The 63,054-nt window shown below is 44.4% G+C and overlaps 1 protein-coding gene across 3 annotated transcripts; it reads left to right on the forward strand.

The window, feature by feature from the left end:
• Nucleotides 1-19,689: 19,689 nt before the first annotated feature.
• On the forward strand, nucleotides 19,690-60,638 carry LOC143933399 (uncharacterized). Of its 3 annotated transcripts, none has more exons than XM_077456301.1 (13): nucleotides 19,690-19,775; nucleotides 20,246-20,293; nucleotides 24,076-24,250; nucleotides 26,247-26,402; nucleotides 26,551-26,687; nucleotides 28,516-28,655; nucleotides 35,701-35,889; nucleotides 38,021-38,110; nucleotides 40,370-40,459; nucleotides 40,584-40,706; nucleotides 42,597-42,728; nucleotides 59,249-59,365; nucleotides 59,468-60,638. In XM_077456301.1, exons 2-13 carry the CDS (start codon nucleotides 20,284-20,286, stop codon nucleotides 59,591-59,593), a joined length of 1,485 nt encoding a protein of 494 aa, XP_077312427.1. In that variant the 5' UTR covers nucleotides 19,690-19,775; nucleotides 20,246-20,283; the 3' UTR covers nucleotides 59,594-60,638. The 3 variants fall into 3 exon arrangements, with proteins under 3 accessions (XP_077312427.1, XP_077312418.1, XP_077312409.1); XM_077456292.1 differs by having other exon boundaries at nucleotides 19,707-19,844; XM_077456283.1 differs by lacking the exon at nucleotides 19,690-19,775 and having other exon boundaries at nucleotides 20,092-20,293.
• Nucleotides 60,639-63,054: the final 2,416 nt, after the last annotated feature.

Consider the following 63,054-nt stretch of genomic DNA (forward strand, 5'->3'; position numbering starts at 1 on the left):
CAAGGCATACACATCCTCCTACATCAGCCGCTAAGCCACGCCCCTCAATTGGGGTATCTTTAAGTGCACACTGTGCAGATGACACAGTACACCGACTGTAATTACTGCAGCTGCCTGCCTGTGGTTTAGGATCTGAAGAACACCAGCAATTGGGGTAGCTTCAAGTGCACACTGTGCAGATAAAACAGCACACCGACCGTAATTACTGCAGTGGCCTGCGGTATAGGATCAGCAGAACACCAGCAATTGGGGTAGCTTTAGGTGCACACTGTGCAGATGGCACAGTACACCAACTGTAATTACTGCAGCTGTCTGCCTGTGGTATAGGATCAGCAGAACACCAGAAATTGGGGTAGCTTTAAATGCACACTGTGCAGGTGACACAGTACACCGTCTGTAATGAATGCAGCTGCCTGCAATATAGGATCAGAAGAACACCAGCAATTGGGGTAGCTTTAGGCGCACACTGTGCAGATGACACAGTACACCAACTGTAATTACTGGAGCTGCCTGTGGTATGGGATCAGCAGAACACGAGCAATTGGGGTAGCTTTAAGTGCACACTGTGCAGATGACACAGTACACCGACTGCAATTACTGCAGCTGACTGCCTGTGGTATAGGATCAGAAGAACACCAGCAATTGGGGTAGCTTTAAGCGCACACTGTGCAGATAACACAGTACACCAACTGTAATTACTGCAGCTGCCTGCAGTATAGGATCAGCAGAACACCAGCAATTGGGGTAGCTTTAGGTGCACACTGTGCAGATGACACAGTACACAGACTGTAATTACTGCAGCTGCCTGCCTGTGGTATAGGATCTGAAGAACACCAGCAATTTGCGGTAGCTTTAGGAGCACACTGTGCAGATGACACAGTACACCAACTGTAATTACTGCAGCTGTCTGCCTGTGGTATAGGATCTGAAGAACACCAGCAATTGGGGTAGCTTTAGGTGCACACTGCGCAGATGACAATACACCAACTGTAATTACTGGAGCTGGCTGCAGTATAGGATCAGCAGAACACCAGCAATTGGGGTAGCTTCAGGTGCAAACTGTACAGATGACACAGTACACCGACTGTAATTGCTACAGCTGCCTGCGGATAGAATCAGCAGAACACCAGCAATTGGGGTGGCTTTAGCCTTACACTGTACAGATGACACAATACACCGACTGTAATTGCTGCAGCGCTACCTGTGGTATAGAATCAGAAGAACACTAGCAATTGGGGTAGCTTTAGCTGTACACTGTGCAGGTGGCACAATACACCGACTGTAATTGCTACCGCTGCCTGTGGTATAGGACCAGCAGAACACCAGCAATTGCAGTAGCTTTAGGTGTACACTGTGCAGGTGGCACAATACACCAACTGTAATTACTGGAGCTGCCTGCGGTATAGGATCAGCAGAACACCAGAAATTGGGGTAGCTTTAGGTGTACACTGTGCAGGTAGCACAATACACCAACTGTAATTGCTGCAGCTGCCTGTGGTATAGGACCAGCAGAACACCAGCAATTGCGGTAGCTTTAGGTGTACACTGTGCAGGTGGCACAATACACCAACTGTAATTACTGGAGCTGCCTGCTGTATAGGATCAGCAGAACACCAGAAATTGGGGTAGCTTTAGGTATACACTGTGCAGGTGGCATAATACGCTGACTGTAACTGCTACAGCTGCCTGTGGTATAGGACCAGAAGAACACCAGCAATTGCGGTAGCTTTGGGTGTACACTGTGCAGGTGGCACAATACACCGACTGTAATTGCAACAGCTTGAAAGGAAATTCAGACACTGTCTCTCCGCCTATCTCTCTCTCTCTCTTAGCCGACGCAACACACTACGCAAGGCCGCCGCCTTATATAGTGTGGGGCGTGTACTAAACCCGCTGAGCCATAATTTGCCACAGGCATCTTGCCTGTGGCCAATTATGGCTCTCTTCTCTGATGGCGCTGTGATTGGCCAAGCATGCGGGTCATAGTGCATGCTTGGCCAATGATCAGCCAGCAATGCACTGTGATGCCGCAGTGAATTATGGGCCGTGAGCGCCACTCGAATTTGGCGCAAACGGCCCATAATGTTCGGATTACGCCGAACTGGTGAACAGGCGATGTTCGAGTCGAACATGGGTTTGACTCGAACATGCAGCTCATCCCTACTCCTGACCTATAATGCTGTGCTATATACTCCTCACCTGTGAACTTTAGTTACTCCTGACCTGGATAAATTCATACTTTTACATTGACATTTGTATTATATTTTTCTATGGGCTGTTTTACAGCAGAATGTGGTGCAGATATATGCATTCCATGCGTGTTTCCTGCACTGCCGGTGAGCACACTGCCTTTGCGATCCGCATGCAGGTACCAAATTCAGATTGCAAATGCAGTGCGTTTGTGGGCACCATATCGCATGGTCTCCGCAGTTCCATACTGTTTGCTGCAGCATGATTTTAAAAGTAATGCATGCATTATTTTTTCTGCATTCCAGTGTGATTTGCTACCCATTCAAATGAATGGGCTGTCAAAATGCACCACACGGGAAAAAAAGTGGGAGATGCACACGAGTGTGAGCCGCATTACCTGAGGAATGCCTTAATCCCATACCGTGCCTATTGGGGCCGAGTCTATATTATCTTGTAGAAAAAATGTAAGGTTATTTGCTATGGGGTCAGGCTGTGGAAAGAGTGTGAGCCAGAAAGGATTAAGCTTCCAGCTCCTGGGTTTAATGTCAGTGGGTAGGGTCATATCAATCCACAGAGAAGAGTGATCAGATATGTGCCTATCCCCATACCCAGAATCTCCTATCAGCGGAAGTACGGTGGAGTTCCCCAACCCCAGGTCAATCCTAGACAAGCTCCCAAATGCAGTGGAGCAACAGGAGTATAGTCTGGTTCGGGGGTGGGCTCTCCGCCACACATCTGTCAGACCGAGCTCAGCGAGTAGTGCAGCAAAGGGAGTGTCGCCACCTGGCCGGGAGGGCACTATGGGGGGCACGGGAACCTTATCCCAAATACCATTCACATAATTATTAAAGTCTCCCATGGCCAGCAGAGGTACATTGGGGAACTGTGCCATAAACCCAGCCAGGCGCCTGAGCACCTCAGCTGAGAACGGAGGTGGTATATATATGTTGGCGATAATACAAGTCACATTCGCAACCTTACACAGCAAGAAAATGTACCTCCCTCCGGGGTCAATAACTTGTTGGGAGCAAAAAAATTGTGTAGTCTGCCTGATCAGGATGCTCACTCCCCTGGCATATGCGGAGTATGTAGAGTGGAATTGAGTGGTATATACTCTAGGCCCAAAACTAGGCACACCAGCAGGAGCAAAGTGAGTCTCCTGCAAGCAAACAATTCCAGCCTTCATATCCCTGAGGTGTCCCAACACTGCCAATCTCTTTACCGGGCTGCCTAGTCCCCTAACGTTCCAGGAAAGGAATCTAACCTTCGCCAACATTGGTAGAGAGCACAAATGTAAACAGAGGTATTTTGACTACCGACCTAAATAAACTAGGGCAGGAAAACACACTTAACTTGTATACAGTAGCTATTAGCAACTTACAAGTCACAGTACCTGAGGTTCCCCCCAGAAAAAAAAATAAGAGCAGTAATGCTATGAAGAAGTTGCATATGCAGGTGCAGATGTTTGGGTAGAAAGTCAGTGTCCTGTGTGGATCTGAGGGATAAAAAAATAGAAAAAAAGACCAGTCAAACAACATAAAACTGTAGTAGCTTCTGCTACTGAGCCAACAGGGCTCTCAATCATGGGAAACAAAATAGAAATAGCCCCCAACAGGAACTCTGGGGGGGGGGGGGAGGCCATGGAAACACCCATGGAAAGTATTTCTAGTTGACAGATAGGGTTTCACATGCGCAGGTAACATGAAGCACTGGTGATAAAGTCTTTTGCCCTCCGCCAGGCCTGTGTATATGTAAGTCCAGTCGACTTGTCTTTAAGTTCCATTACAATAAAGGAGATCTTTGCTGTTTTGCAGCCTTGAGTGCGTTATTCTCTTTGTCCAGCCACTGTGCCGCCGCCGCGGGGTGGTCAAAAAAGTGTGTAGAGCCCAGCGCAGTAACACAGAGTCGGGCTGGGTATATTATACCATATTGAACGTTAACGTCGCAAAGTCTCCGCTTGACGTCAATAAATGTTGCTTGCTTTTTCTGAAGCTCCGCCGAAAAGTCCGGAAACAGCGAGATTTTAGAGTTCTCAATTTCCATTTTGTCAGACAGCCCCCTTGCTTTAGAAAGAATGGTGTCTCTGTCTCTGTAATTAAGTAGCTTAAACTAAAAGGGTCTGGGGTGGTTGCCCAGAGGTAAGGGAGGAGAGGGTACCCAGTGGGCACGTTCCACGGCAAAAAGTGGTGAGAGGGAGTCTCTACCAAATGTGGTGATTAACCAGTTTTCAATAAGGTCCACCGGGTTTTTACCCTCTACACGTTCTGGAATTCCCAAGGCGCGTACATTATTTCATCTCATTCGATTTTCTATCTCATCAAGTCGCATAGTGTGTTGTTCAGTAAGATGGCAATTATATTTTAGGTCCCTTTGCATGGGTGCCAGATCATCCTCTACTGTGCTCAGCCTGCCTTCCAGGGCAGATGTCCTCTCTCTGAGTTTTTGCATATCATGGCGAACAAAAGTGATTTCAGCTTTAACCCCCTTGATATCCTCTTGAGAGAGCAGCAATGGACTGATTACAAGATGTAACAGCAGTAAATATGTCCCTCAGTGTAGGCTGTCCTTCAGATGCATTAGAAATGATGACCTGTGCCTCAGGCATGTTATTATCTCTTGGGGTACTCACTGCGCGCCATGCTGCTGACAATCCGTCCTCCAAGGGGACTGTATCATCTGCCTCTGGGGAACTTCCAGGGGTGTCCCGGGGCGAGGTCTGGCCAGCCAAGGCGTCCTTATAGTTTCCCCCCCATACAGGAGCTTCTGTGCGGCCTCCTTATAATGATCCCTGGCTGACAGCCTCACGCCGGCGCCATCTTAGCCTGGGGTGTCCATCTGTCCCTTCCCTCCGGTATGGCGTCTAGACATAGCGGAAAGATTTTCTGTGCACGCCGTGGTGGTCCGGGGGGTCTCCCCGTATGCAGCGAGGTGTAATGGCTCCAAAATCAGCTCTGTGGACAAGCCTGGAAGGATGTAAGCACGGATGGCCGGCGGAGCTCAAGGCATACACATCCTCCTACATCAGCCGCTAAGCCACGCCCCTCAATTGGGGTATCTTTAAGTGCACACTGTGCAGATGACACAGTACACCGACTGTAATTACTGCAGCTGCCTGCCTGTGGTTTAGGATCTGAAGAACACCAGCAATTGGGGTAGCTTCAAGTGCACACTGTGCAGATAAAACAGCACACCGACCGTAATTACTGCAGTGGCCTGCGGTATAGGATCAGCAGAACACCAGCAATTGGGGTAGCTTTAGGTGCACACTGTGCAGATGGCACAGTACACCAACTGTAATTACTGCAGCTGTCTGCCTGTGGTATAGGATCAGCAGAACACCAGAAATTGGGGTAGCTTTAAATGCACACTGTGCAGGTGACACAGTACACCGTCTGTAATGAATGCAGCTGCCTGCAATATAGGATCAGAAGAACACCAGCAATTGGGGTAGCTTTAGGCGCACACTGTGCAGATGACACAGTACACCAACTGTAATTACTGGAGCTGCCTGTGGTATGGGATCAGCAGAACACGAGCAATTGGGGTAGCTTTAAGTGCACACTGTGCAGATGACACAGTACACCGACTGCAATTACTGCAGCTGACTGCCTGTGGTATAGGATCAGAAGAACACCAGCAATTGGGGTAGCTTTAAGCGCACACTGTGCAGATAACACAGTACACCAACTGTAATTACTGCAGCTGCCTGCAGTATAGGATCAGCAGAACACCAGCAATTGGGGTAGCTTTAGGTGCACACTGTGCAGATGACACAGTACACAGACTGTAATTACTGCAGCTGCCTGCCTGTGGTATAGGATCTGAAGAACACCAGCAATTTGCGGTAGCTTTAGGAGCACACTGTGCAGATGACACAGTACACCAACTGTAATTACTGCAGCTGTCTGCCTGTGGTATAGGATCTGAAGAACACCAGCAATTGGGGTAGCTTTAGGTGCACACTGCGCAGATGACAATACACCAACTGTAATTACTGGAGCTGGCTGCAGTATAGGATCAGCAGAACACCAGCAATTGGGGTAGCTTCAGGTGCAAACTGTACAGATGACACAGTACACCGACTGTAATTGCTACAGCTGCCTGCGGATAGAATCAGCAGAACACCAGCAATTGGGGTGGCTTTAGCCTTACACTGTACAGATGACACAATACACCGACTGTAATTGCTGCAGCGCTACCTGTGGTATAGAATCAGAAGAACACTAGCAATTGGGGTAGCTTTAGCTGTACACTGTGCAGGTGGCACAATACACCGACTGTAATTGCTACCGCTGCCTGTGGTATAGGACCAGCAGAACACCAGCAATTGCAGTAGCTTTAGGTGTACACTGTGCAGGTGGCACAATACACCAACTGTAATTACTGGAGCTGCCTGCGGTATAGGATCAGCAGAACACCAGAAATTGGGGTAGCTTTAGGTGTACACTGTGCAGGTAGCACAATACACCAACTGTAATTGCTGCAGCTGCCTGTGGTATAGGACCAGCAGAACACCAGCAATTGCGGTAGCTTTAGGTGTACACTGTGCAGGTGGCACAATACACCAACTGTAATTACTGGAGCTGCCTGCTGTATAGGATCAGCAGAACACCAGAAATTGGGGTAGCTTTAGGTATACACTGTGCAGGTGGCATAATACGCTGACTGTAACTGCTACAGCTGCCTGTGGTATAGGACCAGAAGAACACCAGCAATTGCGGTAGCTTTGGGTGTACACTGTGCAGGTGGCACAATACACCGACTGTAATTGCAACAGCTTGAAAGGAAATTCAGACACTGTCTCTCCGCCTATCTCTCTCTCTCTCTTAGCCGACGCAACACACTACGCAAGGCCGCCGCCTTATATAGTGTGGGGCGTGTACTAAACCCGCTGAGCCATAATTTGCCACAGGCATCTTGCCTGTGGCCAATTATGGCTCTCTTCTCTGATGGCGCTGTGATTGGCCAAGCATGCGGGTCATAGTGCATGCTTGGCCAATGATCAGCCAGCAATGCACTGTGATGCCGCAGTGAATTATGGGCCGTGAGCGCCACTCGAATTTGGCGCAAACGGCCCATAATGTTCGGATTACGCCGAACTGGTGAACAGGCGATGTTCGAGTCGAACATGGGTTTGACTCGAACATGCAGCTCATCCCTACTCCTGACCTATAATGCTGTGCTATATACTCCTCACCTGTGAACTTTAGTTACTCCTGACCTGGATAAATTCATACTTTTACATTGACATTTGTATTATATTTTTCTATGGGCTGTTTTACAGCAGAATGTGGTGCAGATATATGCATTCCATGCGTGTTTCCTGCACTGCCGGTGAGCACACTGCCTTTGCGATCCGCATGCAGGTACCAAATTCAGATTGCAAATGCAGTGCGTTTGTGGGCACCATATCGCATGGTCTCCGCAGTTCCATACTGTTTGCTGCAGCATGATTTTAAAAGTAATGCATGCATTATTTTTTCTGCATTCCAGTGTGATTTGCTACCCATTCAAATGAATGGGCTGTCAAAATGCACCACACGGGAAAAAAAGTGGGAGATGCACACGAGTGTGAGCCGCATTACCGTGTGATCCCAGAGTAAAGTGGCACCAAGTTTTCTTCAAAACTAAAATAATATAACCCTACCTGGAATTATTCTTTAAACTACCCAGGGATGTACAGTACTGCAGCTGTCCCCATGACTTGGATCCTTGGACAAAGCCATTGCCTGACAGCTGTCTAGAAAATGGGACTGTCCCAGCAGATCTGGGGGCAACAATGGGGGTAACTATACTCATTTCTGAAATCTACACATACAGTATCTATTATTATTGTCATTAGGACATTAGGTTGCTATTGGATATTGCTTTATAGTGTATTTATTTGTTAGTAATATGAACAAGTGGATATTTATTTAAATTTGTTTTTATAACTATTATAAACAATATTAATTAACGCAAATACAGTAAATATCCACATGATCATATCACCAACAAATAAATATAAAAGCACATTTAGAGAGAGAGAGAGAGAATCCCATTAAAAGCAATGGGAGGCTGTCGGCTTCTGCACAATCACATGCAATCTCTCAAGCAGCAATGACATGCAAGTGATCCGTCCTGGAGGCAATCAGTCTGTCTGTGTCCAGGGCCGATCACTCACATATAATCGCATACTCACCAACAGTCCTGATTTTCCCAGGACAATCCCGATTTTGGGACCCTCATCCTGATTGAAGCTCCCCCCGATTAATTTTTGGGAATGTTTTAGGACAAAACGGCAGGCTATGAAAAGATGGCGGCCGCCGCTGTCACAAGGATTATTTCCCCTTGTGTTCAGTGGACAGGGGAGGGGCAGTCAATCAGCTTCTCCCCTCTCCACTGAACACACACACGAGAAAGCCAGGATCTGCTGGGGCCTGTAGCTGCCACGCTGCTGGGGGACACAGATTGCTCTGTAAGGAGGGCTCTGCTGCTGCTGCCAGGGACACTGAAGTAAGGTGGGCTCTGTTACTTGGTGACACAGATCGCTCTGCTGCCAGCTGCTGGGGACACTCAAGTATGGAGGGCTCTGTTGCTGGGGGACACAGATCTGTAAGGAGGTCTCCGCTGCTGGGGGACACCAGATGTAAAGGAGGGCTCTGCTGCCAGGGACACCAGAAGTAAAGGAGGGCTCCACTGCTGGGGGACACCAGATGTAAAGGAGGGCTCTGCTGCTGGGGACACCAGATGTAAAGGAGGGCTCCACTTCCGGGGACACCAGATGTAAAGGAGGGCTCCGCTGCTGGGGACACCAGATGTAAGGAGGGGCTCCACTGCCAGGGACACAGATCTGTAAGGAGGACCTCTGCTTCTGGGGACACCTGATGTAAGGAAGGACTCTGCTGGGGGCACCTGATGTAAGGACAGACTGTGCTGGGGGCACCTGATGCAAGGATGGACTCTGCTGGGGGCACCTGATGGCATCTGGTGGCAGGCAACGTGGCAGGTGACATGCTCAGGGGTCTCACTGATTCAGTATTATGGTGAGCTGAATGATTTCATTCTATATTACAATATAATAATAGTAATAATGCACTTCAATAATCCTGACACCACAACAACCATGGTGCTGGGATGATTGAAGCACTAATACCAGGTGCTTGGATTATCTTTATCTGCTAAGTTGTTAAACTATGGAATACACATTTCTATTGTGGTGTAGGATCTGGGCCTGCTGTCCCTCCATCCCTCTTTCCTTCCTCCTCTCTCCTTCCCTCCTTCTTTCCTTCTTTCTCTCTCTCTATTTCACGTAAACCACGCCCATTTTTCCGCACGCACCACATTTTTCTTTTTTGCTATGTCACGCCTACAAAAGCATGCCCCGCCCCCTAATTATAATAAGACTCCGCCAACAGGCAAAAAAGTGTCCCTATAAATTTGTCTGTTCTTTTTGCTGCTAAACCTTACTTGTAGCATACTTGCTTTCCAGCAAAAGCGTGTAAGCAGGTGCCTATGGGGAGTATGTGCTAGCTTAGCTAGTGGTCTGCCCAGTTTGGGGAAGGGATTAACTTCCAGGACCTCAGTTTCCAGGTTTTTTGTCTTGGGCCAACCTTCTAGTCCATGTAATGCATAAATAGGTGGTGGTGGGGGGGGGGGGGGGGGGTCCAGTTTGATCATGAGTGGAGCTGGGAGAGAAAAGGCTTGGGAGCGAGGGAACCCTAAATGCACAAAGTACATTGAGCCTAGTAGTCCAAGAGCCATCATGTAATATCGAGATAATAGGGTTCCAGTGTACACTACCAGTTGTTGAAGATCATCATGGACTAACACCTCTAAAGGTATGCCTCGGCAGCCACCTCTGTTAGTTAGTTTATGGTCTGGACTTTGTTGTGTCTTTTATTTGTTCTGCCCTGAAGAGATACAGTAAAGTTGTCAAACTGTTTCATGCCTGGTCTGAAGTCATTGGCGTATGAAAGAATAGGGTCAGTAAAGCACATGTGGGGTATGAAGCAAGGTCACTACAAACTGTTAACTCAGCAAGACACGTTGGGGAAGGAATGCAGTTGCTACGGGTAACCAGTAAATAGTGTAAGCTATAAAGCAGCCGGTCATGAAGCGTGGTACCTGGTGAAGGTGACAGGTACTCAGGTACTCTGGTAGTGAGGGAGTCATTAGAGCAGCTTTTCTCTACCTTTTCCACACAGAGTAAACCTTGAAATAACTTTCTGGTCTCAGGGAACCCCTGCAAAAGTTTACTATATCCACAAATCATGATACATTAGTATGATGGGCAGTAGGAAGAATGCTCCTTACCCTTGCAATCATTGGGAAGAATTACCACTCTTAGGCTGGGTTCACATATATGTGAATTGGATGTGTTTTTAAACGCATACACTTTGCATAACATGTGAGTGTAACCGGCTTTCAATAGAGCCGGCTCACACATGTGCTGGGCGGTCGCGCTGCGGTTTTGAAAAGAGTCCTGTGCGTTGGGTCTGGTTCAGGTGTGTAAAAATTTGCTCCTGAATCAGTGAACAGAAATGCAGCGGACACCAGACTGCAAACCGCAGCTGCATATATGTGAACACAGCCTTACAGATAGCTAAAAAGATCAATGGTGTCAGTGGGAAGCTATCTAATGCTGCGTACACATGACCGGACTTTTCGACGGACTAAGTCAGACGGTCTTCCCGACAAACTCTTGGTGGAGGTCCGATGGACTTTCTGCATGAACGGACTTGGCCACACACGACCGGACTAAGTCCGTTCGTTTTGAATGTGATGACATAAACGGGACTAAACAAGGAAGTTCAATAGCCAGTAGCCAATAGCTGCCCTTTCGTCTTATTTGGTCCGTCAGACTAGTACACAGACGATGGTTTTCCCGATTTTTAGTCCGTCGGATAGATTTGAAACATGTTTTTACCACTAGCGTGGTACCTGGTGAAGGTGACAGGTACTCAGGTACTCTGGTAGTGAGGGGGTCATTGATCTGGCTCCCTATCTAGCGATCGGTTCCCCCAAGGCATCTGGGACTGAACCCACGGTACGGAGACCTCATGGACCTAGCCGCATGATACGGAAGAGAGAAGGCATTAAGTGAGAGCAGGCATGAGATCTGTGCTAGTGCTCGGCGGGACACTATTCTGTCTCTGGTGGTAAGGTGACAGAGCTTTGCTGGACTGGTGAAGTGGGTATAGACTCAGCGCTCTCCCTCCTAAATGCAACATTAGCAAAGTGTGTAGTGTCATGTTTGCAGATAACTCTGTATGTTCAACTACTGCCCAAAGTTTTCTCCTCATCTCTAAGCCAGGGTACCACTATAATGTTTGTCTTTCACATGAATGCGACCCTGTCTGGTACTGGGCATTGGTGAGCGCACACATGCAAGAGGTACCTGCCCACAACTAGGCGTATTTGGCAGCATACACCCATGATCCCCCACTGGCGGTAAGACCAGTACAGAAAACCCAACCAATAAACCTAGGGATGCATTAAATGGTCACCAAAATAAGTGAGAAGTAAGAATGGAAAACCTGAAAAAGGAGTTACAGTAGCACTTCCCCATATAAATAGCTACTTTATCATATTGTTTTTCCTAGAATTAGGTGCTGCAGAAAGTGTTGGACTTTGTTCTGTAATATGTTGATGTGGATTCAGTCCTCACTTACAGGTGATAGGTCCATAATAACACGTGTGAAATAATGACTGGCTGCTTTGAGGACCTCATATGTGCAAAGTTCCAAGAAAATCAATCACATTCACAGGAATGTACAGGCCAGCTGTGCAGCAGTTAGAAATGGAGGGCCTGTCACTTTGATTTAGCACTTAGAGCAGCTTTTCTCTACCTTTTCCACACAGAGGAACCCTTGAAATAACTTTCTGGTCTCAGGGAACCCCTGCAAAAGTTTACTATATCCACAAATCATGATACATTAGTATGATGGGCAGTAGGAAGAATGCTCCTTACACTTGTGATCATTGGGAAGAATTACCCCTCTTAGGCTAGGTTCACATATATGTGAATTGGATGTGTTTTTAAACGCATACACTTTGCATAACATGTGAGTGTAACCGGCTTTCAATAGAGCCAGCTCACACATGTGCTGGGCGGTCGCGCTGCGGTTTTGAAAAGAGTCCTGTGCGTTTTTGAGTCTGGTTCAGGTGTGTAAAAATTTGCTCCTGAATCAGTGAACAGAAACGCAGCGGACACCAGACTGCAAACCACAGCTGCATATATGTGAACCCAGCCTTACAGATAGCTAAAAAGATCAATGGTGTCAGTGGGAAGCTATCTAATGCTGCGTACACACGACCAGACTTTTCGACGGACTAGGTCCGACGGTCTTCCCGACAAACTTTTGGCGGAGGTCCGGTGGACTTTCTGCATGAACGGACTTGGCCACACACGACCGGACTATGTCCGTTCGTTTTGAATGTGATGACGTAAACGGAACTAAACAAGGAAGTTCAATAGCCAGTAGCCAATAGCTGCCCTTTCGTCTTATTTGGTCCGTCAGACTAGTACACAGACGATGGTTTTCCCTATTTTTAGTCTGTCGGATAGATTTGAAACATGTTTTTATTTCTAGGTCTGTCTGACTTTTGAGAAAAAAGTTAGCTGGAGCACACACACGATCGAATTGTCAGACGGATTCTGGTCCGCCGGAAATTCAGATCGTGTGTACGCAGCCTTAGAGGCAAACATTTCTCATTGCTCAAGCAACCACTAGCAACTATGGAGGAACCTTAGGGTTCATGGAACCCTGGCTGAGAAACCTCGACCCAGAGAGATTCAGGGAGATTCTGCACAGCATCATTGTGTGGGATTATATTCTGCAGGAATGAAAACATCTTTTTTTTTCCTGGTCATGTCACCATGAACAGGCATTTCTGATGTAACCGCTCTGCCTGTTTGCACTTCAATAAGCTGACAGAAGACAAATGAAATAAGGGGGAGGAAGTCCTTGTGATTTTCCACTAGGCTGGCCTGTCTGTGCATGACTCTGCTGTCAGATCAGCAGGCTCAGGCAACCTGCAGCTGTCTACTGCTTGGGGACTGCAAGTGCCAGCATGCACAGCCAGGATCTGCTAATAAGAGGCTAGTATGTCTTCCACATTTAGTGAAACAGAAGCCACAAGCAGGCAAAGTTAAACACCAAAAACAAAAATGTAATATATTGCAGTTTATCAAGCCTTTGATGTGGTGGCTGAATTAGTTTTATTTTTTAGGCTTTATTTACCTGGTGATCCATAAAGTAACACACTTCCTGTCTTAAGCCTTGTTCACATGTGCAGCCAGCAGGCAGTAAGATCAGGCGTTTGCACTACAGTTTTACCGTCCACCCACCTGAATACTGGCATGCAGACCCTCACAGTTGTACACATGCCATGGTTGTAGCAATAATTATACAGCACATTGCCATACATAGATTGACGTTTGGCTGGTTCAGCAGGGACTGGCTGAATTTTGATCCATGTATAAGCAGGCTGGTTGTGCACAGGTTGATCTGTCGATCGACTTTTGCAGCCTGTCGGGGTTTCCCGAAAATTCGGTGCTGCCAGCAACATTGATCATTGTATTGTAACAGCAGGGCAGGCTCCCCACTTTCCAAATACAATAGCACAGTGAGAGGTTTTGAGGCATTTTCCTTCATTCAACCTGCTGTATGAGTATAAAATTGAAGGAGGTGTCATTTGTGTGTGTAGGTGCGTATTGACGCATACAGTACATGCAAAAAATACTGACCAGTAACGCAGATTTTTGTAATTGATATCCCTATCAATCAGCAAGATTTCTGACTCCCAGATGTCTTCTATATAGGTAACGAGCTGAGATTAGGAGCACTCCAAAGGGAGTGCTCCTATTCTCAGCTTGTTACCTGTATAAAAGACACCTGTCCACAGAAGCAATCAATCAGATTTCCAATGTCTCCACCATGGCCAAGACCGAAGAGCTGTCCAAGGATGTCAGGGACAAGATTGTAGACCTACACAAGGCTGGAATGGGTACAAGACCATCGCCAAGCAGCTTGGTGAGAGGGTGACAACAGTTGGTGCGATTATTCACAAATGGAAGAAACACAAAATAACTGTCAATCTCCCTCAGACTAGGTCTCCATGCAAGATCTCACCTTGTGGAGTTTCAATGATCATGAGAACTGTGAAGAATCAGCCCAGAACTGCATGGGAGAATCTTGTCAATGACCTCAAGGCAGCTGGGACCATAGTCACCAAGAAAACAATTGGTAATACACTATTCTGTGAAGGACTGAAATCCTACAGCGCTGCATGGTCCCCCTGCTCAAGAAAGCACATGTACAGCCCCAGACCAAAATCTAGCCCTTTGGCATCAACTCAACTCACTGTGTTTGGAGGAGGAGGAACACCATCCCCACCGTCAAACATGGAGGTGGAAACATTATGCTTTGGGGGTGTTTTTCTGCTAAGGGGACAGGACAACTTCCCTGCATCAAACGGGCAATGGACGGTGAGATCCTCCTTTCCTCAGCCAGGGCATTGAAAATGGGTCATAGATGGGTATTCCAGCATGACAATGACCCGAAACACACGGCCAGCGGCAACAAAGGAGTGGCTCAAGAAAATGCACATTAAGGTTCTGGAGTGGCCTAGCCAGTCTCCAGATGTGGAGGGAGCTTACGGTTGAAGTTACCAAACATCAGCCTCAAACCTTAAAGCAGTTGTATAGTCTATTTTTTTTACTTTTACCTACAGGTAAGCCTATAACAAGGCTTACCTGTAGGTAAAAAAAAAATCTCCTAAACCTGTACGGTTTAGGAGATATTCCCCTGGCAATGAGCCGCTGACTGCAGCGGCGCATGCGCACAGGGGTTTCTCGGCTGGAAGCCTGGCAGATGCCGGACCCTGCCGGAAAGAAATCTCCCGTGTGCATGCGTGGGAGTGACGATATCGTTTCTCTGGCCACTCACAGCGCCGGAGCCGCGATATCCGGAAGACAAGCCGAGGGAACATGTCAGCTCCCTCGGCGTGTATCGGCCGATATGTCGGGGCCTCGTTCTAAGGTAAGTATTTCATAATGAGCTAGTATGCTGTGCATACTAGCTCATTATGCCTTTTCCCTTACAGGTATGAAAAAAAAAAAATTCAGCGGGTTTACTACCGCTTTAATGACAAAATCCCTCCTGAGATATGTGCAAAAGTGGTGTCCAACTACAAGAAACATCTGACCCCTGTGATTGCCAACAAGGGTTTTGCCACCAAGTACTAAGTCATGTTTTGGGAAAAGGTCAAATATTTATTTCACTCATTAATATGCAAATCAAATCTTTTTTTGAAATGCGTTTTTTGGGATTTTTTGGTTCTTATTCTGTCTTTCACTGTTAAAATAAACCTACCATTAAAATGATAGACTAATTATTTATTTGTCGGTGGACAAATGCACAAAATCAGCAGGAGAACAAATACTTTTTTCCCTCACTGTATCTCCTCTCTCGCAGTACACCGAACATGGAATTGCAATTATTTTAGTAAATATAAACTGCTAAACACCTTTTCTCATCAGTAGTATAGAACAGTCTTGTGACTTCTATCAGTGCTTGGGCAAGCACTGGTTAAAGCTTGTAGGAGGAGTTTTTATTCTCCTCTGACTGTCCTATGAGGCCCCTGACCCTCTGCCTGGATAGTGCTAGCTGCCCTGTACTGATCACATGCACCCTCCCAAAAAACCCAAAAGAACTGCAATACACACCAAACTGAGCACATGCAGAGTGCCTCCAAGGTACCTAGTATGTGATCTGACCCTTCCTGGTCTGGGGCACGCGACGCCGGTGACCTGCTCTCGCTGTGGTTCTACACAGCTGGAGCCCAGCAGCGGGTACCATGGACTCGATGTCTGTCAGCACCCACTGATTACACAGGGCACAGGCAGAGCGACAATCTGCCTATGTAAACAAAGATAACATTTTTGAAAGATAAATAGTGCATTTTATATACAACTATATAGATCAGACCAAAATGAGGGACAAATGAGGAGGACTGAGGGACAGAGGGACATTGCTCCAAATAAGGGACAGTCTCTCCAAATCAGGGACAGATGGAAGCTATGCAGTTACCAATACTGTATCTGCTGACTTTTAAAAAACAGGTACTTATCAGTGTCTGGAGTCCAGCGCTGTCTATGCGCAGCCAGTTCATCCTACTGCTGTGAGTCACTGGTGCTGCAATCTTGGATACAGTTGATTGTGGTTTCCTGAGGAACCACTGGCTGATTTTTTTTAATAGTCTTCCAGGCTCACCTGCAGGACAGAGGCACAAGGGACATCATCCTCCCTAGGTGAGGATTGTGGAAGTGGGAGTGGGTGCTGCTAAAAATGTGTACTCGCCCCTCTCCACTTTAGCGGAGTTCCACTTTAACAAATACATACTTGGTCCACCACCCGGCGTATTGGCCATGTGTTTTATTCTTTCAGAGGGGCAGTTCTTTGCCCTTGGGGTTTCGTTCTGGTTACTGGTTGGTTACATCTAGCTCCCTATTTAGGTTTCTTGGTGTCTTATAAGGTCCCTGCACAGGCCGGTGGGTGCTCTTCGCTCGCCCCTTAGATTGGAAGTCATTTCCATATTACAGTGCTGTACAAGTTATTGAACATTTTTAAAGACACAGGTGGTCCTGATGAAACGGGAAGTCCAGCAAAAGGTGTAGACCACTTACACCATTGTAACTACTCTATGTCACCCCTAATTTGTTGGTTTCAACTGGATTACTGTATATCACTATGGTTGATTTTATATTTGATTTACTGTAATAAAAATGATTTTAGATTTAGATTTTTATTGTATTTCAGATAGATTTACCCCCCATGCCACATATAAAGTCAAATTTTTTTGTTTTACTTTTATCTTAACTGTCCAAAGAGTGAAGGGTTAAGCACAAGTGAATGGATGCAATAGAAGTCATCAGCTTATTCAGTTTTTTCTCAGCCAACTCCCTACTGTAAAGTGAAAGGGATCCAGAGGCTGTATAGCCGTGGATCACCATTACACCTAGGCATTTTTAGTGCTTTTTGCATTTTGCAGATTTGTACTACAGTCCATTCACCATGGTTTCCTATGGAACACGTTCTGTAGTACAAACCTGCAAAATGCAAAAACACTAAAAATGCATCGGTGTGAATCCAGCCTTAGAGGACATTGGGGCCTCTCCATAAAGAGTACCTGTGGCCTGCCCAGTGCTATCACATGAAGGTTTGTTAACCCCTTGTGATACCAATGCATGGTAACATACTTACATACACGCATAGTTAGGTTGAAAAAAGACACAAGTCCATCTAGTTTAACAAAAAATAAATAAAAATACAATCCCATATACACCCACACCCACAGTTGAGCCAGAGGAAGGTGAAAAACCCCAGCAGAGCATGATCCAATTTGCTACAGCAGGGTAAAAAATTCCTTCCTGATCCCCCGAGAGGCAATCGCATTTTCCCCGGATCAACTTTACCTATAAATGTTAGTACCCAAATATATTATACACATTACGGAAATAATCCAGGCCTTTTTTAAAGAAATCTACTGAGCTGGCCAGAACCACCTCTGGAGGGAGTCTATTCCACATTTTCACAGCTCTTAGGCTGGGTTCACACTGCTGCGATGTCTATGATCGGTTGTGATTCGCACCGCACTGCAGTGCAAATCACATGCTATCTCTGTGCGATGCGATTTCAGCCATACAGATAGTATGGCTGAATTTGCATTGTATCTGGCCCAAATTCGTACAGGACCCTTTTTTTGGTCCGCAGCAGAATCAGATTGCATGGGTGTTCACATCTGATTCCTGTCCGAGTTTGCAGATCGCACTGCGATATGCGAACTGATTTGGAGGTGTCATTAACTTTTAACTGACACTCCCAGCAGTTCGCATAGGGCAGTGGGAGACATGCGATGCGGGAACCCGCAGTGGATTCGCAGCGTTCCCGCATCGCAGCAGTGTTAACCCAGCCTTACTGTGAAGAAACGTTTCCGTATCTCTTTTCCTCTAGACGTAAAGAGCCTTAAAGTGAATAACTCAACACCAAGTTCACTATATGGACCTCTTATATATATATATATATATATATATATATATATATATATATATATATATATATATATATATATTTGTACATGTTGATCATATTCCCCCTTAATCTCCTCTTCTCAAGAGAGAATAAATTCAGTTCCTCTAATCTTTCCTCATAGCTGAGTTCCTCCATGCCTCTTATCAGTTTGGTTGCCCTTCTCTGCACTTTCTCCAGTTCCCAGATAAAGTTAAAAAAAACAAAAAAACAATGAAATACAAAAAAAAGTAAAAAAAAATAAAAAAATTAAATAAATGAAATACATAAAAAAGTAAAAAAATAAATAATTTAATACAAAAAAAAAGAAAAAAGTATAAATGTAATGTCCATTGCCTCGCACACACCCACAAAGGCAAATGCGTGCCCAGGGTGGGCACGTGGATGTAAACCGTGATCTCACCACACATTTGAGATATCGCCGCAGTGAGAACAATATTTCTAGCACCAGCATTCCCACTAACACCAAACTGATGAGCTGTAAGGGCCGGTTCACACTGCAGGCGATGCGAGGCGACACCGACTTGCCTCGCCGCGACCTGCCGCGACCTCAGCGGCAACTTGCAGATGACTTCTGTATAGAAGTCAATGCAAGTCGCCCCCAGGTCGCCCAGAAGTAGTACAGGAACCTTTTTTCTGAGTCGGAGCGACTCGAGTCGCTCCTCTCAGAGCGGTTCCATTGTACAGAACGGGGGCGACTTGCGAGAGCGCGGCGAGGCGAGTCGTGTCGCCTCGCATCGCCCGCAGTGTGAACCGGCTCTAAAGCCTTTTGAATTGTTGCCTATGGAGCTTTGTGGGTCCTGTTATGTGACATCATTTTATGTTGGCATGTTTGGTGTCAATCTACTCACTGCAACCCCATATTTTATTTGCTACAAAAATTGGTATTATATGGTGTTTGCACTCAATACAATTCATTTTCATCGATTTTTTTTCCTGAAAATATTCCTTTGTGTGCAAATATCATGTGAGATAGAAAGCTGTAATTCCTATTTCTGATTATTCTACAGGAGATCTTCTTTCATAAACCATATCATGCTCTGGGGATTTTAGTAATTTAATAGACACAAGTGCAGCTTTTTACACGTGTGCAATGAAAACATCGCTCCTGAAGAGGTTTACGTGTCCCTTTAATAAATAGTAAATCAGCAGAGCGATGATGACACAGTAATGTAGCAGAGCGCTCACGTGTCTGTAGGACTCCAGCATTTCCCTGACACCGGGGCCCCTCACTCTGTACATTGCTACTTCTACATCCAGTACACGCCCCCTCACTGCTAAACTGAATGACCCCTCTAGCCAATCTCTTTGCATAACTCCGCCCAGCCATTGTCTCATTGGCTTCTTACCTGCCTTCTGAGCCGCTCTCCGCCAATCATTAATTTGGGAGGCGGAGCCCGCTAATCAGCGTGTCCGATGCCCATGACGTCTAGGTGTGCCGGTTGTGTGTGCAAAGAGGTGGTCCACGTTCTCCGTATATATAGATGGGATCGGAGCGTATATTCTCCTCCGGTATATGCTCGAATGAGGCCTCGGGGCAGGAGATATAATAGATACAGCAGGAGCTTCAGTCGTACCAGGGTGGCTATTCACACTGTCATAGCATAGACACAGGGACGATCCTTCTAGATAATTATTTTATATAGTGTAATATATATAGAGAGAAAGTTTATTGTATAGTGTAATGTATATACATAGGTATATATATAGAGAAAGATAGTGTATTATATATAGTAATATATATTAATTGAAATATATATATATAAACAGAGAGTTTATTATATAGTGTAATATATATACCTAGCTATAGAGAGAGTATATTATATAGTGTAATATATATACATAGCTATAGAGAGAGTATATTATATAGTGTAATATATATATATACATAGCGATAGAGTATATTATATAGTGTAATATATATACATAGCGATAGAGAGAGTATATTACAGGGTGTACATTAACTGTGGATTGACTTAAAGGATCCCCACGTTTGACATCATAAACTGCAGCAGCAACCATGGCGAATGGTGAGTGATCGGCGTATTGGGGGGGGGGGGGTTGATGGACAGGTGACAGTTATACCATGGGATTAGGGAAGTCACCTGAGATGGGAGTTATGATGTCATCTGTTATGGGACTGATGAAGTGATTGGACTGATGATGTCACCTGTGTTGGGAGTTATGATGTCACTTGTTATGGGACTGATGATGTCACCTGTCAAGGGGCAGATGATGTCTTGTATGATGGGCTCTAAGGGTTGTACTGTACTGTTTGTTCTGTATAGAAGTTGTCCTTTCACCTGATTTTCTCTCCTGAAGATCTCCTAATATACCGGCTTCCTTGCTGGTCAGGAGTATCTCTGCTCTACTTATCAGTCATTGGTCAGAGGCTCTTCTATGTCTTTTAGGCTGTGTATGATCCAGAGATATCGCTTTCATACATATGTATATATTACGGTATTAGGCTTTCCATACACTCTACAATCTGATTATACAATCTCTGTACATTTTTCTGTAGGTTTACTAAAACTATGGATTATGAAGGCAGACACATTCAATTTGTATCTAGGCAGGTCCTTACACTGTGTGTGGCATTACAAATGGATTGTCTGTTATCAATTTTTCCTATGAGAAGTAATTGATTGGAAAATAAATCAATTATTTATCAAAGTATGTATGGCCACCTTAAAAAGGAGATTTTACAACCAGATTGTATAGTGTATGGAAAGTTTAATACTATAATATATACATATGTATAAAAGCTATATCTCAGGGTCATACACAGCGTAAAAGACATAGAAGAGCTAGATTAAAGTGATTGTAAAGCTTCATTTTTTTTTTTTTTAAATAACAAACATATCATACTTACCTCCACTGTGCAGCTCGTTTTGCACAGAGTGCCCCCAGACCTCGACTTCTGGGGTCCCCCGGCAGCTCTCGCGGCTCCTCCTCTTATCAGATACCCCCTAGTAGAAGCATTCTACCTTGCTGGCGCACTCCTGAGTCCAGCATTTGCATCCATAGACACGAATGCCGGACTCGGCCCCCCCCCCGCATCATTGGATTATATTGGCAGCAGCAGAAGCCCATGTCTGCGCTGCTATCAATCTATCCAATCAAGAGCTGGGACCCTGTGCAGAGAGGGACAGCGTGTCTCCACCAAGTAAAACCGGGTGGCCAGGGACTGCCAGAAGTTTTTTCACCTTATTGCATAGGATGCATTAAGGGAAAAAAACAAGCGTTTATGCCCCTTTAAGGCTCATTTCACATTAAGCCCACTCCAAATTTGGGGAGCAAAATGGACCTTCCGCTCATTGGAACCCTCCCCCCCTCTGGCGCCACAATTGGCACCTTTCAGGGGGGAGGGGGGTGCAGGTACCTGTACAGTACAGGTATCTGCAACCACTTCCGGCGTAGATTCTGCAGAAGGTACGCCCCTTTCTGCAGAATCTACGCCCCTTTCCGAAGGTCCCCCGCTGCCTGCTGGGAAACACACGGATCCCAGAGACAGCGGGGACCATCCTTATTGCGCAGCGTGACTCGCGCATGCGCAGTAGGGAACCGGGAAATGAAGCCGAAAGGCTCCACTTCCTGATTCCCATACCCAAGATGGCGGCGGCAGCACCCAAGAGACGATCGAGAGATCGGCTTCGGGTGCCGACATCGCGGGCGCGCTGGGCGGGTAAGTGTCATTATTTTAAAAGTCAGCAGCTGCAGTATTTGTAGCTGCTGGCTTTTAAAAAAAAAAATGGCGGACTGCTGGCGGACTCCATAAGACTTTTATATTCTGTGGCATTGAAGCGTCAAAGTCAGATCAAAGTAGTGCAGAAATCTTTTCTGAAGTTGCAGCGACTTCAGTGGTGTCCATTGGAACGGTTCCCATAGAGATACATGGCATTTCACATGTCCTGCGACTTTGGGTATCACAAGTCGGATCCTAAATTGTAGGAGTGTGAACAAAAGATTTGATCTGAAATGGACCATTTGTTTTCTGACAATAGAACATTTGCAGGATTTCTCGGTGTCCGGTGTGCCCACATTCCTCTAGATCAGTAAACTTGGCACTTGGGATGGTTTGTAAATCAGATCCGTTACACAGCTCATTGGGAAGTGTCTTCTCTTCTGTCCCTGACTGATGTACGGATCCCTGAAAAGAGCCACGCCTCCTGTCAGCCTGTCATCGTTTTGTATAGACTTCCCGGTCACTGATTTTCACATACACAAGATTCACCTGTGTGAATGTAGAATCAAGCTGACTTCATATTTATCCTTTATTATGGCCAGACACACAAAACTATGTTATATACAATTGTATTTTTGATAGATTAACTGTCCAGACAGAAATATATGGAAAATCGAAAAGATTGTTTGATGCGATCATATCAAATTATCTGCTTTCCTGTAGTCAGATTTTCCATCCAGACTGATCAAATACATTTTTGTTAAATTGGTTGGTTTTGCCTGAAATCAATTGATGACACAGTATGTGGCTTTTCAGTTACTAAAAGCGGAGTTCCACCCAAAAGTGGAACTTCTGCTCATTTGTCTCCTCTCCCCCTCGGTGTCACACCTGGCACCTTTCGGGGGGAGAAGATACCTGTCCCCACTTCTAGGAGTCCTGGCCGCGGTGAATTACGCCAGCAACTCGGCTCCCTCCTCCTCTTTCCTCCTTCCCCTGCCACCAGGCCAGTAGAAGAGAGTGGTGATCCTTCGCGCATGCGCAGTAGGGTTCCCGGCGTGAAGCCGTAATGCTACACTGCAGGGTCTCCTTACCCACAATGGTGGAGGCAGAACCCGATAGCTGATGGAAACATCAGCTGCGGTGCCAACATTACTGGACTCCAGGACAGGTAAGTGTCCTATCATTAAAGAGGAAGTAAACCCTGATGAGTTTACTTCCTCTTTTTTTCCCTGCAAAGGTAAAGCATAATGGACTACTATGCATCGCATAGTAGCCCATTATGTGTCACTTACCTGACACAGGAGCCAGCGAAGTCGCGCTGTCCCCTGTAGTCCGCCACATCCATCTTGCTGGTGGCGTCTCGCAGCTCCGCCGCTGTCATTCGGCGAAGCCGCGATGACGTCACTCCCGCTCATGCGCACGGGAGTCGACAGATGCAGCAGCTCCATTTTTGGAACTGCCGCGTTCAGTGCGCCTGCGCGGCGCTGTCTACGGCGCATGCGCCGTAGACAGCGGTGCCCGTTTTCGGGCAAATATCTCCTAAACCATATAGGTTTAGGAGATATTGCTTGGACCTACAGGTAAGCCTTAATCTAGGCTTACCTGTAGGTCAAAGTGGTTTGTAAGGGTTTACAACCACTTTAAAACTGGCTTTTCATTTTTGCAGTGGTGGGCAGACCTCCTCTTTAAAGCGTGTAAAAAAAAAAATTGAAGTCAGCAGCTACAAGTACTGTAGCTGTAGCTGCTAACTTTTAATATAATGTCAAGGTTGAATTCTAGGACATATACAAATTTTTTGCCTACTTGTGTAACCATAGGTAATACGTAATAGGTGTTAACAGATAGTAGACAGTCATTGTCCTCGTTCGGTCCTACCAAAACCTGTTAATCGCCAATTCAACTTTCTAACCTCATGTATGTGACCATCTAAAAGAAAAGACATTCTTGAACTTGAGTTACTGGATAACTTTTCATTTCTCAGATTTCTTAAGAAATAGTATGTTAGGGTCTGCTTTTGAAAACCACCATATTTACAGGTTGTCCACCCGTGGTTCAGATCCTTGATCTACATTAAATATGCAGTGTTGGGTTGGAGAGTTCACCAAACCTTTACAATTCTCTTCTTAGAGGTGAGACAAACGATGACCGAGTTTTGGCAGGAGCACTCACGTGATGCAACGGTGGAAGAGATGATGCTGGATTCAAGTGCTACAATCCTATCCAAGGAGGAGAAGCCGGAGATCATATCATTGTTGCCTTCATTAAAAGGATTAAATGTGTTGGAACTTGGAGCTGGCATTGGGTAAGGATTCCTTGAAAGAGTTCAGTAAACCGGATTAAATGTTCTTAGCAGACAAATCCCAAATCTTTTTTGTTTTACAAGTTTTGTCCACTTTTAGATGTTTGGTAAAAACCTGTTAATTCTCCACGCAACAGACAGACTGATTTCTGCTCCTCATGATGCCCTGCTGGTCTGTCACAAATGTGAAAGTTTTCTATGTTTGGTGATCAACATCAACAATATCCACTTTTTCTGGCTTATTTTTTTTACAAGTAAAAATTAGTACTTTTTGCTTGAAAATGACTTAGAATAACCAAACATTTTATATATATATATATATATATATTTTAGCAGAGACCCTAGAGAATAAAATGTTGATCAATGCAATTTTTTATGTCACACGGCATTAGCGCAGCTGTTTTTCAAAAGAAAATACAGTTTAATGAATTGTAAAGCAAAAAAACACCAATCTATAACCCAATTTTCTGGTAACGTATAAAAGGTGATGTTACTGCAAGTAAATAGATACCTAACATGTCACACTTTAAAATTGTGGAATGGCAACATGGATACTTAAAATCTCCACAGGTTACAATTTTTTACAGGTAACCTGTTTAGAGTTACAGAGGAGGTCTTGCGCTAGAATTATTGCTCTTGCTCTAGTGTTCGCAGCAATACCTCACATGTGTGGTATGAACTGATAAAGTGATCTTTTGCTTTAAAAAAAAAAAATTACTTATGCAATAGACCAGAAGTCATGACGTCGCTCCAGTCCTCCAAATTTATAGAGGTGATCAGAGACAATCTTAATGTGCTTCTTCTTGAGCCACTCATTTTTTGCCTTGGCCGTGTGTTTTGGGTCATTGTCATGCTGGAATACCCATCCACAGCTCATTTTCAATGCCCTGGCTGAGGGAAGGAGGTTCTCACCCAAGATTTGACAGTACATGGTCCCATCCATCGTCCATTTGATGCGGTGAAGTTGTCCTGTCCCCTTAGCAGAAAAACACCCCCAAAGCATAAAGTTTCCACCTCCACATTTGACGATGGGGGTGGTTTAAGGTAATAGGAAGCATTCCTGCTCCTCCAAACACGGCGAGTTGAGTTGATGCCAAAGAGCTAAATTTTGGTCTCATCTGACCACAACACTTTCACCCAGTTCTCTGAATAATTCAGATGTTCATTAGCAAACTTCAGACAGGCCTGTACATGTGCTTTCTTGAGTGGGAGGACCTTGTGGGCGCCGCAGGATTTCAGTCTTTTACGGCATGGTGTGTTACCAGTTGTTTTCTTGGTGACTATGGTCCCAGCTGCCTTGAGATCATTGACAAGATTCTCCCGTGTAGTTCTGGGCTGATTCCTCACCGTTCTCATGATCATTGAAACTCCACAAGGTGAGATCTTGCATGGAGCCCCAGACCGAGGGAGATTGACAGTTCTTTTGTGTTTCCTCCATTTGCGAATAATCGCAGCAACTGTTGTCACCCTCTCAACAAGCTGCTTGGCGATGGTCCTATAGCCCATTCCAGCCATGTGTAGGTCTACAATCTTGTCCCTGATATACTTGGGCAGTTCTTTGGTCTTGGCCATGGTGGAGAGATTGGAATCTGATTGATTGCTTCTGTGGACAGGTGTCTTTTATACAAGTAACAAGCTGAGATAGGGAGTGCTCCTAATCTCAGCTTGTTACCTGTATAAAAGACACCTGGGAGCCAGAAATCTTGCTGATTGATAGGGGGATCACATACTTATTCCATTCATTAAAATGCAAATCAATTAATAACTTTTTTGAAATGTGTTTTTGTGGATATTATTATTGTTATTTGGTCTCTCACTGTTAATATAAACCTACCATTAAAATTATAGACTGATCATTTCTTTGTCAGTGGGCAAATGTACAAAATCAGCAGGGGATGAAATACATTCTTCCTTCACTGTAATAGCAATTTTTTTTTCTGGTCATAGTTGTTGTTTCTGTCTTTCTAGAAGAACTCTAATTTGACATTGTTTGTTGCAGACGTTTTACCGGCCATATAGCAAAGCTGGCTAGCCAAGTCACTGCTGTGGATTTTATGCAGAACTTTCTTGATAAAAACCAAGAGGACAACGGTTACCGTGGAAACATCACCTTCCTGCAGGCTGATGTCACACATTTAGAATTGCCTGATAACAGGTACGCTGGGGCCCTGGGATGCCCATTGACTGGGATATCAACACTGTGAAACATTTTTTTAATAGTTGAATTAAGAAACACATTTATTTTATTTATAAGATGTTTAATTACAAAGTACCATAGTGAAATGTGTTCTTTATCATTTTAGTTATGATTTTGTCTTCTCTAATTGGCTCTTTATGTATCTGAATGATACTGAGCTAATGGCACTGATACAGAAGATGTTGGGATGGCTGAAGCCTGGTGGTTATCTCTTCTTTAGGGAGTCCTGTTTCTATCAGTCAGGTCAGTATTACAGATATATATGTTTTCAGTCGAGTTGACAGTTATTACATACGTCTGTATATACAGTAAAGCATGCTTGTTGTACTCGCTGTGGAACCTAAGGGGTTAATCTCTGCATTGTGTAAAAAGGCCATTTGATCCTATATGCACAGATCTTCCCCTTCTTGCACTGTCTCCAAAACTTGTCCGGATAAGACAGAGTTACTGGAGTCAGACTGCACATGCTCAGTTTGGTGTGTATTGCTAGAGAGTTTTTTTTTTTCTTGGGAGGGTGCATGTTTCTATGCAGAAGTGAGCCTGATTTTGCACTTTCCAGCTTTAGTAAATAAACCCCATTGTGTACTTAAAAGTGGGGTATGACTGTATCTGCGTGCCCGTACGAGGTATGAGCAGACAGATACACAGGCAAATCTGCAGGAGTCCTGATTGGCACCTGCGATCTGCTGATTGTGGGTGCAATTCTTTACAGGCTCCAAGTAAAAAAAATAAAAATAAATGCACATTTTTTTTTTTACCTGCAAAAAGATGTGCATTATTATTTTCTTTAACAGGTGAACTTATCCTTTTAAATATCTTTTTTTTCTACTATGCAGAACCACTGTAATGAAGTGTGATCCATGTCTGGATGCTGCATAGTGTAGAAATGTCCTCCTCGCTGCTATGTCCATGATCCATGTGTTGCATTGCCTCCCTCTTTTTACAAACTGCAGTGTGGTTTAAAAAGGTTTTAAGGTCATTGTATAGTTATAGTTTACATTAGTATATGTAAACCCTCACCTTGTAAAACAATCCATTGAGTTTAAAATAGAAATTAAATGTAAAACATTTGTGTATACATATAAAACAAAGAAAAAAACATTTTTAAATACCCTTTCCCCCCTTTTCTCATCTTCATAAGGGGCTCAGAAAGCTGGGGAAGGAGAAAAAGCAGAACAATGATCTTCCCAGTGAGTGTGCAGAGGGTGAGGGGAATGAGTGGTGTTAGGTCAAATCTGACCATCGGAGGGGAGCAGCCTGAGTTCTCAGCACCTCCAGAAAACTGACCAGGCTGTGGTGTCTAGGATTATCAGAGGGGCAGGCTGTGATGCCTAGGATTATCAGAGGGGCAGGCTGTGATGCCTAGGGTTATTAGAGGGACAGGCTGTGATGCCTAGGGTTATTAGTGGGGCAGGCTGGGATGCCTAGGGTTATCAGAGGGGCAGGCTGTGATGCCTAGGGTTATCAGAGGGGCAGGCTGTGATGCCTAGGGTTATCAGAGGGGCAGGCTGTGATGCCTAGGGTTATCAGAGGGGCAGGCTGTGATGCCTAGGATTATCAGAGGGGCAGGCTGTGATGCCTAGGGTTATCAGAGGGGCAGGCTGTGATGCCTAGGGTTATCAGAGGGGCAGGCTGTGATGCCTAGGGTGATCAGGGGGGCAGGCTGTGATGCCTAGGGTTATCAGAGGGGCAGGATGTGATGCCTAGGGTTATTAGAGGGGCAGGGTGTGATGCCTAGGGTTATCAGAGGGGCAGGCTGTGATGCCTAGGGTTATTAGAGGGGCAGGCTGTGATGCCTAGGGTCATCAGAGGGGCAGGCTGTGAATCCTAGGGTTATCAGAGGGGCAGGCTGTGATGCCTAGGGTTATCAGAGGGGCAGCAGAGGGACTGGCAGGAACATCAGGGATTTCACACAAAGGAAGTAAAGAGAATAGGATGTTTTCTCATACAAGTATTTGGTAATGCAGGCACATATCAGGAATATGAATTGTCAGTGTTATGTATTCTGTAATATTTGAATAGTTATTTTGGCGCTGTGTGTGAATTCTAATATCACATTTTTCATTTATAGGGGATGCTGAGCGGACATTTAACCCTACGGTTTATCGTACCCCTGCTCAGTATAACTATCTATTGACATCTGTCACTACACAGTCTGGGGACAATGGTTTTGAAATTGTGATGTCAAAGTCTGTGCAGACATATATTAAGGTGAGTAGACGTTTTACACGCTTTATTCTACCACACCTATCATTAACACTAAGCTTTTGAGAACAGCAGCCTATCCCCCTTTTTGCCTGAATCTTTCGTTTGTCATGTTTGCTCCCACTAGTATGAAAATCAACTTTTGTCAAGCTGCAGAGGCCACACATAAATCACAATTTGCTGAACCAGCTAAATTTTGATCCCTTTATAGTCAGCTACAAACCACTTCTTCATATATCTATATATATCTATATAGATATATATCTATATATATCTATATATATATATATATATATATATATATATATATATATATATATATATATATATATATATATATATATATATATATATGTACGTAGATACTTTCACAATGTGTCAATTTTCCCGTTTTCTACCCTCTCCTGCTATCCTTTTCTTCAACCTCTTGCAGACCGCCCATCCCTGCAGGCAAAGCAATGTACCCGTACGACGGTCTGGGTTTCGGGCACTATGAGCAAGTCAATGATTCATGACCTGCTAATCGGCTGTGTGCAATCACAGCCCAGAGCCCTGTGTTGACAATTAACACATCTCTCTGTACATAGGGATCAGTCTCTCTGTTTCATAGTTACATGAAGACACTTAGTAAACAATCAACACACATAGCACATTGTTAGGCACTCATTTAACCCCTTGATCACCCTAGATGTTAACCACTTCCCAGCCAGTGTCATTAGTACAGGCATACCCCACTTTTAAGTACACAATGGGGTGTATTTACTAAAGCTGGAAAGTGCAAAATCAGGCTTACGTCTGCATAGAAACCAATGAGCTTGTTCAATTAAGCTTTGGTAATAAAACATGGAAGCTCATTGGTTTCTATGCAGCAGTGAGCCTGATTTTGCACTTTCCAGCTTTAGTAAAAAAAAAACATTGTGTACTTAAAAGTGGGATATGCCTGTATAGTGAGACTTTTTTTTATTAGCTCTGATCACTGTGTTAGTGTCACTGGCAGTTATTCAGTTCTTCATTTCTCCCCCAGGATCAGTTACTGTCAGATTTCCCACTGCACTATCTGCACTATTGCAGTCCCATTATAAGTCGCTTGTCACCACCATTACTAGTATTAAAAAAAAAAAATATGTAGGAAGGCCAGTGTGGTGGCCTGAATTTATGGGAGGAGCCCGGAGGGTATTTAACCAGCCCGCTTGCCTGTGGTCTTTGTCGGTTTCCGGTGCGTGGCACTACATCACTAGGCCGACTGCTCGTGTTTCGTTGCCATTCGGATAAATCGTCTCTCTACTAGAAATCTCGTGGTTTTCGTTTCCCGTTCGTTTTTGTACAACGTCGCCGGCTCGACTGCCGCAGGTAAGGGTCTCGATTGACCTTCCTGTACTATTTTTGAGTGTCGTTAAAACCTGAAATATCGAATCGTTCGTTATGATACCGGGTTGTTATCACTCAAAATGCACTATTTTCGCAGCGCCCTTCATTTCACGGGCGTCATTTCGGTAGATATTGCTTGTAGGAAAAACTAACTGTACTTGTTATGTAGTCTCGTTACCGTGTTCCACAGTCAAAATCGTTGCCAGTCGTGTCTCACGGCACAACGACTCGTACCTCTGCCATAGCTGGCTCACGTAGGTCATTTCATCATTTCACTCATTTCTGTCACGCACTGCGCTCCGATTCGAATCCAGTCGCATCTGCTAAATGCGCCGATTCGTTCCGGTGTGCCCCTAGTTGCGTTGGCCTCATTTCGGTACATGCTCTAGAGCCCGTTCGTTGACGGTCGCAGGTTGCGTCCTCTCCAATTCGTAGCTCTATCATGGGAAGCATTTCATTGTCACGTAGTACGTTCAGTTTGAATCCGGTGGCATCCCCGTGCACCAATTCGTCCCGGCGTGCCCCAGGTATTTTTCGGCCTCATTTCAGTACATGCTCCAGAGTCCCGTTCGTTGTCAGTCGCAGGTTGCGGCGCACCGATTCGTGCCTCTGTCATGGGAAATCATTTCACTGTCACGTATCACGTTCCGATACGAATCCAGTCGCATCTACCATGCACCAATTCGTCTCGGCGTGCCCCAGGTATTTTTCGGCCTCATTTCAGTACATGCTCCAGAGTCCCGTTCGTTGTCAGTCGCAGGTTGCGGCACACCGATTCGTGCCTCTGTCATGGGAAATCATTTCACTGTCACGTATCACGTTCCGATACGAATCCAGTCGCATCTACCATGCACCAATTCGTCTCGGCGTGCCCCAGGTATTCTTCGGCCTCATTTCAGTACATGCTCCAGAGTCCCGTTCGTTGTCAGTCGCAATCGCGGCACGACTGGTTCGGGCCTCTGTCATGGCAAACTTTTGTCACTCATTTCATTGTCACTTACCACGCTCCGATTCGAATCTAGTCGCATCCGTGATGCACCGATTCGTTTCGATGTGCCCCAGTTGGTTACGGCCTCATTTCAGCACATGCTCCAGAGTCAGGATTCATTATTGGTTGCAGGTTTCGGTTCTCTGATCCATGACTCTGTCATAGGAAATCATTTTCACTGTCACGTATCACGCTCCGATACGAATCCAGTCGCATCGTGCACTAATTAATCTCGGCGCCCCCCAGGTATTTCAGCCACATTTCAGTACATGCTTCAGAGCATGCACGATTAACGGATAGTCGCAACAGCGGCATGATCGATTCGTGCCTCTGTCATGGCAATCAAAATAATTTCACCACCACGTACCGCGCCCCGTTTCGAAACCAGTTGCATACATGCACCGATTTGTTACGGTGTGCCCCAGTGCTTTAGCCTCATTTCAGTGCATGCTCCAGAGTCCAGTTCATCATCAGTCACAGTCACGGCAGTCGTTACAAGTACGCACACAAGCGTAGACTTCTTGCAGTCATTGCAAACACGCATCCAAGCGTAGACTTCTTGCAATCGTTGCAAGCACGCTTCCAAGCATAGACTTCTTGCAATCGTTGCAAGCACGCAGTCAAGCATGGACATCTTGCAGTTGGTACAAGTACGCATACAAGCGTACACTTCTTGCAATTGTTGCGAACACGCATCCAAGGGTAGACTTCTTGCAGTCATTGCAAGCACGCATCCAAGCGTAGACTTCTTGCAATCATTGCAAGCACGCATCCAAACATAGACTTCTTGCAATCGTTGCAAACACGCATTCAAGCATGGACGTCTTACAGTCGTTGCAAGTACGCATACAAGCGTTGACTTCTTGCAATCGTTGCAAGCACGAATCCAAGCATAGACTTCTTGCAAATCGTTGCAAGCACGCATTAAGCATAAACTTCTTGCAATAGTTGCAAGTTTGCATACAAGCATAGACTTCTTGCAATCATTGCAAACACGCATCCAAGTGTAGACTTCTTGCAGTCATTGCTAGCACGCATCCAAGCGTAGACTTCTTGCAATCGTTGCAGGCATGCATCCAAAACATAGACTTCTTGCAATCGTTGCAAGCACACATTCGGGCATAGACCTCTTGCAATCATTGCAAGCACGCATTTGAGCATAAGACCTCTTGCAATCACTGCAAGCAGATGTCCAGGCACAAACTTATTGCAATCATTGCTAGCAGGCAGTTCTGGCTGGCTCAATAGATTGCTTTAGGAAAAGCCTGGATACTTTCCTAAATGTACGTTATAACGGGGTACTTATATTTATAGGTAAAGTTGATCCGGGGAAAATCCGATTGCCTCTCGAGGGATCAGGAAGGAATTTTTTCCCTGTTGTAGCAAATTGGGCTATGCTCAGCTGGGGTTTTTTGCCTTCTTCTGGATCAGCTGTGGGTGTAGAATTGGGTGTGTCGGGTTGTGCGGTATTTTATTTGTTTGATTTATGGTTAGGACTGGATGCACTTCTGTCTTTTCCGACCTGGCTACCCATGTATCTTACCATAACTCCTTGCAATCGTTGCAGGCACGCATCCTGGCATAACTCCTTGCAATCATTGCAGGCACGCATCCTGGCATAACTTCTTGCAACCGTTGCAGGCACGCATCCTAGCATAACATCTTGCAATCATGGCAAGCACGCATCCTGGTGACTCCTTGCAATCGTTGCAGGCACGCATCCTAGCATAACATCTTGCAATCGTTGCAAGCACGTATCTTGGCATAACATCTTGCAATCGTTGCAAGCACGCATCCAAACACATGGTCAAGCACAACTCCTGCAGTCTTCGCAAAGCACATGCGGTAACACGAATTTCTCACAGTCACTACCAACACATCTCCAGTGACAAACTCCTGGGCAATTGTCGCAATACACGTTTAAACACTACTTTTGCAATCATGCCAAGGCTTGCGACTTAGCATAACTTCTTGCAATCATTCTTTGGCAAGCACATTCTCAGTGGCACACAAACTGGCTACACGTCGTTTTCAGCAGCACTTAATTGACCACTTGTCTCCTGTGGCTTTTCTTACAAGCCACTCACCGTTTCCTGTCTGTCTGTCTCTCCCTTAGGACAGTTGAGTTCAACTTCCATCCTGCACCAGGATCGTGTTGACACACGCAACTGGCTTCTTCCTGTAACACGCTCAGGCTATACCTAGCCAGCGTTCAGCATTTCTTATCATTACAGGGCCCGGAGAGCCGTCTGTCTTTATGGCCCATACAGCAAGATCCCCACTACGAGGCATCCAGAGGCATCGCCCATAGCCAACGGCAAACGCTCGCCCATCACAACTGCCATTTTTAAGGACATATAAAATCCTCGCATATTCCCCAGTCTTGTCATCCAAGCGGCCATCTACCTGGCCCTTTGTGGTTTTCCATGGCCTAGCCAATTTATTGTTGGTAGCACTGGCAGCCAGGTTCTACACACACACTACCTGACGAACGTTCAAATCGTCAATACGGGCCATTCCCCAGGGTCGATCTTTATGTCACTCTCACGGACACAGGACCCTTCTCAGATCCTTAATTTAGATGCCGTGGCAATAGGAGACCATCAATGTCGGAAGGTTCCTTACTGCATGGATTGGTGTAGCGATGTTTAGACCATCTACGATGCCCCTGTCACCCCTGGTAGTGACAGATGCCACAGCCTCCACAGGCTTCGCTGCAATTTTTGGCCACCACTGGTTACAGAACCATGGCATCAGGGATACTCCTAAACCCCGGGTTTACCTGGACTTCCTCCCTCTTCAAGCTATACCCGGTCATGACAGCCTCTCGAATCTGGGGTTATGTCAGGACAGGACAGGCTGTGGCTTTCACCACTGACAACTGGGCCAAGGCTCACCTTGTTGATGAAGCCAGGTCTGGCCGCTCTCGGTTGTGTCCTTCCTGTGCAGACTGCTGCAGTTATCTTGGTGGCACCAGTTAAAGTCCATTGTATGGGCATTCCAGGCCTTCAGCAACCCCGCAGGCCAAGTCCTGCATAGTCGTCACTTGGCTCGCTACCAACACCATTTCATCCTCCACCTTGCAGTGTCTAAAACCCAGCAATCTGGCTCCAGGATAGAAGTCCATTTCTATAGAAAAGGCAGTGCTTGGTGTCGAGTAACCATACTCGACTACCGACTGTCACTCCTACCGGAACGCGTAAACTCTAGTTCCCTATTGCCTTTTCGTGCTAACACTTGTGTACCTGCCAGTTTCCCAAACACATGGGGTTCTTCTACGCAGCCTACACCTCGACCCCGGTCCATACCGTGGTCACTCTTTAGTATTTGAGCACCCTTGGCAGCATGTTGGCATGGGTCCCAAGTCACGTCATTGAGAGACTAAGCAGTTGGAACCCTGCCTACCTCACCCGGTACATCCCCAATCCTCGGATGGAAATGGCACAAGCATTCACCAAACTTGCTCAACTAATTAAGCTAAAACTAATAAAACTACACCCCTACCTGAATGTTTTTGCCCCCTTATTTTGGTATACCGACCATCAGACCAGGGCACACTTCAGGTCCATTTCATGTTGTTAATCTTATGGTAAAGTCTATTTGTTCATATCCGTATCGGCCATAGGGCTTTGACCATAAGTAGGAAGGCCAGTGTGGTGGCCTGAATTTATGGGAGGAGCCCGGAGGGTATTTAACCAGCCCGCTCGCCTGTGGTCTTTGTCGGTTTCCGGTGCGCGGCACCCACCCTCCCATCCCCTTTTCAGGGCATTTCTCAAATTCATTTCTCTTCACAAATATTAATTTCTAATCTAGGGTATGCCCCCTTATTTTTGTATACCGACCATCAGACCAGGGCACACTTCAGGTCCATTTCATGTTGTTAATCTTATGGTAAAGTCTATTTGTTCATATCCGTATCGGCCATAGGGCTTTGACCATAAATATATATATACCATAGTTTGTAGACACGCAAATCAATCAATATACACTTATTGGGATTTTTTTTTACCAAAGACATGTAACAGAATACATTCTGGCCAAGATTTATGGATAAATTTGATTTTTGATTTTTCTTTTATTGGATATGTTTTATAGCAGAAAGTAAAAAAAGATAGTTTTTTTTTTTCTAAATTTTCTGTGTTTTTTTGCTGATATAATAAAAAATACAAACCACAGTGGGGATCAAATACCACCAAAGAAATAAATAGCAAAAAATGGCCTGGTCATGAAGGGGATAAAACCTTCCGTAGCTGAATTGGTTAATTCGAGTCTCTTTTATGTTCCATTTCCTCATTCCAGAAACACACAAACAGTGCTGTAGAGTAGACCTGCCATTTATTTGCTTTCATTTTCTTTCTTAGAATACAGAAAACTGAAAGCCAAAGTCTGATTGGGTGCAGTGAAGAACACCTTGGTGTTCATTGTACTCATTTTGATAAATGATTCCCATTGTGTACTGCAGGACATGTAAGGACTTGTCTGCCAATAACATGTCTATTGTTGGAGTCCTCTTCTCATACACATTTGTCACTAATCGTAATGCATTATTTTGTTTAAACTGTTTGGCATGTTTCTTGAAGAACACTCCTCTATACACACACCACCCATATCGTTTTCCTACCCTTTTAATGTCTTTTTTTTTTCTTTCCAAGTGCTGCATCTATGTTTTATATATGCCCCATTCTGTGTTCACAGATAAAGAAGAACCAAAACCAGGTGTGCTGGCTACTGCAGAAGGTCCCTCGTGAACGCGATGGTCACCAGGGTTATGTGACATTTCAGCAGTTCCTGGATAACAAGCAGTATTCTCGAAAAGGAATCCTCAGATATGAGAAGATATTTGGGGATGGCTTTGTGAGCACTGGAGGGCTGGAAACCACTAAGGTGAGGCCTGGTTAAAATTTTGAAGGCATTAGGAATAGATTTTTTTAAGTCGGAAACACTGAAACGTGTGTTTATTACAGAATACAGACCACCATTTAAAGGTAGGTTTCATGAAATAACGCCTGTGATGAACAAGGAGCAAGGCTAGAGAGCAAATAGAGGTGGATCACACAGGGTTTGTGTTAGCTCCCTGTCTGACAGAAGCCAAAGTTAAACGGGCATGCTGGAAAAGCAACATCTGATTGCCAATGGATGCCAGTGCTGATCAGTGTGTTCTGGCGGGGAGCATTCTCCCTGCTAGAACACAATAGTTCCATGGGGAGATTGCTACACTAACATCGCTTGTGTTAGTACGGCGCTCTGTATGTTTAGCTTGCTGGATTGAATGAAAAGAACTCATAGTGTGAAACCTGTTTTAGTATCCAGTAGGGTAGATGAAACCAAAATGATGTTAACAAATACAAAAAGAATGGGTCAAAGTTCCAACAACTCACAAAATAGGAATCCAGGGTTGCCAGGAGGATTAATTACACTCATGTCAAGGTAGCACCACATCCCAAGGATTCCAGTGTCCCGATAGCTGCACACAGCCAATACAAGACTACAAGTTCCCAGTTCCAGTGTCCAAATAACAGCCCACATGGCCAACATAAAGAATTATCAGTCTCAGCTCTTCTAAGCTCAATCCAGTCTCCCTCAAGTGATACCCTACAACAGTGATTCTCAACCAGGGTTCCTCCATAGGTTGCTAGGGGTTCCTTCAGCATTGGGCAATTTCTGCCTCTCAGATAAGTTCCCACTGACACCATTGATCTTTTTTAACTATCTGTAAGGAGGTAATTCTTCCCAATGACCACAAGTGTAAGGACCATTCGTCTTACTGACCATCACACTAATGTATCATGAGTTGTAGATTTCTAGTTTTTAGCAGGGGTTCCCCGAGACCGGAGAACTATTTCAAGGGTTCCTCTGTGTTGAAAAGTTTGAGAAAGGCTGCCCTAACTATCTGTCTGGCACAGAACAATCTGCGTGTACTCTCCCTGTTATTTATTTTTTCCTCTAATCACAGGTCTATTATATTGTACTTGGAGTTCATCAATCAGAGACCTGATGTCTGTCTATATCTTGATACAGGATATGTTGAATCCTGTGCTCCATGCTGAGGCTCTAGACCCCCTGTGTGGACCCGGGAACCCATTGTTTAATTATACACATGAGTAGACTGATTCGGACAGGCCATACATTATGCAATTTTCTTTCCTCCATCCTGTGGTTGAAGGAAAGAAATTCCATAAGTTCCACCATCTACACAGTCGGTGTTGATGGAGGAATCCCTCCGACGGTGCTATTGTATTCTAACAGCGGGAAGTTTTCCTGCCTTCAGAAAATAATGATCACTACTGGCCACTATAGCCACTGGCAGTGATCGAATGAAAAAAAAAACACAGGCTGGTTTTACAGAAGTCGATTGATAGAAAAAATTTAGTACAACCAGCCTGCCCAGAGATAAATCAAAATTCAGCCGGTTTCTGATGAATCCTTCTGAATTTCAATCCGCCTTTGGCCAGCTTTACCCACTGCCTAGTTTTTCATGTAAACTATATTTTATACAGGCTGCGGCTACTGATTTTAATTTAACATCTAATAATACTTACCAATGTTAAAAGTCCTAATGTTGATTATGCACAGGTAAGATTTCTCCCATTCAGCCCCTGATTCTGCCCCCCTTCTGCTAAATAGCATGGATAGATGCATCTGCAGTGCCGACAATTGTGCTTTTAAATTCCTGGTGCAACAGCTGAGTCCTCTCACCATATTTTGATCGTGTTCGTCTTTGGATTCCCAAAGCTGATACAGTTTAGACCAGGGATATGCATTTAGTGGACCTCCAGCTGTTACAGAACTACAAGTCCCATGAGGCATAGCAAGACTCTGACAGCACAAGCATGACACCCAGAGGCATGATGGGAGTTGTAGTTTTAAAACAGCTGGAGGTCCGCTAATTGCATATCCCTGGTTTAGACTATTCTTCAGAAAAAAGCGTGGGGGTGGTGCAGCTTTTTGGATTAAGTTTCAGTTCCATTGAAATATTTTATTCATGGTACATACTTTTAATTCTCTCTTCTTGTAGGAATTTATTTCCATGCTGAATCTTGTTCCTGGTCAGCAGGTCATTGATGTTGGTTGTGGCATCGGTGGAGGAGACTTCTACATGGCCAAGGTATAATTTTAATCTTGACATTCATACAGGGCACACAACTTACCTGCTTTTGTTGCTTTTTTTCACCCACAGTGCCTTGAAAAAGTATTCATACCCCTTGAAATGTTCCAAATTTTGTCATGTTGCAACCAAAAACGTAAAAGTATTTTATTAGGATTTTATGCAATAGGCCAATAGAAAGTGGTAAATAATTGCGAAGTGGACAGAAAATGATAAATGTTTTTCAAATTTTGTGTGGCATGCATTTTCATATTCAGCCCCCCGAGTCAATACTTTGTAGAACCACTTTTTTGCTGCAATTACAGCTGAAAGTCTTTTTGGGGATGTCTCTACCAGCTTTGCACATCTAGAGAGTGAGATTTTTGCCCATTCTTCTTTTCAAAATAGCTCAAGCTCTGTCAGATTGGATGGAGAGGGTCTGTGAACAGCAATTTTCAAGTCTTTCCACAGATTCTAAATTGGATTTAGGTCTGGACTTTGACTGGGCCATTCTAACACATGAATATGCTTTGATCTAAATCATTCCAGTGTAGCTCTCGCTGTATGTTTAGGGTTGTTGTCCTGCTGGAAGGTGAACCTCCGACCCAGTCTCAAGTCTTTTGCAGACTATAACAGGTTTTCTTCTAAGATTGCCCTGTATTTGGCTCCATCCATCTTCCCATCAACTCTGACCAGCTTCCCTGTCCCTGCTGCAGAAAGGCATCCTCACAATTTGATGCTGCTACCACCATGTTTCATGATGGGTAGACTGTGTTCAGGGTGATGTGCTGTGTTAGTTTTCCGCCACACAGCGTTTTGCTTTTAGGCCAAAAAGTTACATTTTGATCTCCTCATACCAGAGCACCTTCTTACATTTGTTTGTTGTGTCCCCCACATGGCTTCTTGCAAACTGCAAATGGGACTTGTTATGGCTTTCTTTCAACAATAGCTTTCTTCTTGCCACTCTTCCAAAAGTGGGCGACTAATAGTTGTGCTGTGGACAGATTCTCCCACCTGAGCTGTGGATCTTTGCAGCTCCTCCAGACTTATCATGGGCCTTTTGGCTGCTTCTCTGAATAATGCTCTCCTTGCCCGGCCTGTCAGTTTAGGTGGACGACCATATCTTGGTAGGTTTGCAGTTGTGCTATACCCTTTCCATTTTCAGATAATGGATTAAACAGTGCTCTGTATGATGTTAAAAGCTTGCAATACTTTTCTATAGCCTAACCCAGCCTTAGGCTGGGTTCACACTGGTGCGATCACAGACATCCTATGTGATTTGCATCACATTGCTGTGCACATGCGATTTGCGATGCAAATTCAGCCATGCAAACTGTATGGCTGAAATTGCATTGCATTTGCACCAAAATGGTGCAGGACCTTTTCTTTGGTCTGCACTGGAATTGGATTGCATGGGTGTTCACACTTATGCAATCCAATTTCTGTACCATTTCACAGTTCGTACTGCGATCTGCGAACCGATTTGGGGGTGTCATTAACTTTACAAAGATACCCGCAGCGGTTCGCAGATGTCAGCCTAAAACTTTACCACAACTTTATCCCTTACCTGTGTGGTGTGTTCCTTGGCCTTCCTGATGTTGTTTGTTCACGAAGGTTCTCTAACAAACATCTGAGGACTTCACAGAACAGCTGTATTTATACTGAGATTAAATTACCCACAAGAGGACTCTATTTACTAATTAGGTGACTTCTGAAGGCAATTGCTTCCACTAGATTTTAGTTAGGGGTATCGGAGTAAAGGGGGCTGAATACAAATAAACGCCACACTTTTCAGATATTTATGTGTAAAAAACATTGAAAACCATTTATCATTTTTCTTCCACTTCACAATTATGTGCCACTTTGGGTTGGCCTATCACAAAAAAAAAACAATAAAATACATTTATAGTTAGTAAGGTTGAATAAAGACACCAGTCCATCCAGTTCAACCTGAGTGAGTATCTGAGTGAGTATCTACAATTGTCCCTATCCTTGTCCCTATCCTTGTACATTTCCCACTCACATCGGTCCCTACCCTCAAGGAGACCACAATCCAGACGGCTTGTCAGATTTACCCAAACTGCAGCCAACGAGAGTGTGTAAAAATCCCCAAAGCCACCAACGTAGTTTCTAGGTCGGTGGCAGTACAAGGGTTATAGAGTATAAAAGTTCAATTTCCTTATTCTGTAGATTTTAATCATTTGAAATACCCTATACATAAAGCTAATCTGTATTATTCTTTGGCTGGGTTTTTGATATATTTTTTTTATCTCTACAAAGACGTATGGGGTGGAAGTCCTAGGGATGGACCTGTCGTCCAACATGGTAGAAATTGCCATGGAGAGAGCCATAAACGAGAAGATTCCTCTGGTGAGTGATGTATTGGAATCTGTTTAGGGGCTTTATTTGGTATATTTTTCATGAACTGATTATTTCTCTCATGATTTTGCTTTCTTTTTCGTTGGTTAATCAGATGTCATTTCTTCTTCCATAGGTACAGTTTGAAATTGGAGATGCCACACGACGGATCTTTCCAGATGCAACATTCGATGTGGTGTACAGCAGAGACACCATCCTGCACATCAATGACAAGGAAGCCCTCTTCAAGAGATTCTATGTAAGTCAGTTTACTGATTCTACTGTATACTCCACATTTATTATTATTATCATTATAATACGGGATTTATATAGCGCCAACAGTTTACACGGCGATAAAATAAAAGGTAGACAATACAGTTATAATACAATAAAATTAAGATTAAGAGGATTAAGAGGGCCCTGCTCAGAAGAGTTTACAATCTAATAGGGTGGGGCAGGTGGTACACAAGGTTGTAACTGTGGGCAATGAGCTGATGAAAGTGGTAAAAGATTAGTTGGAGATGTGATAGGCTTTCCTGAAGAGATGAGTTTTCAGGGATCGCCTGAGGGTAGCAAGAGTAAGAGATAGCCGGACAGGTTGAGGTTGGTTGTGCCAGAGGATGGGAGAGGCTCTGGAGAAATCCTGGAAACGAGCATGGGAGGAAGAGACGAGAGAACCTGAGAGTAGGAGGTCTTGAGAAGAGGGGAGAGGACGATTTGAGTGATATTTGGAGACAAGATTGGTGATGTAGCTTGGGGCAGAGTTGTGAATGGCTTTGTGTGTTGTGGTTAGTATCTTGAATTTAATTCGCTGGGTGATTGGGAGCCAGTGTAGGGATTGGAGGAGAGGGTTGGAAGACACTGAGTGGTTAGTAAGGTGGATAAGTCTGGCAGCACCATTCATGATAGACGGAAGAGGGGATAGCCTATGGAGAGGCAGGCCAATGAGAAGGGAGTTGCAATAGTCAAAACGAGAGATAACAAGGGAGTGAATGAGGAGCTTGGTGGTTTCATTTGTTAAAAAGGGGCGAATTTCAGAGATGTTATGGAGGTGAATAGGTGAATTTATGGGCTAATTCATGAAACTCAGAAGGAAAAAATCAGAACAAAACTATAGTGGTTGCCCTAAGCATACACTCTTAAATGTTTGGACTATTAAATGGTGTCTAAAGATACACTGGTGATTTTCTCTCTGAAGATTGCAGCATTTGCCTTCTTTTCTTAAAGCGGAGGTCCACCCTAAAGTGGACCTTCCGCTCATCGGAACCCTCCCCCCCTCCGGCGCCACAATTGGCACCTTTCAAGGGGGAGGGGGGTGCAGATACCTGTACAGTACAGGTATCTGCACCCACTTCCAGGATAGCTCTCTGCGGAAAGGGGCGTAGATTACGCCCCTTTCCGCAAGTGCCCCGCTGCCTGCTGGGAAACACACAGATCCCAGAGGCAGCGGGGACCGTCCTTATTGCGCAGCGCGGCTCGCGCATGCCCAGTAGGGAACCGGGAAATGAAGCCGAAAGGCTCCATTTCCTGATTCCCATACCCAAGATGGCGGCGGCAGGACCCGAGAGACGATCTAGAGATCGGCTTCGGGTGCCGACATCGCGGGCGCGCTGGACAGGTAAGTGTCACTATTTTAAAAGTCAGCAGCTGCAGTATTTGTAGCTGCTGGCTTTAAAAAAAAAAAAAACGCGGAGTCCCGGCGGACTCCCGCTTTAAAGTGTATGTAAACCCTTGTTTTTTTCTAATTTGCTCCCTTTCTGACTATACCAATGAAAATGTTTTGTTATATTTACTTAATATGTGCAAAAATTCCAGTTGATTTTGCCTTAAATCTTGCAAGTTGATTACTTCCTGTGCTCTCTGCCTGTACACAAGGAGGGGTTTACAGAGATTTAGAGGGGGGAGATAAGGAGAGGTTTGTGTTTTTTGTAATCCATCAGAAACTAAGTAGGCAGGGCTGACACCATGTGGTGTCTCTTCAAAGTCTTTAAAGAGGAAGGTAAGAGCAGAATATATTTCTGGCATGTGAACTGTCATTTTTCTGTGCTCGCAGCATGTGAAAAAGGTATAAAACATAAAAAATGTGGTATGTTTTTTTCCTCTTTAAGACATACACTTTAATCAGTTATTCTGTCCCTTTCTCTTCCAGTCCTGGCTAAAACCTGGAGGAAAACTCCTGATCACAGATTATTGTTGTGGAGAACAGCCCTGGTCCCCTGTATTTCAGGAGTATGTGAAGCAGAGAGGATATGTTCTGTACACACCTGAAGAGTATGGACAGGTATTGTGTTTGTTGCCTCATTAACGCCAAGGCTTCTTAAGTCGGCCATAGATATTTCAAATATATTTCAACCATCTATGGGCAGGCTCAATGTACCCATTTAGATCCATCCTAGCAACATTATTGCCAGCGGCTATAAAGTGCCTTGAAAAAGTATTCACGCTCCTTCAAATTTTCCACATTTTGTCATGTTTCAACCAAAAACATAAATGTGATAGACCAACACAAAGTGGCACATAATTGTGAAGTGGAGGAGAAATGATAAATGGTTTTACATTTTTTTTTACGAACAAATAACTGTATAATCAAATAATGTGAAAAATGTAGCGTGCATTTGTATTCAGCCCCCTTTACTCTGGTACCCCTAACTAAAATCTAGTGGAACCTATTCCCTTCAGAATTCACCTAATTAGTTAATAGAGTCTACTTGTGTGTAACTTAATCTCAGTATAAATACAACTGTTCAGTGAAGCCTTCAGAGGTTTGTTAGAGAACCTTATTGAACAAATAGCATCATGAAGGCTGAGGAACACACCAGACAGGTGAGGGGTAAAGTTGTGGAGAAGTTTAAAGCAGGGCTAGGGTATAAAAAATATCCCAAGCTTTGAAACATCTCACAGAGCACTGGTCAATCCATCAACCAAAAATTGAAAGAGTATGGCACAACTGCAAACCTACCAAGACATGGCCCTCCACCTAAACTGACAGGCTGGACAAGGAGAAGATTAATCAGAGAAGCAGCTAAGAGGCCCATGGTAACTCCGTTGTCCACAGAACAACTATTAGTTGTGCACTCCACAGATCTGGCCTTTATGGAAGAATGGCAAGAAGAAAGCCATTGTTGAAAGATCGGTATAAGAAGTCCCGTTTGCAGTTTGTGAAAAGCCATGTGGGGGACACAGTAAACTTGTGGAAGAAAGTGCGCTGGTGTCTTTTTTTACTTTTTTTGGCCTAAAAGCAAAACACTATGTGTGGTAAAAAACGAACACTGCACATCGCCCTGAACACATCATCCCCACCGTGAAACATGCTGGTGGCAGCATCATGTTGTGGGGATAATTTACTTCAGCAGGGACAGGGAAGGAAGCTGGTCAGAGTTGATAGGATGATGGATGGAGCCAAATAGAGGAAAATCTTAGAAGAAAAACGGTTAGAGTCTGCAAAAGACTTGGGACTGGGGAGGAGGTTCACCTACAGTGTTAGAATGGCCCAGTCAAAATCCAGACTTAAATCCAATTTAGAATCTGTGGAAAGACTTGAAAATTGCTGTTCACAGATGCTCTTCATTCTGACAGAGCTTGAGCTATTTTGGAAAGAAGAACAGGCAACAATTTCACTCTCTGGATGGTAGAGACATCCTCAAAAAGACTTTTAGCAAAAGATGGTTCTACAAATTACTGACTCAGGGGGGCTGAATACAAATACACGCCACACTTTTCACATATTTATTTGTAAAACATTTTGAAAACCATTTATTGTTTTCCTTTCCCTTCACAATTATGTGCCACTTCGTGTTGGTCTATTACATAAAACCCCAATAAAATACATTTACATTTTTGGTTGTAACATGACAAAATTTGGAATTTCAAGGGGTATGAATACTTTTTCAAGGCAATGTATCAATAATTACTGTGTTCTCCTGGTGGGGGTGAGAACAAAATAGCTCCTCGAGAGAGATTCCCCTATCGACACTCACTGTGCTGATTGGGGGAATCAAGCGATTTTCTTTCCGGAAATCTGTGCCTTAGGCATTATTGAATTTACTTTGTTCAATTCAATGAGAGTTGAGGGCTACAAATCCTAGACATTCAGACTACTGGGTGACTTTCCCACACAGGTAAAATAGGAACTACTTACCTTCCTGTAGAATTGCTGTTGTCACGTTTCCTAATAGCTCAGATAATAAATGTAACTGAATATTATATTGTACAATTCCATGAAGGAGCATGCATTTTGTTGACTATTGTGCAGGGAAGTGCTCCTTCTTTAACCTCCCTGGCGGTATGATTATTTCGGATTTTAGGTGCTGAAAGCGGTACCATTATTTTGAATGGAAATTTGGCGTTTTATATTGTAAGCCTGCAATTCTTAGGAATAACTCACTGAAATCTGTTTAAACCAGTCTAGTAGACATCCCGGGTATGATAAAGTTTGAAACACAAAATCATAAATTATAATATAATAAATAACTGTAAATAATACAAAATAATATAATAATCATACATTTTATTCAATAAATTTTAGTAAATAATATAAGCAAAAACACTGACTTTTTTTTTGTCAAACAAGGGTGCAATATTGGTAGTCATATTGCTTCAGTAAACGTCTCTGGTATGGAAAATTTTAAAACATGGTACAGCACAAAGTCCAACATCACAGTCAGGACAGTAGAACCTTGTTTCTTTTCGAATTTTCCTTCCAGTGTCGTCACGCTTAGAGCAGCAAACGACACACATCCTTGTGGGTGCTGCTTTCTTTTCTGTTGGTGGAACGTGGTCCATAAAGTGCCGACCAGTCAAGCGTTCCGGGTTCACAACGCCAGCAGCACGACGGGCAGATCTGTTTACAGACGTTGGTGTTTGGTGCCTGAGGAAAATAAGTTCGGCAACTTTCCACACAAAGTCCGCATGAACAACAGGCTTGTCACTATTTTTTTTTAGAAGAATGAAAGCATTCCACAGGCACTGCTCCAGAAGGTGCCTGAAGATTTTTTTATAATATTTTTTCTGTTGCTTCCTCATGGCTGGGTAAAAAGTCATGGCCTGGTCAGCACGGTCAACACCTCCCATAGTATGGTTGTAGTCCATCACGACTTGGGGCTTCATGATGTCTTTTCCACCTTTTGTGTGTACCATGACAGTAGAGGTGTTGTGAATGGTACTCATTAGGCACACGTCTTTTTTGTCGCGCCATCTCAGTGCCATCATTTTTCCTTTTTGCCAGGCAACTATTTCTCCTGCCTTGAGCTTTTTATTGGCAAAGGTTGGTGGCAAGTCACGCCGGTTAGCTCTAACGGTCCCGTATGCGTCTGTTTTATGCTGCAAAAGGAACTCATAGAGTTCTGGAGAACTGTAAAAATTGTCTGTGGTTACACAGTAGCCCTGATTCAGCAGCGGTTCAATTAGAGTGAGCACGGAAGCGGTTGCCAGTCCATAGTTACTGAATGTCTCCTTGAACTTGGTTCCTTTCCCGGTGTAAAGTATGGAATTCCATATGTACCCAGTGCTGGATTCACAGAGCATGAATGATTTGATTCCAAAACGTGCCCTCTTGGACGCAATAAACTGTATCCAGCTGAGTCTTCCTTTATAGGCCATCAGACTTTCGTCGATACTGATGTCTCTGTCGGGTATATAGGTTTTCTGGAAATTTTTCTGAATCATCTGGTAAAGCCCCCAAATCTTTTTTAGTTTTGGTGCTGGATGAGAAGTCTCGTCGAATTCCTCATTATTTTCAAAGTGAAGATATTTCATTATAAGTGAAAATCTGTACTCCGACATGACGGTGCCAAAAAAAGGAGTTGCGAGCAATTTGTTAGTGGTCCAGTACCACTTCTGCAGGGGTTTACCAACCACTCCCTGTAGAATTATGAGGCCCAGAAACTTCCAGATGTCCTCCTTGGTTACAGGTTCCCACTTTCTGCTCCTTGCAAACCTCTGATGCGTAGCAGCTTGTTGTTCGTGGTACCTATTTGTCTCCATAACAATTTTTTCGATAACCTCATCGGTAAAAAATAGTTGGAGATATGCCAATGGGTTGTCATCCACATCCACTTTGATACCAGGTGTTCCAGTAAATGGAAATCTTGGGGGCGCTGCGTGCTCCGCACCGCAGTCAAGCGAGCACCAAGTCCGCACATCACTTGGCAAAGTCGCAGGATCGTCACTAAAATCGCTTTCCGTGCCTGACGACGAACTTCCCCACGAATCGCTATCACTCACTTCTGCAAGGGATTCTGCATCGCTGTCGCTGTTTTCAAACAGGTCGTATGCCACTTTGGAGGTAGAGGCGCGCTTTTTTGATGCCATGGTCGCTCTGCAGTTTACAGACACAAAGTATAGTAAAACTGCAGGCAGGGGCACTGGATAAAGCAATGGGGGCAAGCTAAGGTCAGTTTTCTTTTATTTAGTAATGTAATCCAATAGGATTACAATGTATCAGTGTGTTTGTGCTTTATACTTTTTGAATTTGGCGCTGGTTCCACCTCCCTGCGTCGCTACGCTCGCAGGGAACGGAAGCCAGGTCACACAGCGCATCGGGCGGAAGATCCGAACGCCGTACACAGCGGGGATACATCGCGGGAGCGCAGAGACAAGGTAAGCTATGTCTCTCTGGATCCAGCGATGCAATCCCGAGTGTGGCTCGGGGTTACCGCTAATGGTACAAAAATCTCACCCCGAGCCACACTTGGGAATACCGTCAGGGGGGTTAATATGATCAGTGTCTTATTTTCCCAAGATATTAGCTCTCCATATTTGTTACTGGTTCATAGCTTATGTATTCTATGAAAAACAAGCACTTGTTTTTTATTTTTATTTTATTTTTTATATATTTGATACAATAGCCTTTGTTTGAATAGATAACTGGATTGCTTTTCTATTTTCTATAGAATTTGTCTTCGTGACTTATTCTTATAAAATAAGAGATGTTAATAAGAATTATTTTCAGCATGTTGGTTATTTTCCATTCAAACATACACTGATCAGCCATGACTTCATGACCACCCACCTAATATTTAGTAGGTGCCACTATACAGCACATTTTTCTGCCAAAACAGCCCTGACCTGATGAGGCATGGATGGCACTAGACCTCTGAAGGTATGCTGTGGTATCTGGCACCAAGCTATCAGTAGCAGAACCTTTAAGTCCTGTAAGTTCCAAGGTGGGGGCCTCCATGGATCAGATTTGTTTTTCCAGCACATTACACAGATGCTTGATTGGATTGAGATCTGGAGAATTTGGGGACCAAGTCAATTCCACAAACTCATAGTTGTGTTCCCTTGAACCATTCTTGAATATTTTTTGCTGTGTGTTACTCTTCTGAAAGAGGACACTGTCATCAGGAAATACTGTTTTCATAAAGGGGGTGTACTTGGTCAGCAACAATATTTAGGTAGGTGGTACGTGTTAAAGTAACATCTGCATGAATGGCAGGACCCAAAGTTTCCCAGCAGAACATTGCCCAAAGCATCACACTGCATCTGCTGCTTTGAATTCTTCCCATAATGCATTCTAGTGCAATCTCTTCCCCAGGTAAGTGACGCACCCAGCACCAGAAAATATGATTCACGGGGCCTCCTTCTTCCATTGCTCTGTGATCCAATTCTGATGCGCATGTGTCCTATGGAGATGTTTTTGGCTGTGGACATGGGTCAGCATGAACACCCTGACCAGTCTGCGGCTATGCAGTCCCATACACAACAAACTACAATGCCCATTTTATCTGCTATTAAAACATCAACTTCAGGGATAACATGTTTACTTGCTTCCTAATACAGATGATACTCGAAAAATTTGAATATTGTGCAAAAGTTCATTTATTTCACTAATGCAACTTAAAAAGTGAAACTAATATATCAGATAAACACATTACATGCAAAGCAAGATAGTTCAAGCCCTGATTTGTCATAATTGTGATGATTATGGTTTACAGCTCATGAAAACCCCAAATCCACAATCTCAGAAAATTAGAATATTGTGAAAAGGTGCAATATTCTAGGCTCAAAGTGTCCCACTCTAATCAGCTAATTAAGCCGTAACACCTACAAAGGGTTCCTGAGCCTTTAAATGGTCTCTCAGTCTGGTTCAGTAGGAATCATAATCATGGGAAAGACTGCTGACCTGACAGTTGTGCAGAAAACCATCATTGACACCCTCCATAAGGAGAGAAAGCCTCAAAAGGTAATTGCAAAAGAAGTTGGATGTTCCCAAAATGCTGTATCAAAGCATATTAACCCCCCTGGCAGTATTCCCGAGTCTGGCTCGGGGTGGAAATTTTACACCAAAAGCGGTAACCCCGAGCCAGACTCGGGACCGCATCGCTGTATGCAGGGAGAGGTTTACTTACCTTCTATCTTGGATCCAGCGATGTCCCCCCGCTGTACGAGCGGCTCGTCCTCCGCTCGATTCATCACGGAGCCGATCTCCGTTCCCTGCGAGCATTGCGACACACGGGGACGGAGGACGGCGCCAAATTCAAGCCCAGTGTCCTGCATGTAGTTTTATAATATAAAAACTGTTCTTTATGCCTGGAAACTGGAGATTGTCCATAGCAACCAAAACTGTCCCTTTACATCAAAAATGATTTTAGACCAGCTGGAAAACAGCGATAATAAATTGGAATCACTCGCAGAATTGAGCGATAGCGATTTGTGGGGAGATCCGTCATCAAATACTGAAAAGTAATGACAGTGACAATTCTGCAGCTGAGCAAATTTCAGCGTTTTTGATTTGATTACATTATTGAATAATTTGTATTATTGTTATATTATTATTTGGTATAATTATTTATAGTTATTTATTATATTATAATTTATGATTTCATTTTTCAAACTTTATCATACCCGGGATGTCTGCTAGACTCTGGTTTGGACAGATTTAAGTGAGATATTCCTAAGAATTACAGGACTACATTATAAAACGCCAAATTTCCATGCAAAATAATTGTACCGCTTTTAGCACCTAAAATCCCAAATAATCGTACCGCCAGGGAGGTTAATAGAAAGTTATATGGAAGGGAAAGGTGTGGAAGAAAAAGGTGCACAAGCAGCAGGGATGCCCGCAACCTGGAGAGGATTGTCAGGAAAAGGCCATTCAAAAGTGTCGGGGACTTTCACAAGGAGTGGACTGAGGCTGGAGTCAATCCATCAAGAGCCACCACACACAGACGGATCCTGGACATGGGCTTCAAATGTCGTATTCCACTAGTCAAGCCCCTCCTGAACAACAAACCAATGTCAGAAGCGTCTTACCTGGGCTAAAGAAAAACAGACCTGGTCTGTTGCTAAGTGGTCAAAAGTCCTCTTTTATGATGAGAGCAAATTTTGCGTCTCATTTGGAAACCAAGGACCCACAGTATGGAGGAAGAATGGAGAGGCACACACTGCAAGATGCTTGAAGTCCAGTGTGAAGTTTCCAGTCTGTGTTGATTTGGGGAGCCATGTCATCTGCTGGTGTTGGTCCACTGTGCTTCATTAAGTCCAGGGTCAATGCAGCCCTCTACCAAGAGATTTTGGAACACTTCATGCTTCCTTCCACAGTTCTATTGGGAAGCTGGCTTCATTTTCCAGCAGGACTTGGCACCTGCCCACACTGCCAAAAGCACCAAAACCTGGTTCAATGACTGTGGGATTACTGTGCTTGATTGGCCAGCAAACTCACCTGACCTGAACCCCATAGAGAATCTATGGGGCATTGCCAAGAGAAAGATGAGAGACATGAGACCAAACAATGCAGAAGAGCAGAAGGCCGCTATTGAAGCATCCTGGTCTTCCATAACACCCCAGCAGTGCCACAGGCTGATAGCTTCCATGCCATGCCTCATTTAGGCAGTAATTGCTGTAAAAGGGGCCAAAACCAAGTACTGAGTACATATGCATGCTTATACTTTTCCGAGGCCCGATATTGTTCTATGTACAATCTTTGTTTTATTGATTGCATGTAATGCTCTAATTTTCTGAGATTGTGGATTTGAGGTTTTCAAGAGCTGTAAGCCATAATCATCACAATTATGACAAATCACGGCTAGAACTATCTTGCTTTGCATATAATTAGTCTATCTCATATATTAGTTGCACCTTTTAAGTTGCATTAGTGAAATAAATTAACTTTTACACGATTTTCAAATTTTTCGAGTATCACCTGTATATACCACTGGTTTTCAGATGACATTTTAACCAGTTGCCGACCGCCGCACGCCGATGTACGTCGGTACAATGGCACGGGCAGGCATAAGGACATACATGTACGTCCCTTGCCTCCCGCGGGTCGGGGGCCCGATCGGGCCCCCGCCCGGTGCCTGCGGCGGTCGGTTTTCGTCCGGGAGCGATCCGGGACGAGGGGGCGGCCATTCATTCATGGCCACCCCCTCGCGATCGCTCCCGACGAATAGAAATCCCCGGTGACATCACTTCCTCTCCTGTAATGTAAACACAGGAGAGGAAGTGATGTATTCTCTCCTCCGTGTCGGTATTTTTCGTTCCGACACGGAGGAGAGCGGATCGGTGAGTTGCACCAACACTCTACACACACAGTAGAACATGCCAGGCACACTCACACCCCCCCTTTACCCCCCGATCACCCCCCCAATTACCCCTGCCCCCCAGTCACAGTGACACCAATGTCATTTTTTTTTTTTTTTTTTGCATTGGTGTCATTTGTGACTGTAATAACTGTTAGGGCAGTTAGGGTTAGCCCCCTTTAGTTCTAATGTACCCCCCTAACCCCCCCAATAAAGGTTTAACCCCGTGATCACCCCCCGTCGCCAGTGTCACTAAGGCTGGGTTCACATTGCAGCGGTTTATGAGAACGAATGTGATTCGCACCGCACTGCAGTGCAAATCACATCCGATCTCTGTGCCATTCGAGTTCAGCCATTCGCCGCACCCGCCACACCCGCCGCAAATTCGCACGGGACCCTTTTTTTGGCCCGCAGCAGAATCGGATCGCATGGGTGTTCACACCATGCGATCCGAGTTTGCAGATCGCACTGCGATATGCGAACTGATCTGGGGGTGTCATTAACATTTCACTGACACTCCCAGCAGTTCGCATAGGGCAGTGTGAACTGCCGCCGGGAGGCATGCGATGCGGGAACCCGCCGCGGATTCGCGGCGTTTCCGCATCGCTCCAGTGTGAACCCAGCCTAATAAGCGATCATTTTTCTGATCGCCGTATTAGTGTCACAGGTGACGCTAGTTAGGCAGGTAGGTATTTAGGTTCGCCGCAGCTTTTTATAGCGCCAGGGACCCCCATATACTACCGCATAAAGCCCCCTGATTGCCCCCTAGTTAACCCTTTCACCAGTGATCACCATATAACTGTTACAGGTGACGCTGGTTGGTTAGTTATTTTTTTATAGTTTCAGGGCACCCGCCATTTATTACCTAATAAAGGTTTAACCCCCTGATCATCCGGCGGGTGTCATTTGTGACTAATAACTGTTAGGGCAGTTAGGGTTAGCCCCCTTTAGTTCTAAGGTACCCCCTAACCCCCCCAATAAAGGTTTAACCCCGTGATCACCCCCCGTCGCCAGTGTCACTAAGGCTGGGTTCACATTGCAGTGGTTTATGAGAACGGATGTGATTCGCACCGCACTGCAGTGCAAATCACATCCGATCTCTGTGCGATTCGAGTTCAGCCATTCGCCGCACCCGCCGCAAATTCGCACGGGACCCTTTTTTTGGCCCGCAGCAGAATCGGATCGCATGGGTGTTCACACCATGCGATCCGAGTTTGCAGATCGCACTGCGATATGCGAACTGATCTGGGGGTGTCAGTAACATTTCACTGACACTCCCAGCAGTTCGCATAGGGCAGTGTGAACTGCCGCCGGGAGGCATGCGATGCGGGAACCCGCCGCGCATTCGTGGCGTTCCCGCATCGCTCCAGTGTGAACCCAGCCTAATAAGCGATCGTTTTTCTGATCGCTGTATTAGTGTCACCGGTGACGCTAGTTAGGCAGGTAGGTATTTAGGTTCGCTGCAGCTTTTTATAGCGCCAGGGACCCCCATATACTACCGCATAAAGCCCCCTAATTGCCCCCTAGTTAACCCTTTCACCAGTGATCACCATATAACTGTTACAGGTGACGCTGGTTGGTTAGTTATTTTTTTATAGTTTCAGGGCACCCGCCATTTATTACCTAGTCTCACTAGTGTACCCCTAAATTTAGGGGTGTCTACTTTCCAAAATGGGGTCATTTGGGGGGGGTTTGTGCCATCTTGGCATTTTATGGCCTTCAAAACTGTAACGCCCTTAGAAAGCCTGAAGGCGGTGCTTGGTTTTCGGGGCCCCGTACGCGGCTAGGCTCCCAAAAAGTCCCACATATGTGGTATCCCCGTACTCAGGAGAAGCAGCAGAATTTATTTTGGGGTGTCATTTCACATATGCCCATGGCATGCGTGAGCAATATATCATTTAGTGACAACTTTGTGAAAAAAAAAAAAAAAAAAAAAAGTTTGTAATTTTCCCGCAACTTGTGGCAAAATATAAAATATTCCATGGACTCAACATGCCTCTCAGCAAATAGCTTGGGGTGTCTACTTTCTAAAATGGGGTCATTTGTGGCGGTTTTGTGCCATCTTGGCATTTTATGGCCTTCAAAACTGTAATAGGTAGTGAGAAGTGAACTCAAAAATTTACGCCCTTAGAAAGCCTGAAGGCGGTGCTTGGTTTTCGGGGCCCCGTACGCGACTAGGCTCCCAAAAAGTCCCACATATGTGGTATCCCCGTACTCAGGAGAAGCAGCAGAATTTATTTTGGGGTGTCATTTCACATACGCCCATAGCATGTGTGAGCAATATATCATTTAGTGACAACTTTGTGTAAAAAAAAAAAAATATATATTTTTTTGTCATTATTCAATCGCTTGAGGCAAAAAAATAAAATATTCAATGGGCTCAACATGCCTCTTATCAATTTCCTTAGGGGGTCTACTTTCCAAAATGGGGTCATTTGGGGGGGTTTTGTACTGCCCTGCCATTTTAGCACCTCAAGAAATGAGATAGGCAGTCGTAAACTAAAAGCTGCGTAAATTCCAGAAAACGTACCTTAGTTTGTAGATGTGACAACTTTTGCGCAAACCAATAAATATACAATTATTGACTTTTTTTTTACCAAAGACATGTGGCTGAATACATTTTGGCCTAAATGTATGACTAAAATTGAGTTTATTGGATTTTTCTAATAACAAAAAGTAGAAAATATCATTTTTTTTCAAAATTTGCGGTCTTTTTACATTTATATCGCAAAAAATAAAAATCGCAGAGGCAATCAAATACCATCAAAAGAAAGCTCTATTTGTGGGAAGAAAAGGACGCAAATTTTGTTTGGGTACAACATTGCATGACCGCGCAATTACCAGTTAAAGCAGCGCAGTGTCAAATTGTAAAAAGACCTCTGGTCATTTACCAGCAAAATGGTCCGGTCTGAAAGTGGTTAAAGAGATAATCAATGCTATTCATTTAACCTGTTGGTGATCATAAAATTATGGTTTATCAGTGTATGAAAATATAAATTAATGTTTTTTTGTTCAATTTGAATTGATCAATTTTTAAATAAATAGAAGAAGGGATACAACAGTCAAGAACGGGGGGAGGAGTGCATGTGTTGCATTACACAAATAGAATACAGCGAAACTGGGGGTTGATTTACTAAAGGAAAATCCACTTTGCACTACAAGTGCCCTGAAAGTGCACGCGGTGTAGATCTGTGAGCGAAGATCTGAAATGAGGGGAAGCTCTGCTGATTTTATCATCCGATCATGTGCAAGCTACAGTGCTGTTTTTTATTTTCCTTACATGTACCCCTCAGATTTGCAGTGACTGCACTTCCAAGTGCACTTGTAGTACAAAGTGGATTTGCCTTTAATAAAAAAAACCCTGGGAGTACATCTTAAATATGCTGGTTTGATGGCCTGGAAAGCATAATAGGATTGTCTAGTGATGGTTGAACTTCAAACAAGTATAAATGCCAGCGCTAACCCTCTTACAATTGTTCAAATGTCCCAATATTCAAACTTTAGAGACTTCAAATAATGAAAGTTTAATATTCTTAATTCGATTTAAAGTTGCCTTCCAATTAATCCATCCACCTTCACACAATCAAAACCCAATGCAGTGAACTCATTTCAAGCCCGATATTAGTAATCACTTGTAGCCACCAGATGTTTCAACCTTTCAATACATCAAAAGTGTGAACGGAAGGCAATATTTTCATTATGAAGCTAAGAACACGGGGACCTTAAACTAGAAGGAGTAAATCTCAAAACTAATCTTAGAAAGTATTATTTTACTGAAAGAGTAGTTGATACTTGGAATAGATTTCCAGCAGAGGTGGAGAATCAGTCAACAGTAAACAGTTTCAAATATGCTTGGGACAAACATAGACGTACAGTATACTAATATAAAAATAGATAGAAAAATAAATAGAAGAAGGGGCAGGCTTGATTGACCAGTTGCTATTTTTTCTGTTGTCACTCTTTTATGTTTCTACGCTACACTCAAGTGTGACGGCTCAAAGTTTTTCCCAAGTTCTGTCACTTATGCTGTAGTGCTTGCTCTGTATGTAAATTTGCAAAATCCTAAACATAGAAATATAAAAAATAATAAATACGCTGAATATTAACATTGCATATGCTGTATCAACCCATACAGTTATTCAGTTGTAAACAATCACCTTGTAAAACAACCTATTCCAGGGGTAGGCAACCTTTTGAGCACAAAAGAAATTGAGCGTGCTGATTTTATAACAAGAAAAATTAAACTTCACATTCTCAATCTCGAAAAGGATTTTTTATAAAGTAAATGCTGTAAACTACTTGAGTAGTAGTGAGATATTAACACTCTGCACATCTGCCCCACCTCTGTACCCCCATGCTCTTCTGTCTCGCCACTAAAACCACCTGCACATCTGCTGCACCACTGTAGTACCCTGCACATCTGCTCCAACCTCTGTTCCCCCCTGTGCATCTGCCCCACCACTCTATCACCCTGCTCTTCTGTCCGACCACTGTAAACCCCTGTTAATCTGCCCCACCAATGTACCCCCTTTCTCATCTGCCCCACCACTGTAACCCCCTGCACATCTGCCCCACCACTGTAATACCCTGCACATCTGCCCCACCACTGTAATACCCTGCACATCTGCCCCACCACTGTAATACCCTGCACATCTGCCCCACCACTGTATTACCCTGCTCATCTGCCCCACCACTGTACCCCCTTGCTCATCTGTCCCACCACTGTAAACCCCTGTACATCTGCCCCACCACTGTACCACCCTGCTCTTCTGTCCCACCACTGTAACCCCCTTTCTCATCTGCCCCACCAGTGTTCCCTCTTTCTCATTTGCCCCACCACTGTACCTCCCTGCACATCTGCTCCACCGCCGTACCCCAATGCTCCTCTGTCTCACTGCTGAACCATCTTCCCATCTGTCCCAACACTGAACTTATCTGCTCATCTGCCCCGCCACTGTAACCCCCTTTCTCATCTGCCCCACCACTGTACCTGCTGCACATCTGTTCCCCCTGCTCTTCTGCTGCACTGCTGTTACCCCCTGGTCATCTGTCCCACCGGTGTACCTCCCTTCTCCTCTGCACATCTGCCCACACCACTGTACCTCCCTGTACATCTGCCCAACCTCTGTACCCCCCTGCTCTTCTTGCCAATCACGGTAACCACCTGCTCATCTGTCCCACGAATGCACCTCCTTTCACATCTGCCCCATCGCTGTACCCCCCTGCTCTTCTGTCCCACCGCTGGAGCATTTTCTCATCTAGCTCAACACTGAACCCCCGCGCTCATCTGTCCCACTACTATAACCCCCTGCTCATCTGCCTCACCACTGTAACTCCCTGCTCATCTGCCCCACCACTTTACCCCCCTGCACATCTCTCACCTCTGTACCCCCCTGCTCTTTGGCCCCACCTCTGTTCCCCCTGCTCTTCTGCCCCACCACTGTAACCCCCTGCTCATCTGTCCCACCAAGACACCTCATTTCACATCTTCCCCACTGCTCTACCCCCCTTTTTCTGTCCCGCCACTTAACCCCCTTTTCATCTGTCCCATCACTCTAACCCCCTTCTCATCTGGCCCAACACTGAACCCCCCTGCACATCTGTCCCACTACTGAACCCCCTTCTCATCTCTTCCACCACTGTACCTCCCTGCACATATACCCTACCACTGTACCCTCCTGCTCTTCTGTCCCACCTCTGAACCTCTCCTGCTCATTTTCCTCACCGCTGTACCCTCTTCTCATCTATAATATGTGTGATATGCAGAGAGGTGAAAGGAAGCAGAGATGAGACACATCTACCAATCATCCTGCTGATCCACCTCTCGCATCCAGCCCACGGGATGTATGTGATGTCACATACAAGCATTTGAAATGGATGCGCAATGATGAGCTCAGGTCAGGGGCATTTTCTGTGTGCAGGATCATAAGTTGGGCCCCCGCAGCTGAGAAAAAGTGCAGCGCTCTGCGCCTCAGTAAAAAGTTGGGTGTGATTTTCATTGCGCTGAATACTGGCCATGGCTTAAAGGAACACAGAGTGCAGGGGTTCAGTGGTTAGTGACGCAAAGGTTCAGGAATAATTTCAACAAAGTTCCCAGAAGCTCAACAGTAATTCCACAACCTGTCACCTGATTGGGGTTTTCTCAGTCACAGTGAAATACCTTATTTCTGAGATTGGTAGTGGCAACCAAGTGAGTCATCTTCCTCCAGATGGTGGGCGGGGCTAGCAGGACTGTGATTGGCTGTAGCAGTGGCCAATGACAGTTCTCCTCCTCCTGAACACAGGGACCCCCCCCCCCCCCAGCAGAACTGCACCCAATCTCTTCCCCATCACATAAGCTGAGGATCGCAGCTACAGAAAAGTTATAGAACCAAATGTTTCCCATCTTTTACAATATGTGGGGGCACAGTGCCTCCCTCTCGGTGCAGCGTGGGGAATTCTGAGTCTGGAATGCATTAGTGTATCCCTGACACTTCCCTGCGCTGCTCTTCTGAAGGGGGAGGGAGTCGAGTGCCGACAAAGAAGTTGCCTACCCCTGACCTCTTCAGTTTAAAATAGAAATGAAAGGCAAAATATTTGGGTATAGATATTAAAAAAAAAATCGTAAATACCTTTTTTCCCCATTTTTTTTATAAGTGATCACATTTCCTCTGTTATCCACTGCATAAGAGCTGGGGGAGGAGAAGCAACAGCACACTGATTTTCCCAGTGAATGGCTGTGCAGCGGGGGCATGTCAGGACAAGTCTAATCATTGGAGGAGAGCAAGCTGAGTTCCCAGCACAGCTAGAGAACCAACCACTATGTTATCTCCTGCTTAGTGTGGTCAGTTTTTAATAGGAAAGCAGAGGGATTGGCAGGAACACCAGGGATTTTACACAAAGGAAGCAATACAAAGAGAACAGGATACTTTCTCATACAACTACATGGTACAGCAGGCGCATACCAGGAATATGAAATGTTGGGGTAACAAACACTTAAACCAATATGCCGAGCAGCCACCGTCATTTGACAGCGGCAGGTTGGCTCCTCTACGCAAATCGGAGTAGCTGTACAGCAGGCGATTTAAGGGGTATAGTGGGCGCGTGCATGCCTAGCGCATGACGTAGGAGCTACTGTGCGTTCCCGGTGGCCACGATGTCCACCGGGCACCAGAGGTCGCTCCTGACAGAGACAGAACAGAGGTCTTCCAATATAAACAGACAGATCTCCATTCTGTCAGGGGTGAGGAGACAGATCTGTTGTTCCTAATGCTTAGGAACAGCAATCGGTCTCCTCCTCCAGTCAGTCCCATCCCCCCACAGTTAGAAACACACTTGAGGGAACACATTTAACCCTCTGATTGCCCCCTGTTAACCCCTTCCCTGCCAGTGACATTTACACAGTAATCAGTGGCTATTTTTTAGCTCTGATCGCTGTATAAATGTCACTGGTCCCAAAAAAGTGTCAAAAGTGTCCGATCTATCTGCCGCAATGTTGCAGTCCTGCTAAAAAATGCAGATCCCCGCCATTACTAGTAAGAAAAAAATAATTATAAAAATGCTATTAATCTATCCCCTATTTTGTAGAAGATATAACTTTTGCTCTAACAAATCAATATTCACTTATTGCCATTTTTTTAAAACAATAATATGTAGAAGAATACATATTGGCCTAAACTGATGAAGAATTTTTTGGGGGATATTTATTATAGCAGAAAGTAAAAAATATTGGGGGTTATTTACTAAAGGTAAGTCTACTTTGCACTGAAAGTGCACTTGGAAGTAAAGTCGCTGTAGAACCGAGGGGGACATGCAGGGAAAATAAAAACAGCATTTTAGCTTGCACACGATTGGATGATAAAATCAGCAGAGCTTCCCCTAGAGTGACTGCACTTCTAAGTGCACTTTCAGTGCAAAGTGGATTTGCCTTTTGTAAATAACCCCCTTTGTGTTTTTTTTCAAAATTGTCGCTCTTTTTTTGTTTATAGCGAGAAAAGTAAAAAACATAGAGGTGGTCAAATACCACCATAAGAAAGCTCTATTTGTGGGAAAAAAAGGATATTGATTTTGTTTGGGTACAGCTTCACACGACCACACAGTTGTCAGTTAAAGTGACGCAGTGCCGGATCACAAAAAGTGGCCTGGTCAGGAAGTGGGTAAATCCTTCCGGGGCTGAAGTGGTGAAACACAATTTTTTTCGTGATAACGGTTCTGCTTTTGGCAAGTTGGTAATGCTTTAAAGTAACAGTATGGCACAGATAAATCAAGATCTTTACATTTTGAATTCTTTTTCTCCCTACAGTTCCTAGAGAAGGTTGGATTTGTAAAAGTTCAAGCTCAGGATCGGACTGAACAGTTTGTACAAGTTCTGAATAAAGAACTTGCAAGGACACAGGAAATCAAGAAAGAATTCATAGAGGTATAATAAAATGGACTAAAACCCTAGAAATAAACGTATTCACTATTTCGCAGGCAATCCAAAGCGGCTGAATTTTTTTATCTCTCTTTTATTCTTTTGCAGAGTTTTTCTGAAGAGGATTACAACTACATCATTGATGGTTGGAAGGAAAAACTTAATCGCTGCAGTTTAGGAGATCAGCGCTGGGGTTTGTTCTATGCCGAGAAACCTCCGGAGATTGTTCCATAAATCTTCTCTTTAATTCGTCATTTTGGATATTTGAATAGGAATTTGTTTCTATGTTTACATGGTTTTTCTAAAATTAATGACATGGATTGATTTCTGTGCCTTTTTCTTATGTATGTTTACTCCAGTGTTTCTATAAAACTTTATAGGCATTGTATAAAAGGCATACATAGCATAAATGACAACATATCTCATGGTGATATGGGCGTGGTTTCAGTTATAATTGGAAAGTATAACTGTAATTTACGAAAACTTAATGCTATTTGCAAGGTAAAATTTAAAAAAATTGAAGCATTTCACCCTAAGCCTTTAGTCTAAAAGGATTCTCATTTATGAGAATGTCTACCATATGCATCAGTTATCGCTGTGACATAAACCAACCTAGTCTTGGCTTAAAAGATTACATTCAATGCTGCTGATGTGAATGAGATCCAGGCTACTTATCTTTTTAAGGGTTGAAAACAGAAATGTTGTCAAGAAAGGCTGTGTGATTTGTAACTGTTAGATGTAGTTTATGTTACCAGTAGTAGCTGTTCACAGTTACCATTTTGTCAAAAGACCACTGTAAGAATCTGCATTGCTGCTTTAAATAAGGTCTTTAAATCAAGAAACCCCTTATCTCGCCCTAAATCCTCTATGCAATGTAAGTATTTTATGCCATATTCTCAGAATTAGCATCTGACTTTTGTTATTTTGCAGAAATGTAAATCTTTAACTTTTATTCTGACTGTATCTACCTCACTTGTAGTGCAATTGGGAAAGATGTTCCCTGCCATAAACCAGCTTCATTGTAATTACAAATGTCACGAAAGTTGGATAGGTGACTAAAGTTTCCAATATTAATCATAATCCTCATCAGCCATGATGAAAAAGCAAAGCGAGGTATTTGATTTCCATTATGTATACGTTTTACATAATGCACCAAGAAAAGCACTTTTCCATGTGAAGAACACTTTGGTAAAATCTATAATGGATGGATAAACAATGTAGAAGTTTAACTTCAGCTGAAAGTGTTAATCTTTTTTCAGAATAAAAAACTGTTTTGTGATTTGTGTTATGTGTACTTTTGTAGCACTACAAACATTGGGGATTATTTACTAAAGGAAAATCCACTTTGCACTGCAAGTGCACTTGGAAGTAAAGTCGCTGTAGATCCAAGGGGGACATGCAAGGACAATAAAAAACAGCATTTTAGTTTGCCTATGATTGGATGATAAAATCAGCAGAGCTTCCCTTCATTTCAGATCTACCCCTTAGATTTACAGCGACTGCACTTCCAAGTGCACTTGCAGTGCAAAGTGGATTTGCCTTTCGTAAATAACCCCCATTGCACTTAAACCATGCCTGTGTAGCTGCTGTGTGCAATGGTGGTCAGCTAGTGGTGATAAAAAATAGTTTTCTGTCAAGTCATTGGGGGTTATTTATTAAAGGAAAAGCTCAGGTTTTTATTGCCGTCTTTGCCCCTGTTAGGGAGATTCAACCTCTCCACTTGTCCTGTTTACCTATATAATGGAAAGTGAAAGCGTAGGACTCCAAACATTTGTTCCAAAATCTACAGGAAACGGGTTTGACATTTTGCCAGAAGGATCCTCTTAAAGAATTTAATTCATCATAACATCTTTTCACAAATCAAAGTCACCAAAAATAAATAATAAGAACCTCGGAGGAGAATGTGAAAGTGAGTGCCTGCCAAGAGCTGGCCACCCCCAACAGGAGATTGCCCACTTCCCTGTGAACCTACCATGTTTGCAGCAGTTCAGCTGAACCTGGTGTTCACAGGATCCTTCTGCTTATTTGTGGTACACATCTGTGCGGACAACCAGCTCCTCTTCCCCCTCTAGCTCTAGATGTGACTTCAGCCAGGACTCCACTGCAGTGCTCTAACCTTGGTTTTCCATAGGCGTACATCAGCAGCATATGTGACAAAATCTTGAATGACATTGAGATCTATACTGTCCCATGTTCCCTCTGGCCCCCAGATTGAGGGCAAAGTTCCAAGGCTCCTTCCAGCCAGTTCTGGCTTCTGCTCTGTACTAGTAGGGAAGCTGGAGCCAGTTATGCATTGCTTTGTTAAGACCATCAGATGCCCTGGGCAGCCAGAGCTGGCAGAATGACTTCCGCATCTGCACCACCACTCTGGGAGCTTGTGAGCAAGCAGGACTGCACATTTCTGCAGAGCCGTGGCCCCCATCTGTTCCAGTAGCCAAATTCTAGCTGTCAGAACAGACAGTAAACCAGGGCCTGGCAGGAGGAAGGTTGCGGTCCAGTGGTTGAGAACTATTAGCCGAGACTACACAATATGATCAATATGAATACCCCATGTCTTATTACAGATTCTCATTTACACTAAGGCTGATGACACACATGTGACATGAAGATTTTCATTCCTATGAAATTGCTTCCTTTGTAGCTTAGGCAGTGAGGTGTCACTCGCATCACTAGCTATTGAAATTTAGCAACATTTAGGCCAGTGACAGAACACTTGGTGTGTGTGGCTACAGAGGGAGCAATTAAAGAGATAGCTTTTAGACCCCTTTCACACTGGGTGCGGTTTTCAGGAAGTTTAGTACTGGAAATAGCCTCTGCTAAGCGCCTGAAAACCGCATCCCATTCAATCCAGTGTGTCTTTTCACACTGAGGAAGTGCGCTTGGGACGTTTCCCGAAAATCCTGCAAGCAGCATCTTTGGGGCGGGTTGGGAATGCTGTATTTAGCGCTCCCAAAACGCCATGCCCATTGGAATTAAATTTGGAAGCGCTGCAAAACGGGAGTTTTTAACCCTTTTTTGTTGGTTAAAAGCAACCGCTGGTGGCTGAAAAGAGGCGCAAAAGCGCCGCTTAAACAGTCCTAAAATGAGCTGCGCTTTAGTGCTAAGGACCGGAGCTTTCAGTGTGAAAGAAGTCTTTGAGCGATCCTGCCGCTGGCAATTTGTCGCTAGCAGCAGAATCGACAACATGTCATCAGTAGCTACTGGCAGCCAGTATGTCAAAAGCAATTTTGTTATGGGCACCTCTTTTACTGCTTGTACCCTAGAAGAAGTAAGTGAAAATTAAAGTATCACTGACAGTGCTCCACTGTGTTCTTGCAAGTACACAACCTCAATCACATTAAAGTGTAACTTAAGTCAGAAAATTAAGTCCTGCTAGATCACTTCAGGCTGTCCCCATTGGCAGGTATATCTATGTAAAACATTAAAAATAAATGCCTATACTGCTTCAAAATCCAGTAATGGGCTGTCTCACCCTACTCTGCACATGCTCTGTTGTTCTCCATTTTTAGGCACTGCTGAGTTTGTAGAGGCTGATCTGCTAACAGCCCTAAAGCGGAATTAAACCCTCTTACCCTTTACAGCAAAGGAAGATGCTTCTGTTTGATCTGTAACTGCCATGTTGCTGCACATGTGATCAGTTATCACATTTGATGGTTTGACGGTTTGGTTGAGGACAGCCTCGGCATTCCAGGACT

This window comes from Lithobates pipiens, unplaced genomic scaffold (assembly GCF_037356315.1).
Source record: "Lithobates pipiens isolate NorthernLeopardFrog02 unplaced genomic scaffold, aLitPip1_a1.2 Scaffold_10, whole genome shotgun sequence".
NCBI lineage: Eukaryota > Metazoa > Chordata > Amphibia > Anura > Ranidae > Lithobates > Lithobates pipiens.

Coding starts and splice junctions, on each gene's coding strand:
- LOC143933399 (XM_077456301.1), top strand. Junction 35,890..38,020: donor GAGGGCTGGAAACCACTAAG/GTGAGGCCTGGT, acceptor CTCTTCTTGTAG/GAATTTATTTCCATGCTGAA. Junction 40,460..40,583: donor TAAACGAGAAGATTCCTCTG/GTGAGTGATGTA, acceptor CTTCTTCCATAG/GTACAGTTTGAAATTGGAGA.